Genomic DNA, 58,848 nt, shown 5'->3' with positions numbered 1-58,848 from the left:
TGCGCCTTAATGGATGAGAAACCTGTTGTCTTCACATCTCTGAATTTGGACATTTCTAATCTCAGGTGATGCTATGCATTGGGGGGAATAAAATGCTGCACTGCATTCCCTATATGTTTAGGGTGCATGGCTGTTCCCTCAATTGATTTATACTCAGAAATAGTGGCTCATTATGCTTGAATAGGAAATATTCTCTACATAGATATGTGCACGTTAGCGCATTGAGTAAGTAGGGGCAATCTATAATTACAGAAGATGGACAATGCCTGAATCCCTCTATGCAGATACCCTTACTGCCCACTACGTTCTGCTAATGGGTATTTTCCACGTATATATAAACTAGATGTGACACATTTACCTAAGGCCCCTTTCACACTTGCGTTTTTCACACATGTTTTCTGTGCGTGCTTTTGACACGAAGAACTTGCATTGCACTCTGACCCATTGTAATCAATGGGTCTTTTCAGACTTGCATTTTTTTTTCACCCACACACGCGCGTTTTTTTTTTACGCGCTTTTAAATCTCGACATGCTCTACTTTTGCAAGTTACGCGTGTGAAAAACGCACCATACAAGTCTATGGAGATGCATCAAAAACGCATTGCACTCTGAGACACTTGCAAGTGCAATGCGTTTTTCACGCATTAATTGCCATAGAAAAGATAGAGCTCAGCCCTGAGTCCATTTCACGTGCATTTTCTGCGCGTGAAAAATGCATTGAAATTGCATTGAAAACGCGCGTGAAAAACTGAGACACTGCAATCAGTTTTCAGTCAGAGTTTGTTCACTCTGATGCAAAATGTGTGTTTTTCACTGACCAAACCCTGATCGCACCCTGATCAAACTCTGACATGATCTGCAACGCAAGTGTGGAAGGGGCCTTAAGGACTACAATTATGAAGAAGTCTCCAGGTTCAGTACCATGTTGTTTATCTCCACGGGATGAAGACCCACCGTATGTATTCTACTTTGTGTAGCTACAATCCTTAGACATTAACCAGTTTTAAAAGAAAGATTTTAAAAAAAAAAATCCAAGGGCAATGAAATAGATTTCATTTCCTAGATAGATGGCTTCCTGCATTACTATACAGAATGCTAAATATAACGTCAAGAATTGATGCTGTAGGTAGAATGGGCTCTTCTTTTAATAACTAATTTCTGTTTGGGAGTTATATTACATATATGTTCAGGGTTTTTTTTAATGCTTTTCATTAACTTAAATCATACCTGTCCGCCATAGATGTCTAAAAATGTCCGTCTTTCTAGTAAATAGATACATGCACACAAACTTTGATTTATGGCGCTAATCCTTTTGGTATACAGTGACTGCCGTTTGGATGAATGCAACCTAGGAGGTTCATCTTTATTACTTTGTACCTTGAATATCCTTCCTGTAATGTGTAGCTACTGAATTTACAGTTACGTCTAATTAATCTCCATGGTTACATCTGTCAACCGAGTCCCCACCTGAGTAATGGACGAAGTCTTCTAAAAGCAGCTGCAGGCTGGAGAGTAGGCATCTGTTTCTTTACAGATGTAAAGAAAGTAAATGCTGAATCATACAACATTCACACAATGAGGTGTAGAAAAAAAGCTGCATACAGGGGATTAAATACAAAAACAAAATTTCTTCTTCTAGAAGAAAAAGAAATGACTGGATTTTGTGTGGAAAACACTTGGAATTAAGGGACAATGGAGACGATTCTGAGACAACAAATAAGAGTTTATTGATAACTATCTCCTGAGTCACAGAGAAGGCATAGATCTTTTTTTGGCTTTGTGCTCCTGGTTTTTCTGCTGGTCAGATGTGTTTTGGAATTCTACATATTTAATACATCTGAGTTATGGTCTTTTGTGGTTTTGTGACTTTTTCCAACAAGAGTCCCGAAAAAGTCGCAAAATGTTCCTAAGCCTGGCAAACATCAATATGGATTTGCAATTTTTTACAAAAGATCGCAACATCTTGAATCGGGTGATAACTCTGAGAAAACCGTAGACAGTGGCGTACTTTGAATGAAGGTTGTCTTGGGCACTAAAGTGCACATGGGCCACAAAAAGTTTTAAAAAAGGAAGAAAAAGCCAAGCCAAAATAAAGGCACGCATTTCCCTTTGTGTTCAGATCTATAGATGTATGGAATATGGTACATCTTATATAAAGTAAAATATGCATAGCTTACAGAATGTCAACATCATCGGATATTCTCAGAATCTTACTTGAACTATGATGACAAAATGAGAAAACAAAGACAGAAAATCACAATGTCTCAATTTTAAAAAATGTTTTACAAATGATGGTGGAAAATAAGTATTTGGTCACCTAAAAACAAGAAATATTTCTTGCTCTTGCCTGTAGTAATGGCTCCTGTTTGAACTTTCAGTATAAAAGACACATGATGACAACCTCAGTCACACTCCAAACTCCACTATTGAAGACCAAAGGAATGTTGATGGAAACCAGAAACAAAATTGTAGACCTGCACCAGGCTGGATAGACTAAATCTGCAATAGGCATGCAGCTGCTTGTGAAGAAGTCAACTGTGGGATCAATAATTAACTCCTTAAGGACGCAGCCATTTTACAGCTTAAGGCTCAGTCCCATTTTTTGGATTCTGACCTGCGTCTCTTTATATGGTTATAACTTTTGAACACTTTTACTTATCAAAGCGATTCTGAGATTGTTTTTTCCCCACATGTTGTACTTCATTTTAGTGGTAAATTTTGGCTGATAAGTTTTGCGTTTATTTACAAAAAAAGTAAAAAAATGATGAATTTTTAGAAAAATTTGCCATTTTCGAAATTCAAAATCACTGCGTTTTCAGGCAGATAGATTTACCACCTAAATAACTTGCAGAATAACATTTCCCATTTGTCTGCTTTACATTTTCATAATTTTTGAAATGTTTGGATAATTTATTTTGACGTCATGCGGCCTACAAATCGAATAGCGATTTTCCGTATTTTCAGAATTGACTATTTTGGGGATAAATACTGTTTGAAATTAATTAATTAAGTAATTTTACATATTTAGCATCAAAAACCCCCTATATAACCAACCCATTTTCAAATCTGCACCCCACAAACTATCAGAAACAGCATTTACAAAGATTGTTAACCCCTTGAGCCCTTGAGATCTTCATAGTAATTGAATCAAAATGGCGGTGAAATTTAGAATGGTCAAATTTTGTCGGTTATACGTTCATTTAGTCCTAAAATTTACACATTTCCAAAAGATAAAAAGAGAAAACCCACCATAAAATTTGTTCTACAATTTCTCCTGAGTGCAGCGGACCCCCCCCCCCCACATGTGGACATTACTTGTGTTATGGGGGCACAGCGAGGCGCAGAAGGGAAGGAGCACCCTGCAGCTGCCAGGATTTCTGTACTGGATTTTTTACTTTTTTTTTTTTTCATGTTCACCGTATATCCTAATAATCCTGTTATCTTTATTCTATGGGTCGATACGATTACGGAGATACCAGACATTAATATTTTTTCTTATGTTTTACTAAATTTGCCAAATAAAACCCTAATGTGGGGAAAAATCTATCATTTTTGCATCGCCGTCTTCCAAGTGGCATAACATTGTTACGTTTTTGGCTACGGAGCTGGTTGATGGCTTGTTTTTTGCAACAGTATCATTATGGAGTACATATGTTTTGTTGATCACTTTTTATTGCATTTGTAGTGGGATATAATAGGTAAAAATCATAATTTTGGGCGGCTTTTTAACGTTTTTACGTTTTTTTACGGCGTTCATCATATGGGTTCAATAATTATTTAGTTTTATTCTATGGATTGTTACGGACGCGGTGATACTATATATGTGGGGTTTGTGTTATAACGCTCAAAAAAGTCTAAATCATATGTCTCTTTATATGTTTTGGGGCTTATGGGCATTTTTAGTGATTTATAAAGTTATTTTTTTATTGAAAAACATTTTTTTTTTACATTTTTTACTTGATCCACCATGGGATATGAACAAGCAATCATTTAATTGCTTGTTTATGATAATACTCTGCAATACTGATGTATTGCAGGGTATTAGCAGTGCCAGCCTATGCAGATGCATAGACTGACACTTTGCCTTTAAGATGACGTCACAGACGCCATCTTAAAGGCACTGCCTTCAGGCTTCTCTGGGGTCCCGATCGGACCCCAGAGGTGCCATAGCAGCGATCAGCCCCCACGAAAGCGGCGCAAGGGGGGCGATCATGGGGTAAAGACCCCTGGAAGGCATGTTAAATGCCGCGGTCGCGTTGACTGCGGCATTTAACTGGTTAAACGCCCGTGATCGGAGCCCACTCCGACCGCAGGTGTTAGCCGGGGATGTCAACGGTAGATTACCGTTGAAACCCCGCGGCTAACGATGCCGGTTCGGCTGCTATGCAGCGCTGAACCGGCATTGTCTCTGCGCAGTAGCTGTACTGCGCTGAGCGCCAATAGTGGGAAGCTGTGCAGTACAGCTACGGCGCGGAGCGCTAAGGGGTTAAAAAATGGAAGGCATACAAGACCACTGACAATCCCCCTCGATCAGGGGATCCACGCAAGATCTCACCCCATGGGGTCAAAATAATCACAGGAACGATGAGAACAAAAATCTCAGAACCACACTGGAACCTAGTGAATGACCTGCAGAAAGCTGGGACCCATGCAACAAAGGCTATTGCCAGTAACACCCTGTGTCCCCCTGCTTGATCCAGCACATATCCTGCAGTGTCAGATGTGATCTGTCTTGATCCAGTACATATCCTGGCTGTCTGAAGTTTGCTAAAGAGCATTTTGGATGTTCCAGAAGAGTTTTGGGAGAATGTCATATAGTCAGATGAAACCAGAGTAGAACTTTGGAAGAAACACAAGTCATGTTTGGAGGTGAGTGAATGCTGAGCTTCATCCAAAAAAAACCATACCTACTGTGTGGCATTGGGTGGTAACACCATGACGAGGGTCTGTTTCTCTGCTAAGGGACCCCTGATGACTGATCGATTTACATAAAAGAATTAATAGGGGCCGTGTGAGATTTTGAGGGCAAACCTCTTTCCTTCAGCAAGGGCATTAAAGGTGAAATGTGGCTGGGTCTTTCAGCAAGACAATGATCTGAAGCACAAAGGAGTGGGTTCATAAGAAGCATTTCAAGGTCCTGCAGTGGCCTAGCAACAGTGTGTGCCAAGACTTAAAGAAAACTTTTAACCTCTGTGAAACAAAGGATATATAACAAAGTACTGAGATTAACTTTTGTTATTCGTTGTTAAGAAAAAACTTATTATCATCTTCTTAAAGGACATCTGCCACCAGGATCAAGGATTGTAAAACATGCACACTGACATGCAGGTATGTGCCCCCCTCTGGCAAGATTGGCTTTTCTTTAAGCTTCTTCTGTCCTGGTTTTTACAAAAAGAGGCTTTTAAAATTGTGCAAATTAACCTAAGGAGCTCCAGGTTCCATAGGCGTTAATGGAGCTTGGAGCCCCTCTGGCTCATTTGCATAATTTAAGACCCCTTTTTCTGAAAAACAAGGGCATAGGAAGCTTAAAGCGTAACTGTAAAGTTAAACTAATTTGGTAAAATCATTATATGTGGTTCCCTCTTTAAAAACAAATGAATCTATGTCCATATTGTGCTTCTTGCCCTTTCACATTCCAAAGTTATGGCATTTTCTGTTCTGATAGTGTTTGACAAAAATCTTTCTCACCAGAGTTGAAGTGGAGGGAGACTTATGTCTGTCTATGCCCTAAGGCTGCATTCAGACGGACGTTGTGGGACATATATATGGCCAACTTATGGGCGCACTGTAACCAGGAGAAAGATAGGACATGTCCTAACTTTCCCCAGTATACGGCGCCGTGCACCATACATCACTATGGAGAGGGACGGGGGTGAGCAGTGCTACGGCATGGCGGGCGGCACACCTGTGTGTGAATATAGCCTAAGGCTGAGGCCAACTAGCTTGCCCACAGATCCCATGATGCCTTGTGTTCTTTCTCAAAGTAATTAAGCATTAAATCTAGAGATGAGCGACCACTAAAATGCTCGAGTGCTCGTTATTCGAGACAAACTTTTCCAGATGCTCGAGTGCTCGTCTCGAATAACGAGCCCCATTGAAGTCAATGGGAGACTCGAGCATTTTTCAAAGGGACCATGGTTCGGGAATAAAATGTGTTAATTGAAAAAGAATGTCTTCTGATAAGTTATCAGATGTATACAAACATCTGCAATCTATTCTTCACTGTTCCGCGCGTATATTATCTCCCGACAAGTTAGCAGATGTGAAGAACAGTGAAGAATAGAATAAAAACAGTGACCACAGGATCATTTAAGTGAAAAACACAGTGAAGAATAGATTGCAGATGTTCGGCACATCTGCTTACTTGTCGGGAGATACGATGTCCCGGGATCCGCTGCTCTTCTTTCACTGAAGTCTCCCCGATCTCTCCGTGCTGCCCCATGTCTCCGTGCTGCCCCATGTCTCCGTGCTGCCCCATGTCTCCGTGCTGCCTCCCCATGTCTCCGTTCTGCTGCCCCATGTCTCCGTGCTGCCGCCCCATGTCTCCGTTCTGCTGCTCCCCTATGTCTCCGTTCTGCTGCTCCCCTATGTCTCCGTTCTGCTGCCGCCCCATGTCTCCGTTCTGCCGCCCCATGTCTCTGTTCTGCTGCTCCCCTATGTCTCCGTTCTGCTGCTCCCCGATGTCTCTGTGCTGCCGCCCCATGTCTCCGTTCTGCTGCTCCCCTATGTCTCAGTTCTGCTGCCGCCCCATGTCTCCGTGCTGCCGCCCCATGTCTCCGTTCTGCTGCTCCCCTATGTCTCCGTTCTGCTGCTCCCCTATGTCTCCGTTCTGCTGCTCCCCGATGTCTCCGTGCTGTCGCCCCATGTCTCCGTTCTGCTGCTCCCCTATGTCTCCGTTCTGCTGCCGCCCCATGTCTCCGTGCTGCCGCCCCATGTCTCCGTTCTGCTGCTCCCCTATGTCTCCGTTCTGCTGCTCCCCTATGTCTCCGTTCTGCTGCTCCCCGATGTCTCCGCGCTGTCGCCCCATGTCTCCGTTCTGCTGCTCCCCTATGTCTCCGTTCTGCTGCCGCCCCATGCCTCCGTGCTGCCGCCCCATGTCTCCGTTCTGCTGCTCCCCTATGTCTCCGTTCTGCTGCCGCCCCATGTCTCCGTTCTGCTGCTCCCCTATGTCTCCGTTCTGCTGCTCCCCTATGTCTCCGTTCTGCTGCTCCCCTATGTCTCCGTTCTGCTGCTCCCCTATGTCTCCGTTCTGCTGCTCCCCTATGTCTCCGTTCTGCTGCTCCCCTATGTCTCCGTTCTGCTGCTCCCCTATGTCTCCGTTCTGCTGCCGCCCCATGTCTCCGTTCTGCTGCTCCCCTATGTCTCCGTTCTGCTGCCGCCCCATGTCTCCGTTCTGCTGCCGCCCCATGTCTCCGTTCTGCTGCTCCCCTATGTCTCCGTTCTGCTGCTTCCCTATGTCTCCGTGCTGCCGCCCCCCCTATGTCTCCGTTCTGCTGCCGCCCCATGTCTCCGTTCTGCTGCTCCCCTATGTCTCCGTTCTGCTGCTCCCCTATGTCTCCGTTCTTCTGCTCCCCTATGTCTCCGTGCTGTCGCCCCATGTCTCCGTTCTGCTGCCGCCCCATGTCTCCGTGCTGCCGCCCCATGTCTCCGTTCTGCTGCTCCCCTATGTCTCCGTTCTGCTGCTCCCCTATGTCTCCGTTCTGCTGCTCCCCGATGTCTCCGTTCTGCTGCTCCCCGATGTCTCCGTTCTGCTGCTCCCCGATGTCTCCGTTCTGCTGCTCCCCGATGTCTCCGTTCTGCCGCTCCCCGATGTCTCCGTTCTGCCGCTCCCCGATGTCTCCGTTCAGATGCTCCCCGATGTCTCCGTTCTGCTGCTCCCCGATGTCTCTGTTCTGCTGCTCCCCGATGTCTCTGTTCTGCTGCTCCCCGATGTCTCCGTTCTGCTGCTCCCCGATGTCTCCGTTCTGCTGCTCCCCGATGTCTCCGTTCTGCTGCTCCCCGATGTCTCCGTTCTGCTGCTCCCCGATGTCTCCGTTCTGCTGCTCCCCGATGTCTCCGTTCTGCTGCTCCCCGATGTCTCCGTTCTGCTGCTCCCCGATGTCTCCGTTCTGCTGCTCCCCGATGTCTCCGTTTTGCTGCTCCCCGATGTCTCCGTTCTGCTGCTCCCCGATGTCTCCGTTCTGCTGCTCCCCGATGTCTCTGTGCTGCTCACCGTGTTCTTCAATGTGTTCTTCACACATATATATTGTTCTTCACATGCTATTTTGTTCGCACTGTTCCGCGCGTATCTCCCGACAAGTAAGCGGCACGCACATCTGTAATCTATTCTTCACTCTGTTTTTCACTGTGTTTTTCACTTAAATGATCCTGTGTTCACCGTGTTCAATGTTTTTATTCTATTCTTCATTGTTCTTCACTGTGTTTTTTTAATTAAATGCTCGATCTCGAGCAGGAGAAATACTCGTCCGAGCAACGAGCCGTTTCGAGTACCTTAATACTCGAACGAGCATCAAGCTCGGACGAGTATACTCGCTCATCTCTAATTAAATCCATTTACTGTATATACTCAAGACAAATTTTTTCAGCACAAAAATGTGCTGAAAAACCCTTACTCAGCTTATACTCAGGTTAAGAAAAAAAACGAAATATGTACTCCCCTTCCGTCTAACACCCCCCCTTCCCGGCAGGTTCTCTTCTATCCATTGCAGCCCTGGCATCGGCTCCTTCTCCCCACGCGCTCCTTCGCAGGCACCATGATGTCAGCCGGCAGCTTCCAGAGCAGGAAAACATGTAATAAGTGAAAGAGATCATAAGTAAACCAGTTGCATGAAGTCTATAGCCTGTGCTGTGTGAGCATTAAGAGTTAATAGCTTATCTGCACAGTGTACAATGTGCCAATAACAAGGTAGGGGAAGGGAGCAGTATGAAGTGAAGAGAAAGTTCTGTAGAATCACAGACTGAGATGGAGAAACTGATCGAGAACAGGGGAGATCTTGTACCTCACTATTCTTTGTAGGAGACATCTGCATCCACTGTTCTCAGCACATCCAGTTCTGCTTCATACACAGAGAGCTCTGTCACATGACTTCCTCCTCTGTGAACAGGGAGCAGCAATCCCTCCCATGAAACCGACACTTAAACAAAATATAAACAAACTACGGACTCCAGGGCTTGTCACCACAGGCAGAGAAAGCAGCCACTGCAACTCTCAGATAATCTGAGGGGTATAACAAAGAAACTACAATATAATACAGACCAAAAGTTTGGACACACCTTCTCATTCAAAGAGTTTTCTGTAGTTTCATGACTATAAAAATTGTAGATTCACACTGAAGGCGTCAAAACTATGAAATAGCACATGTGGATTTATATACTTAACAAAAAAGTGTGAAACAACAGGAAATATGTCTTATATTCTAGGTTCTTCAAAGTAGCCATCTTTTGCTTTAATTACTGCTGTGCACACTCTTGGCATTCTCTTCATGCTGCCAGAGGGGGCACACACCAGTATTGCCATGTGCTTGGTATAATATCGTTGATCCTGGTGGTAGATGTCCTTTAACTGGGAGAACTTGCACAATTTTTGCTGTCTATGGAATTAGAGCAAGAATTCTTCGGAAAAAGATTTTTATTGATGTCCTCAGTATAGTTCTACCTCCTCACTGATGCTGACACAGCTTACCTAGCTCCCCTCATGAATTAGAGAGAGATGTAACTCTCTAAAGAAAATTCCTGAGGGCAGCATGAGGTTGATTTCTCTTCATATAGTCAATTGTCTCTCATCCCCCACCTTTCTGAGGGAGTGGTTAATGATGTAGTAGTGCTGAGTCACACACAGCTACTGTCTGTCTCTCTCTTCTCAACATTTCAGCAACTGACTGTATAGAATTTCCTATATTTCCTACAGCCTCTGCAGGTAAAAAGTAAAGGTAGCTTTATATCTCTGTAGTTGAATATTGGCAGACAGTCCCTAAGTACTAGTTCCATACCAGCAACATGTTTGTAACAGTGAGACCTGTCAATCAGGAACAGAGAGCTAAGGCAGTACAGTGAATTCTGGATATGCAGAACCCCATTAATTTCATCGGACTCACATCAGGTGAGTTGCATATGTGAAGAACTACTGTATGATTAATAAAAATGCTTTTATTTTATGCACTTGCTAAATGCTGGAACTAAGATAGTGCCTGCCCTTGGATCGGCTCCCCAGTATGTGCCTTATACTGGCAGAACACTCCTGGAATAGATGGATGTCTTGTACCCAGCAAGTTCCTGGAAATTACAGAGCAGTTCTGCAACCAATGTCACAGATTCACTGAGCATGATCAGAACTATGCTCATGATCAGACATTTATGGACTATGGGGAAATGATACTACAGTTCCAGGGTCATGTGATAATCAGACAGCCAATCATCTATGTAGTCACTAAATGCTAACTGTGAAGCCCCTTCCCAAAGTAGTTTGTATATAATGTTATGTGTCGGCAATAAAGGACAGAACTAGATTCTCTTTTGGTTGGTGCCACTTCCTGCTGATCAAGATTTTTATACCACACTCCAGTTTTGGTGTGATTTCTTTGAGCTCACTTAGCAGCCAATGTAAAGTATTAGAATACCCGAGGTTGTGTAAGAAAGGGGAACCTAACATATAAGTTTACAAACTTTTTTTTTTTACATTGCAGCCATGGAAAGCAACCATTTAGGGATGAGGGCAGTGCTTTTAAATCCCTTTAACTTTTTTTAACATGTTTTTTAACCCCTTAACCCCCATACGGTGCAGAGGTGCCGGGCTGTATGAAGAGGGCTGACAAGATGGGCGCCGCCATCTTTTTTCGGATCATCACATTCCCCAGAACGGTATGAGGGTCCAGCAATCAGTTGCCATGACAGCCTGGTGTCTTAGTCAGACCCAAGTCTGCATGGCATATGGCTGCATGGCCACTGGCTCATTGTAATGAATACTGTGGGAAAATACCATATATTGCAATACAGTAGAATTGCAGTATATGGTAGGAACGATCAGATTATTTAGGTTTAAAGTATTCTAGTGGGTCTAAAAAATTGTAAAAAAAAGTTTAAAAAACTATGTCAGCTCATTTTGCAAAAAGGGACAACTCACACCACTCTTTACACCATAGAATTAAAAAGTTATTAGCGTCAGAAAATGGCGTACAATTCTTTTTTTACACATTTGTTTAATATTTAAATGAAAACACAATAAAACCTATGTAAATTTGGTATTACTGTGCAATTGTACCGAACCAAAGAAACGCATAGTGAAAGTCATAAAAACTGAGCGCACAAGAAAGTGATGCAAATGCTTTGTCTTTTTAACCATTTCACCACATATGGATTTTTTTCCAGCTTCCCAGTACACGGCATGGAGTACACACAGCTCTGTACACAGAAAAATGAATAAAGTTATGGATTTTTGAAGGTGGAGGGCAAAAATGAGGGGAAAAAAACTGTGCCCTTTAAGGGGTTAATGGTACCAAGCTGCAATATTATACAAGCTCTTTTACCTCTTGTGTCAACACCCTCATCCTCATAGACTGTAAGCTCATGTGAGCAGGGCCCTCACTCCTATTGTTCCAACTCTTTGTCCTGTGTAATGTAATATTATATATATACACTCACCGGCCACTTTATTAGGTACACCATGCTAGTAACGGGTTGGAGCCCCTTTTTTCAGAACTGCCTCAATTCTTCGTGGCATAGATTCAACAAGGTGCTGGAAGCATTCCTCAGAGATTTTGGTCCATACAGTTGCCGCAGATTTGTCGGCTGCACATCCATGATGCGAATCTCCCGTTCCACCACATCCCAAAGATGCTCTATTGGATTGAGATCTGGTGACTGTGGAGGCCATTTGAGTACAGTGAACTCATTGTCATGTTCAAGAAACCAGTCTGAGATGATTCCAGCTTTATGACATGGCGCATTATCCTGCTGAAAGTAGCCATCAGATGTTGGGTACATTGTGGTCATAAAGGGATGGACATGGTCAGCAACAATACTCAGGTAGGCTGTGGTGTTGCAACGATACTCAATTGGTACTAAGGGGCCCAAAGAGTGCCAAGAAAATATTCCCCACACCATGACACCACCACCACCAGCCTGAACCGTTGATACAAGGCAGGATGGATCCATGCTTTCATGTTGTTGATGCCAAATTCTGACCATACCATCCGAATGTCACAGCAGAAATCGAGACTCATCAGACCAGGCAACGTTTTTCCAATCTTCTACTGTCCAATTTCGATGAGCTTGTGCAAATTGTAGCCTCAGTTTCCTGTCCTTAGCTGAAAGGAGTGGCACCCGGTGTGGTCTTCTGCTGCTGTAGCCCATCTGCCTCAAAGTTCGACGTACTGTGCGTTCAGAGATGCTCTTCTGCCTACCTTGGTTGTAACTGGGGGCAATTGGAGTCACTGTTGTCTTTCTATCAGCTCCAACCAGTCTGCCCATTCTCCTCTGACCTCTGGCATCAACAAGGCATTTCAGCCCACAGAACTGCCGCTCACTGGATGTTTTTTCTTTTTCGGACCATTCTCTGTAAACCCTAGAGATGGTTGTGCGTGAAAATCCCAGTAGATCAGCAGTTTCTGAAATACTCAGACCAGCCCTTCTGGCACCAACAACCATGCCACGTTCAAAGGCACTCAAATCACCTTTCTTCCCCATACTGATGCTCGGTTTGAACTGCAGGAGATTGTCTTGACCATGTCTACATGCCTAAATGCACTGAGTTGCCGCCATGTGATTGGCTGATTAGAAATTAAGTGTTAACAAGCAGTTGGGCAGGTGTACCTAATAAAGTGGCCGGTGAGTGTATATTTGTCCCCAATGATTTGTAAAGCGCTACAGAATTTGATGGCGCTATATAAATAAATATTATTATTATTATCTCTGATATTCCACTCACATCCTGAGCTGCAATCTTATATCTGCCATTCAATCATCACTGATACCCCAGTCACATCTAATGCTGCAATTATCTAACATTATATCATTATACTATAATATCTCTGGAGTAGCAATCTGATTTTATATCATCTCTGATATTCCAGTCACAACCAGAGATCCAGTCTCATATCTGCAAATACTTCTCAAATTATATCCCACAATCCCATGCTAAGAGATGAGAAGAAGACTATTTATTCCAAGCTCGTGATTTATAAATAGAATAACAGAACTACAGTGAGGACTGACACAGGGGCAGAGTAGAAGGAGAGGGGGAACTATTAGCACCTATGGGTATCAAACACAGAGATGGTAATCTGGGGGGAAGGTAGCCAATCCATGTGACCACACTCCACTGTAATGACCCCAATTGCTATAGTACCCCCACCAGCAGAAACAGCCTTTTTACAGGACCAGGTAAAGGAAATGTCAACACAGACAGATACTGGAACACATCAAACTAATGTCTGCGGTTTGTGATTGTTATTTGCAAAATATTTTTGTTAACTCATTCTATTTTGTTGTAGCTAAGAGTAGTTATTTACTTTCCTGGGCAACGCCAAGTAATACAGCTAGTATAATATAATATAGAGAAAAAAGGTTGATAGGGGGTCCCAATAATCCCAATCTGTCGCATATTCTCAAAAATAGACACAGTGAAATATAAAAATGATTAACTGTATAAGTTGACAACGCCTCAAACATATGATATAATTACTGCTTACTGCTTTCAATTCAAGACTTGACTTTGATTCCATGTCAGATGTTTGCAGCATTCTTTGGGATCTTCTGTCAGCTATATAACTTAGCTGAGCTGTTTGAGCTTCCATCTATGAAATGCACCAGGATGGTAATAAAACTTAACCCTTCACTAAAGGAAATAAAATGAATCTCTAGTCAGTTTAGCAGTGTAACTTGGGTTGGGTTCACACAAGAGTTGCATCTGTGAAGTTTAGATTTACATCGCGTTTGCATCCCAGTTTCATCTGTTTTTCATGCATGTTAATGTGACCTAAGATTTCTATAGCAATGGCTCAGTGAAAAATGCTGTGCAAGTGCTGTCAGGTTTTTTTTGATTGATCCATTGCTGATCATCACCTACGCATTTAACACATATTCATGTGGAGGCTATACAAAACTCATGCTGGTGTTGCAGCTCGGTGCATAAGGGGCCTGAGAATTCTGGTGCTTTTAACTTGTTAACCTTTCTTAGTTTTTCAACAAACAGTTCAGCATCCATATGTTCATACAGCATGGAGATCAATTTATAGTTTAGAGGATATCAAACTTAGGGAAAATCTACCATTAAGATCTAGCAGAAGCAAGATGTGCAGGGACGCTACAGCATTGAGGGGCTCTGGAAACACCTAGAGCCCTTCAGGCTCAGTAACATAAATTTAAAAGTTGATTTTAGATGGAAGGAAGGTAATAAATATAAGAATATTACCACAGTCAACAGTGCCTGGATCTGGTTTAGGACACTTGATTTTGATGGTAGATTTTCTCTTTTGGGGTGTTCCCATTTCAGCAATTCTATCAATTCATTTTGTAATTTTGTAGATCACAACTTCCTGTCATTATAAAGAAAGCTTCTATGTTTCCTTCCACTGGACATAAATCTATCCATGGTCATGTGATGTCATGCAGGTGTGCGTCCTGTTACATCATACAGCTCTGAATACTAACGAGCCGTGCACCTGTGTGACATCACATGACCAGGGACAGGTTGCTGTCCTGTGGGAGGAAACATAGAAGCTTCCTATAGAAGTACTGCAAGCAGAGATCTAGAAAACTGTGAGGAATTGATACAGAAAGGACATAATGACATTAATTTGCAAACATTTGTAACATTGATGTCTGCTCATTGAAGTTAAACACAAACACTTATTTCCTTAAAAGGGTTGGACACATACAAGACTTTACCATGGTAAGTATAAAACCCTAATAGGGTCACCCATATTGTACTTACCCCGGTAAGCAGATAGAGGGGGCTGTGCAGTCATTACTGTATGCACGCCACCTACATGATCACCACATCCTTCGTGACCCTCCAACAACTAATTTAGGAGTAGTTTATATGGAGGGGTGTGCATACCTTAATGAGTGTACAGCCCCCTCCATCCTCAGGACCAGAAGTCACATTAAAATCCCACGTGAGATCCCTTAAGAGTGAATGTAATAGTGGCCGAGCAGGTGCATCACAACTTTACTTACATTGACCACTAAAGGACAAAGGTAATAGGCATGTATAATGAAGAATTGACTGGATCAATGGAGTGTCACGTCTGTATGCATGGGCTGATAATTGGGACTGACAGTGATTGTATTTGGGAGACACAACCCAATTCAATTCTATGTGGTCCACTGTCATCAACCATCTGTTCATTGTTCACTGCATCATCTTTGATAAGGCTTGATCTGCCTCCGAAACATTTGAGAAAGTGATATAATGTTGCCTCAGGAGCTTCTTGGTTTACTGAACAATCTAAATAGTTAAGGAGTCATGAAAAATGCAGAGGTGGCCTATGAATGCTTATCCCATCACAGCAGCTTTTAATCCTTTCATCACAAGTAAACAGCAAAGAGCTTTTGAGAATTCAAAAAGAGTTTCAGAATAATGGACATGAATGCAAAAAAATTGCCATTTGTTTCCCCTCAAACATTGTTTAAAAACCTGAATGAAATGCTGGTCTGTATGTGACATTTGCCTCAAGGAATAGTAGAAGATGTCCCAGCAAACAAACTCACAGGCTGTTGAATGGAATTTACAATTGCATAGCGACATGATAGATTTTCTGTCCTCTGGCAAGCTTTGATTCTTGGCATCCAAAAACAGTTCTGTCCTATTTCTTGCTTTGACTAAGTCACAGTAATGCAGAGTGTTCTTGAAAGCCCTTGTTTTTCTCAGGGATCATTTATGCCTTTTAGGATTGTTAATGTATCATTCTTTAAAATTGTTTTATTTCATATTTGTGTGGTGGATGCCCACAAAGAACAGCTACATTAATGTTATAAAGTTATGTGTCCCCACAACTATTACCTTGAATATGTGACATGCAAGGACTATCGATCTTTGGCTAATTATTTGAGAGCAGATATATCACTAATGAATGGAAACAAAACTCCTTAAGTATGGTAACAGAAGAGCAGGTTACCATATAGATTAAAAAACATCATAGTGGGTACAGTTATTCTATCGTATTTTTATCCTAAAAAGGCTGAATCGTGAACGTGAGGGCCTGTTCTACACAGCAACAATATTTCTTAATGATGGGGCAGCAGAATGTATTTATGCAAATGAGTAAGATGTGTAACCAAGCCAAAGCATTCTACCAACCAAGTAAATAAGTCACAGAAATATAAACTAGAAAATTATTACTTTAGCTCGAGGCTGTGATTTAAAAATCTTCAGTTCACTGACTTAACCAAGTGAAAACACTTGACTCTAGCCATTATCCAAGAGCATTGTGTTTTAAGTGTGAGCATTATGGAAATAAAGTCATGCTATTACTTTAAATTTGCAAGTAGAAGAAAATATTTAAAGAATTGATATCAATTCACAATATGATTATTGGATGGATAAATGTTCCAAGAAATTTGTTTTATTTTTTTTAATATTAGGCATTTTCTTTTGCTGTACAATTTTAATGTGGTGGGAATCGCTCCCGGAGAGAGAGAGCAAGTGCAGAGAGGCTGATAACAGTTTGATTGATCCATCAGATTTCATCTTGTAGACTTCTGGAGAAACGTCATAGGACAGATTTTCCCTAGGGACCAGCATGGTAGTCACTTCACACGTGTCTTGCCAGCACTGCGACACAACACCTATCAGGTTTGTATTTTTAACCTTATGTCACTTCTGACTCTGGTCAGGAATTATTTGTTTGCAGTAATAATAGTTCCATTAAATTATTCCATTCAAAATGAGACATTATAAGCCTTCTTCACCCCATTCAGCAACAGCTAACATTAAAAAAAAGTGCTCATATATCATTTAGATACATTTTCTATGAGATCCTATAGTAGTCTAAGAGAAACAGCAAAATATATAGTTCTAAACACTAGTTTAAAGTACAATAAAAAGATTACCATGTAGTCACCAGAGGGCCATTTTAGCAGGGAACAGGTGCCACAGACACAGTATTGTATAATCCAAAAAGCTCTGAGTTCTATGATTTTTGAAATATATTACGTTAGACTTTACCTGGCTCCCTGCCAACTTTCACATGCATGTCCCAGGGGCGAGTGGGCAAGCGAGCCGAGTCCCATCACCTAAGCTAAACATTTGTTCTTGCCATTGCGCAAATCAATCCTCCCTCCTCCACCTCATCAGCAGCCACTATTAGCCCTGCATAGAGAGAGCGGAGACATGTGGCTGTGAGATAAGGTGGAGGAGACTTGATTCGAAGAATTACGAGAACAAGCGTTTACCTCAGGAGATGGGGACTTGTTTGGCAACACGCCCCTGGGCACCATGTAAAGTCACAGGTAAAGTTATTATTAGTTAATTTAGTTTATTTTAAATTCAGTGTTTGTATTATAGATTACTGAGTCTATAGGAATGTGTTTCCTGCTAAAAATGTCCCTCTAGTGGCAGGATCCCTTTAAGACCTTAGATCTGGATACATCCTTTCATAAATGTGGCTTTATGAATACTTTTTCAACATACAAAACCATTAGATAAAAGTCAAATTATCTTTACAATAACAATATCAATATCCATATAACATTCAATATATTGCTAAGCCCAGAGGTTATAATAGGTCATCAATATCACATTTACCCCTTAAGGAAACACGCTGAGTTTTAAAATCTGCCATGTGTCACTGTATGCAGTTATAACTTTAGAAGACTTTTAAGGGGTTTGCCCATGAAAGAAATTTTCAAATTCTCAAATCTTAATTCTCTAGTGATGTTAAGGTGATAAAGATAACATTTAACCCCTTACTTTACAATTTTACTCACTTTAATTTAGGATTATGCTCTTATCACTGCATTAGTTCAGCACTGTGGGCACTTCCTGATTCCTCTGTGGTTCGCTTATGCACAAGATGCTATGTGCTGACAGTGTGCTTAGATTACTATTTTATAGGGTGTAGCCACATTTTCATCAGTTTTAATAATTCTACTAGTATCTGACAAGTAGAAAAAAAGATATGACACAAATCTGAGTCATGACATGGATATAAGGCACACTCTGCTTTGCTATCTTACCTAACCAATAAAACACACAGCACTTCTATGCCCCCTATAGAGATGAGCGGACCCAATAATCGGGCTCGCATCTGGGACACCCTCTGGACAATCATAACCATGGCTATTTGCTAGGAGTGTCAGTTTGCCAGGTTGACTGCCAAGCAGGCAATATGTCTGGGTCAATCGAACTTGATCGGTGAACCTGACCATTGCGTCCGCTCATCTCTTCCCCCTCCATCTTTGGAACAAGTGAATATCTTGTCTATAGAACAGGTCTTCTCACGCTGCTGGATAGGAAGTGCCTCTGTCTCTAGTGCTGTCTGATCCTACTCCTCCCTTTTGCTCCTTCACATTTATGTGAGAGGAATCTGAGCAGACAGGAAGACATACCAGACCAAAGTCAGAACAGAGTTTATGGTCATATCCAGGACAACCAAAATATACAACCAAAGGATAGATGAGTAAGAATTGTAACTATATTTTTGTTAATTACATTGAATTAGATAAAGTGTTATTTTGCCATGATTTGGCAAGCTCTGTGTAGTGCTAAGTAATCTGTGTGCGGTATATAAACAAAGGAATTATAATTTTTATTCTTTTTGTGAGGACCCCCTTTTAACTTACCAAGTTGATTTTCAGTTGATTTGGCATATTGTACTTCCAATTAGTGATTTTGGTCAAAAAGATTTTGAAAAAGATAAAAATCACTTCAATATTGAGAAAATAATTAAATTAAAAGAATGAATAAAATTTAGCTTCCCTTATCTGGTGTCCAAAAGAGCAATTCATCTTAGCACAGGTAAAGTGCTATACGGAGCAGGTACAATACAACTGCCCAATGACAATACACTACTAGACCACTAAATGCACATTCTTCAGTTATAATTGTGTTTTACCAGTGAAATATCTTTGCTGATAAGGTACATCTGCAGTCAATTACCAGCAAGTTTCATGCTGATATATATAACTTAGTGGATAGTGTGTAACTGATGAAAACTGACCAGCTTACAATCATTAAACAATAAAGCTGCTCATTGTTAAATCTGGTGACATTAAAATTATGACATGAACACAGGATTGTGCAAACAGCACAGTAATCTGTATAAAGGAGAAGAAACAAGGTGGTCTATCAATGTACCCAGGTGGAGTCCTATTAAAGAGGCAGCCTCAAATTCTGCAACAGGAGATAGCATAATTAATTTTTATGGATCAAGCTAGTTCTAAGGACTGGAAACTGAACATTTATAATGTATCAATGTTGTAAAGATAGTGACATATCCGAAACCAGCAGTGAACAATGCACTTTACAGTAGGTTAACTAGAATACAGCTCTATGCATTTAACTATTTGTATTACTGCAAAATGTGTCTATCTCTGAAAGCATGAATCTGTATGAAATGTGCTATTTTTAATAATTACAATGAAACAGAAACTAAAAATATTTTTATAAAAACAATGATCATTTGACATTAGGAAATAAATGAACAATATATAGCTATATATTTTATCAGATGAGTCTTAAAGGGAACCTGTCACTAGCTTCTACTACAATAAACTAACAGCACCACCAGGTACGGTGTGAATACGCTTTGTTAAATTTAACAATCCCTTCAAAAAAAGTGGATTCTTATCTTTTAAATTACATGATAGTGAAATAGTCCAACGTGCTAAAGAGCCCAAGATACAGGTGCCTGAAGTGATGCTCCCCCTCTAGTGTTTCACCTCAATTGCATATGACTTTAGGGAGTTTAACAGCCAGTGACATGTTCCCTTTGGCATAAAGAATATTTATAACAATCAAAATATATAATAACCACACAGAATTTTACATTTTGCTGGGTTTTGCAAAAATTTTGTTGTGCTGTTAAGCTACATCTGTCTCCATTATTTATTTCCAGGCCATGATAACTTTGCTAAAATTGACAAATACTCCTTTATTTGGTTTGCTGTTGGAAAAAGGAAAAAGAGATCATTGACAGATAGCAGTCATTTGTATAAAATTCTGTATATATATATATATATATATATATATATATATATATATATATATATATATATATTTATTTATTTTTTTTTAATTTATAAAATGTTGGTATAAGGACATGTGAGCTCCCTGTGCGACTGTGGGCAACTTTACATTGTTAACTGATGTAAATCTGAAGGGAACCTCTATGTCAGCAATATCGCACTCCTTTCCTGGGAAACTACTGTATAGCTACATGTAAATGTAAAGCTCTGCCCAAAAGAATGCATGTTGATGCCCATCTGATTGTCGCCATAGTGGCTTTATTTTAACCCCGTGTAAAGCTGGTCATACAAATTGGAATTTTAATGGCAAAACCTTTTGGGTGTTGGATTTGTGGTATATCTGTGTGCTGCCATCTAAATGTAGAGCCATCTAAACTATATGACCAAATTCAGAACTACACTAATAAAACATTGTGGTTGAGATCATGCAATAAAAATTAGTAATACATATGACTTACAGGTGGCAATGTATGAATAACATATGGAGTTGAACATGTAAAAGCAACCCATTGTCCAGGTTTTAGGTTGGCTTTTGTAGGCAGCTGAATTTGATAAACTAAAGTTCAAAGGCTCACAATAGATAATGCCTCAATTCCCCCAGCAGGATTGTCTAAACTGCAGTGAAAATACAGTTAGAAAGACATAATGAAAGATCTGACATTATCTTACCAGAGGAAATATCGCCTTCCCTGGAAAGTGCCATCATGTTTTCCAAACTCATTCCCCTCCAGTTCAACTCCCAGATATATCTCTTCTCTTCCTGGTAGTTGACCTTTGTATTCTACGGAGCCCTTACTTATTTTGCCACCTGGACGTGAAAATTTTACCAGATCTCCAATTTTTAGGTCCTCAACACTTCTTGGAGCAAATGGGCGACGTGGCAACACAAGTAGTTGTTGTCTGCAGCACAAAAGAAAACATGCAGAATACTGGACATCCTTAGAGGAAATCTACCATCAAAATTCATCAAGAAAAACCAGTTAGATTTACTCAGAGATCCAGGCACTGTGACTGTAGTAATCTTCTTATTTATGTTATCCATGTCTTCCTCCCTTCTAAAATAAACTTTTAAAATTATGCGTCTGGGTCTGAGGGCTCTAGGGGGTGTTTCCAGAGACCTTCAGTTACGTCTTTTATCTAGTTGTTACAATAAGCAGCTCTCCCCTCCCCCTGCACTTCCTGCTTCTGCTAGATAACACAGGCAGAGGGAGGGGGGAAAGAGCAAGCGAAGCGGAGACATGTTCTACCCATTGTAACAATGAGTGAAAAGACATCACTGAGGGGCATCATTTTTAAAGTTGATTTTAGAAGGAGTGAGGCCATGTAAGCAAATAAAAATATTACCACAGTCACTGTGTTTGGATCTATGAGTAAGAGTCCATTTTATAATGCTCAATTTTGATGGTAGATTGTCTTTAAATGGATTTTTCAGGATTAAAATAGTGATGTTTTTTCCTTTGAATTGGTCTACTTATCAAAATTTGATAAAGTGAATGAGGCCAATTACAGCTGATATACAATGTGCTTTTCGTACCTGGAATACCCGCTGACCTGAAATTCATAACCCATTGATGTCTGAGAGAACCCCTTCTACAATAAGTAATCCAACTTCCTCTAAAAAGCCTTACAGCTCACTACATAACAATGTTTAACCTTATCATCTTTGTTTCAAAAAATTCTATATGATCAGCCTATTTTTTACCTTAAAGACACCGTATATTTTACATTTTTTAACATCACCAACCTAAGCCTTTACTTTTTTTAAATTTTTCTGTTGGCATCGCTTTATCAGGGGTTGTTTTATTTTGAAGGGCCAGTTGCATTTTTGAATGAAACCATATTTTTTTTGTGTGTTTCTACTTTTTAAGGGCCATAAATTTGGACAATGTACACAGGGCCACTATCGTACTGGAGTTACTGCAAGCAGTGGCCTGATTACAGCGCTAGCATGGTAACCCCATTGCTTGGCACCCTAAAGTTCTTTTAGTAGTGGAGTAATCAGAACAGTACTATTATTCTAGGGTTAGATAAATGGATTGATTGTAACATCTGAATGGCGGTGTGCCTTTCTCTGCACTTGATGCTCTCTTTGACACAGTTCTGTAAGTGATTGGGGTATATTTAGGGGCACAGTGGGTCCATTTGCACAAAGGTGTTAAACCCTGCCATAACCCTTTCAAGGTAAAACCACATGGAACAACTCTGGTGCACAACTGAAACCAAACCAACGTTTGGCTAATAATGTATGATTTGGCTGCCCTAATTTACTAGTAATACTGCAGTACTAGAGGCAAATCCATGCAGCCAGCAGTCCTTTTAGCAAAAACCTAGTAAAAACCCACGTGAGCAGGGTTTAGGTAACACATGGCATTCACCTTTAAGGGACTTTTGAGTATTTCTTGTAAAGTACATTTTATATATGAAAAGAAATATAATCTTTATGTAATTTTTACTTGTCTTTTTTACCATGCAGTAATGAATCACTTTTTTTCCGTACAGAAGTGTTAATTGACTATGCTTAGCAATTCATTAAAAACAACTGCGTATGTGTAAAAGTGAAATATTTTAACATTGAAGTGCTAAAATATCTGAACATTTTATGTATAATTTAGCCATTACTAACATCTTTTTATGAAAATAATTTATCACATTTATGTAGAAATTTCCGAAATAGCCATTATAATATTACCCGAGTGTCTGATCTGGTTACTTTACCATCTTATTGATACCTTTTTCTTGATAACCTCCATTTGGTAGGCTATGTTTTATAAATTATGGTTGATTAGGTTATTATCTGCTAAGCACAATTACAATTACCTTTCTGGGTGGCCTGAATTATTTTGTCTACCTGCAGTAAATCTGTAATAGGCGGAATTTACCTTTTAGTAGTTTGCATTCTGATATCAGACATAGTAAATGTTTTTGTACTCTGCAAAGCTACTGGAAGAAGAATATCACTATTCTGGTTAACAGAACATAAGTCTTCATCATTTTGGTCATTTATTTCTTCCCCTGCAAGAAATATTAATTTGTTGTTAGTGGGGTTTTTCAGGTGTGTTGCAGTATGTCAGTATGTGTAGGCTTTGCATGCCATAATAAAGATGGAAAGGAATCTATATCTTGTATGGGGAGGGTTGCTTGTCTATATGAAAAATGTCCTTATGGAAAAATAGGATTACATTAATTAAATATTTTTTCTTAATTATCAACGAAGTGCAAATTTCATAAATTAACTCAATTCTAGATTGTAAATTGTTTTACGCAGAGCTTCCATTGCTATTGTTTCAACTTATGACTATTTCATTGACTTGTAATATTTTGTTTGTATATGATGAGCATGATCACTTATCAACTAGGATTTATTTATATTATTACTAATACTTTCTTTAAAAAGATGTTTGAGATCACCAGCTCATCCACTACAGATATGAATATCATATATGTGCAATAGTGTGTATAAAACTGTCTCAAGGCAAAGTGAAACCTGGACACCAATGAGGACTGTAAGCTAGGAATGACCATGTCAGGGCAATGAACAGCTGAACCTGCTTTACGCAGCACCTCAGCAGAAATAGCTCAGTGCTAATAGTGAACGAATGCACTTAATGAAGTGCAGAGATTCTTTGGACTAGCCCCAATAAAGTGATGCCACCTATTCTGCGTATTCTTAGGGAATGTTGACTGGTCACTGGCTTCTATTCTATCAAGTTACGTCTTGCAAATGTTTGATGATCTGTAGTGACGTAAAAACATTTCATATATTTATGGCAAGTCTTCAATGTGCCACTACTGCATGAGCATGTATTATCTCATATGTTATGGAACATGTGGTATTTTCGAAAATAATTTTTACTTACCAAGTACATGTGTTTGAATAGATTTACTGAGGCCATCTTCAGAAGCCATGATCAAAACCTCAGTGGCTTCACTGTCCATTGAAAAAGGTGAGGCATTATAGTTAGTACGTTCTTCATGTTTACCTAGAATGACAAGGAGTCACTTTGAAGGAAGTTATCTGTAAGTACATTAAGTTAAATCAGCAAGTGTTCATGTTTCGTCCTTAAGGACATATTTGTAAATAAGTCCGTAAGCACAAAGGGTCACATTTACAAAGTGCATTGTCTGACTATAATGCACCGTGGCGCGATTCACTAATATTGTGCGCTCGATATCCAGCATATGTCGCTTTCCCACACAGGTCCACCGGAGATCACCTTCTTCTTCCCAGTGTATATACAGTAAGTACATTGTCTTGCAACACAATTCGAAAGTTAAATCCCGTGCTCAGTCCGAATCAGTCGGATTATCCGAATGCCTGGGCCCGGAATTCTGTCGCATGAAAGCCAGCGAAGCTGCGCCACAATCCGATCACGGGCAATTCCCTGCTAAATACCTGTCACAGCGACGCAATGCCCGGAAACGTTGAAAAATCCGATGAAAGTGCTCCCACGGACCCTTACTAAATAAGCCCCAAAATGTGTCGGTCTAGCGTACTCCTACATGTCAGTCTGGCTTATTCTGATATGATGTTTATCGAGGATTTTATATGATATAAATAAAGAAGAAAAGTTTTAACCATGTTCCCGTGGACGTACTGGAGTTTTTCTGTTTGGAAGATCCTTTTATTCCATCATGTAACATTGCAGCATTTTGTAAAGCCTTACTCATGCAGTGCAATAGTGTACAATATTTTCCAAATATCACTGCTGCATATTCATACTGTACATTAATAAATTGACTAATGATGATCTGTACCTTGTTGTCACATGGTTATAATGTTAAGACCTTTCTTTATTGTCTATAGCAACCAATCAGAACTTAAAAAAAAAAAATAAAAGCTGAGTTCTAATTAGTTGCTACAGACAACCTGACCATGATTATTGGCTAGAGGCAGTTGATAAATGGGTGTCAAACTACTGCCTACTAGTAATGCTTTCACAGGCAGTGTAAATAGTCCCCAGTACAGTATTTTTGGATAGCTCTAACATTTTGAACTAACTAATATCTACATGAACATTTCTAGTGCATTTCTTAATATAGAAATCTGACCCCTCATAGTGCACTACCAATAAATACAGTATTGGTGCAATTGCATACAAATGGCAGGTATCTACAGTATGTTATACTAAAGGATTGAAACAAAGTATCTGACAAATTGTCCCCCCAGAAAAGAAATAATTAATTTATCTTTCAAACTTCATGTATCAAATATTCTCTAGTAATGCTTAAAGGCTAATTATTTTCCATTAGAAAGTAATAATATAAAGTATTTACATTTGTATTTTATAGAAAGGCCACCATCTCATTTTAATTGTTCATGATAACGTGCTGAGACAGCCGATGAGATATGATGTATAGCAAGTTCCAAAGAGGAAACATGTTAATAATTTACTGTAAAGTTCCCTGAATTACCAGACTTAAATTATCTATTTTATCCATGTATTATATTGTATGCAAAGGTTAGCATTTCTTAGGTCAACTCAGTAATGAGTTTACTCAGCACAGGTAGAGTAGAAATAATTAGAACAGGCAGCAGTCTGAGACCCGAGTCCCATCTTTAATCATTGTTGCATGTAAAAGAAAATTACTCTTAGTACTTACTTTCCCAGGGTTCTTTTATGTTCGCAGAACTCAAGGCTGCTTTGCATTTTGAAAATGTTCCATCAACTTTAAAAGCATCATTCCTGTAAAGACTAAAAGTTGAGATGCGGGAGTCAAAATGGCACTTTGTTATCAAGGCACAGTAAAGATGTATTCTTTGTGGTTACTATAAGGCACATTAACATTTTAATCAGTTCTCATAAGCTTTTGGACGTGATAAGACTATGGTCACTTTAAAGTCACACTAAACATTAGAATGGAAATTTCAAGCATCTTTAAAAGCCATGGGATAGTAGATAATAAAATGCAATAAATTAAACATGAGTTATATGTGTTACTTTTAGCTTGGAATTTGCAAACTGACATCATAATTGGCCCCTTTTTGTCAGATTATTTAGGATTCTCCCCAAAAAAGTACCCTGCAACAACAGACATATCAGGAAAATTGTGAATTGATTGAATGGGGCACATTTACTTGGAGTTCCCTCGGAGTTCCCAAAAGTGCATTGTCCATACGGAATGCACTCTGCTGCGATTCGCCATCTTCCTCTAGGTGCATGTAAGTGCTTGGCTTGCGACAATTTTGAAGTAAAATCCCACAGTTTGTCCAAATCCGTCGGATAGCCCGTCCCCCAATTTGAATCTCATGAAAGCGCCAAAAACCCCTTTTGAATCCCTGTCCCAGCAGCGCAAAATGGAAATTGTCGGGACGTCCAACAAAAGTGCGGTCCGCGGGGCCCTTAGTAAATGAGCCCCAATGTGCAACATACCTCTGGTCTTCTGTTTGGCATCCACATGGAGGATGTATTTTGTCCACGGAAACAGTTCCATGATGTTCAACCCAGTCACCTACAGAGATAAAATGTGTCTACATAAATTTTAATTTATGGATTGATTTTATGGATTAGCACAATATGCTGGTGTTGTAATCTACACTCACCGGCCACTTTATTAGGTACACCATGCTAGTAACGGGTTGGACCCCCTTTTGCCTTCAGAACTGCCTCAATTCTTCGTGGCATAGATTCAACAAGGTGCTGGAAGCATTCCTCAGAGATTTTGGTCCATATTGACATGATGGCATCACACAGTTGCCGCAGATTTGTCGGCTGCACATCCATGATGCGAATCTCCCGTTCCACCACATCCCAAAGATGCTCTATTGGATTGAGATCTGGTGACTGTGGAGGCCATTTGAGTACAGTGAACTCATTGTCATGTTCAAGAAACCTGTCTGAGATGATTCCAGCTTTATGACATGGCGCATTATCCTGCTGAAAGTAGCCATCAGATGTTGGGTACATTTTGGTCATAAAGGGATGGACATGGTCAGCAACAATACTCCGGTAGGCTGTGGCGTTGCAACGATACTCAATTGGTACCAAGTGGCCCAAAGAGTGCCAAGAAAATATTCCCCACACCATGACACCACCACCACCAGCCTGAACCGTTGCTACAAGGCAGGATGGATCCATGCTTTCATGTTGTTGACGCCAAATTCTGACCCTACCATCCGAATGTCGCAACAGAAATCGAGACTCATCAGACCAGGCAACGTTTTTCCAATCTTCTACTGTCCGATTTCGATGAGCTTGTGCAAATTGTAGCCTCAGTTTTCTGTTCTTAGCTGAAAGGAGTGGCACCGGGTGTGGTCTTCTGCTGCTGTAGCCCATCTGTTTGACGTACTGTGCATTCAGAGATGCTCTTCTGCCTACCTTGGTTGTAACGGGTGGCGATTTGAGTCACTGTTGCCTTTCTATCAGCTCGAAGCACTCTGCCTATTCTCCTCTGACCTCTGGCATCAACAAGGCATTTCCGCCCACAGAACTGCCGCTCACTGGATGTTTTTTCTTTTTCGGACCATTCTCTGTAAACCCTAGAGATGGTTGTGTGTGAAAATCCCAGTAGATCAGCATTTTCTGAAATACTCAGACCAGCCCTTCTGGCACCAACAACCATGCCACGTTCAAAGGCACTCAAATCACCTTTCTTCCTCATACTGATGCTCGGTTTGAACTGCAGGAGATTGTCTTGACCATGTCTACATGCCTAAATGCACTGAGTTGCCGCTATGTGATTGGCTGATTAGAAATTAAGTGTTAACGAGCAGTTGGACAGATGTACCTAATAAAGTGGCCGGTTCTTTTACACAAAAGTGGCTTTATACAGATTCTGATTATTCTGCCCACTAGCAGCAGAACCTATAGCCAAGCAATCATCTTGCTTACACAAATAATTTCCTGAAAGTTCAATAGGTTTGCATAAATCAGTAGTATAAGTGACTAGAAGACACTCTAATTTTTCTCATCAGATCAATGTGCTTCCTTGTACTCTATCGCTTGTTCTTATTATATTCTCTTCTTCCTCATAATATTTTTTTTGCCTATGAAAGTCATAGACAAGGCTATAAATAATGACTATAAGTCACCGAATGACATTTCCTTTAAAGGGAACCTGTCATCAGGAGACCCATTTTAGCACTCCCCAAGTCCCCAAAGAGCATAGTAAATATGCTGCCAAAGTGTTTTTGTATAAAAAATTGGTTTTACAGAAAAAATATATGTAATATTGTACCTTTCATTAGCATCTGCTGTGTGACTAGGCAGTTGCCCAATGGGAGGGGCTGGAAAGGAGCAGTCCCCCCCCACCCTTGGGAAATATGTGACCTTTTCAAATATATGAATAACTCCCCTCACTCGGGATTGGCTGTAGAGGAGCAGGGGGCGTCGCTAAGCTAAGGGATGGGTGTTTTCATATATTTGAAAAGGTCACATGGAGGAGCAGTTTCCGAAGGGTGGGGGGGGGGGACTGCTCCTTTCCAGTCCCTCCCATTTGGCAACTGCCTAGGAGTGCTAAAAATGGGTCTCCTGGTGACAGATCCCTTTAAATTTATCAAAACAAACAATTATGTAATACAACTATACATACTGTAGACTTTGTGTGATAGGTTGTTTTCATAATAAGGTAAAGTAAAGTAACAGTATCGCAAGATAGAGTAAATAGGAAAGCCTTTTCCTCTCTTAATCTATTGAATTACATAAATTAATCTTCTCTCCACTTTATCACCCCACACCCTTTAGCATCTATAGTTGATCCGAGGGGTGTGAGATCTGAACTAGCAAATAACTTTATGTTGTAACAGTTTCAAGCCATTTAGTAACTGTTGTATATAAATGAAAAAAGGATTCAATACCAGTGATTGGACAAGCACATGGTGGGTTCACATCATGTATTTTGTATATGCTAAGCGTATATGTCGGGGAAGCTTATACACTGACAAATAGTGGCAGACAAAGGCATAGTTGTTGCCTCCGTCTGACCACTATTCTTCCCGTACACCAAAAGTTTGAAAAGCGTAACAAGCGACGGCTTTTCATTCTGCAGCCTCTGCCTGAGCGACGTATGCGCTCAGCAGAGGCAATAGATCGTTACAGGGAGCAAATGCAGCATATTGCATCGCTCCTCACAGCCCTGCCGAGCGAGAGAGGACCCACTGAGGTCACTGTCCATATTAGGACAGTGAAATCACTTGGCAACACCCCGTTCGTCCAATTGCTGGCTGCTGCCGATGTACACTCCTCATCATGCATTCAGAGAGGAGGGGGTCCCCGGGCGATATATCCCACTGTATAGGCATAGGGTGGGATATGTCTGTGCAATACATTGTGAGGACATGTTGGAATTCTCCTGACGTGTCCTTACAACATATGGCACACAACACAATGTGAACCCAGCCTTACTTGTTCTGGGTTATTTTGTACTAATGTTATTTGGCATTATTAATAGAAAGTTGTAGCTTGTTTTGGAAAATGTTTTCATTTTACTCACACTCAAAAGTCAATGCATGGTTCCTTTGATGCAAACATTTGTGTTGTATTTTAAGATCCCATAATTCTTCTTTAAGGCAGTAGTTCTCTTCACTCAGCTGGTGACTTTGGGCCCTTATTCTTCTACGTTCACTCCTCAGTTGGGATATTTCTTTTAGAAGGCCCTCTTGGTAATTTTCAGGATGAGGTAATTTAGATGATATATTACTATGCTGCAAAGAGATTAAAAAATATACACACAAAGTAAGAATATAGGTATGTTATATAACTATTACCTTATATGAAATGTGATATTGGTATAAAAACATAGGTAAAACATTAGATACCAGAAGTGTAATTTGAAGATTCTAGGCTCCAATACGTAAATTGCAACAGGTCCCTAAATATATATGTCGATGATAGAACTGCCATATTATCTGACATCAAAGGAATGTATATATACATCAGATGCATAATAAACAGAGTAATCTAGGTAGGCATAGCACTAGGTTATTATATACTTCAGAAGTGCAGCTATAGTCTCCAGGCCCTTGGACCTTGGGAACCCCAATCAGTCCTGATTTAAATTCTATATGTGGATTTTGTGTTTGTGTGTCTGGATTTTATGTATTAAATGTGTGGATAGAGCACTCTACTACTACTCCATTCCTGCATCAATGGCCACATGACAGTACTACTATGCTTAGGCTACTTTCACTCTTTTCACCCCACATTGTGCTAGATTAAAAGAGAAGTCCAGGTCCATTATATACTTTTAAAGCCCCAAAATAAATGATTTATGTGTGGTCTACCAATACCAATATTGCCAGAATTTTAAATTTCATAGATTAATACATGTAACATTTTAAAAGCAGTCATGTAAGCAACCCTCATAAGACACAATAGGGGGGATTTATAAACGTACTTGCACCACAATTCTGTTGGTTTTATGCCAAAAACATAGTCTAAAATGCCATGCGCCACAGTTATCAAGGCTTTTATAACCTTTTTGGCACTTTCTCGACTTGTTCAATTTAGGGTGTGTGGCCTTAGGGAGATGGTCGTGGCCTCGCGAGAAAGGGGGCGTAGCTTGCGGGAAATCGTCTGTGCGCCTAAAATTCTGGCGCACAGTTTAGACCAACTAGAAGTAGGTCTAAAGCAGGAAAGAACAGTCTTATACTGTACCAGAATTCATCATCACAGTGATAAATCTGGCGCAGGCAAAGACAAGTGTTTTTCAGCTAGAGACTGGCGGAACCTGAGACAAATTGTTAAAAATCATGTTAATCATATTTTCTCATCATTAGTTAACTGTGGTCAGTTCTCCTATACAACCTGCAATTGTTAATGTTTTGTGTTTTATATTCCTGAAGTCGAATTTATTAGAAAACCATAGGCTACATATACTAACTACACTGCATGCATATTATCTCCAGCTTCTATTTTATTTCTTTTTTCATCTTTTCCTTTGAATAGGTGATAACTAAAAGCATATTCATTACTTAATATGTCATATTATGGCTGTTCTCCAGTCTTCTGAAATGTCATTAAATGGTTATGGGAGTTTATAAACAGGATATACAGCATCTAAAATTATTGAGTCATTTACCCAAAGAGGGGTTTCTAACCTTCTACCCATTAACTAAAATACTGCTCCAGATATATTACTTCATGAGTAGCAGATCTATTATTAATCAATAGAAATAGATTCCAGACTACAGCTAGCTACTGACATTGTTTGGTCAGAAACCTAGAATATTGCAAAATCATTTTAGCACAATATTAAAATATGCAATAAAAGGTTTTACAGTTTAAATTTTTATGGCCACTGCTCTTTTAAAATTCTTCAGCTCTTCTTTTATTTTTCTAAATGGAATTTTAAACAACGTTTAATGCTATGGTTGTCAAATAAAAATTATATTTGTAATAATATATATGAAATAAAATAGGAGCTAATGTTAAAACAATTGGAGAAAAGTAAAGCCCCACAATACCCCCTACTCCCGATTATTACCACACCCTGCAATCTATACAATCTCAGCCAATTTGAAGCCCAAGCACAACCTATTCCTTATCAGCTTTGGTGAAGCCAATTCAGGATCATCAATTCTGAGCACAGTTTTGCCCACTGCCATCACAATTTCCCATGTTTAGCTTGCACCATATGTCTGTCTGTAGTTTTCTAGCATGATATAATATTTTAGCAATCACCAAGCATGGCATAATTTTTACCAACAGACATATTTACCAACACAATTACCTTGGGGTCTGAAATGGCATTGGCAGGTTTCCCACTTGGGATTCATAATGTAAGAACTGTGTCAACAAAAAGGATCAGGTCTGTTTGTAAAAGGAAGCGGTGCGTGGAAGACGCACATTAGAACAGTTGTGTCAATAAATATGTAGCTCTCGTAACATCACATCCCAACATCACCCTGGGATATCACGATATCTATTTAGGCAGGGGTGGGCCATGATATGGTACCCATCTCCCCTCAACAAAAGCAAAGAGCTGTAAGCTGGACCGCAACATAGGGTGGCTGACCCTTCTTGCCATCTCTGCCTTCATGCATAGAATATGAAAAACATTAAAGGGTTGTCCACTTTCAGCAAATAATTGATATTGTTTGTGTAAGGAAAAGTTATAAAATGTTCTAATATACTTTATTTTCTAGATCTCTGCTTGCTGTTCTTCTAAAGAAAGCTTCTGTGTTTACTGCCATTGGATAGAAATCTGTCCATGGTCATGTGATGGACATGCAGGAGCACGAGGGCTATTATCACACAGCTCTCATTACTTTCTGTGATAACGGCTTGTGGACCTGCCCGTTCATTACATGACCAGAGACAGATTTCTATCAACTGGAAGTAAACATAGAAGCTTTCTATAGCAAATAGCAAGCAGAGATCTTGTAAACTGTGAGGATCGATATTGTGAGGATCGATATTGTACACAAACAATATCAATTATTTTGCTGAAAGTGGAAAACCTCTTTAATGTGTGTATTACCATTTAACCCCACCCAATTTAAAATAATAAATCTATTCAAATACGGAAATTAAGTCTGTATTTATTTGGTGTCATCATAATCCTACAAATCATGTACAAATCATGTTTACAACAAAATTAGAAATTACAGGTTAAAAACATTGTCAGATGAAACTACTTTAAACCTTTGCATTGGATTTCAACTGCAATTACAAACTGACAAAGCATTTCACAACATGTGGAAGAGAATTGGTAAACTACATATCACAGATATTTTCACCTTAAAGTGTAACTCTGAAGTTACTTCGCCAAAAATAGTTTGAGTACAGCTGGAGAGAACATTTGACAACAATTCCAACGATACCTATATCATGCTGCTTCTTATTAGCTTCTCCTAAAGCAGGTGGCCACTTTCTTGTTGTGACATCATCTAAGGGCACTGAGGCCAGAGCATCTTTCCTTCTGTCCCCATAAAGCTGAGCACTTTCACCTGCACTAACACTAACAGTCCAGCCAGCCAGAATCTCAGGCTGAAGTCTCTCCTCAGCTCAGCGTTACTGCTGTACAACACAGGCGTGATACTAACCTGACAGATAAATTTAACAATAGTTTACATCTTCACATCCATACTAACATTCATTACGGTTACAGTGACCTATTTAGGCCTAATATTTCTTGAAATGCTGTTTGAGTATTTTGCACATTCTATTATGAGAAAGAGGTGGACAAGGTGTTTTCCTGCTATTTGTTTGCCAAAGGCTAGTGAAGTAAATTACATTTTAACATGACTTATCTTTCTGGAAAAACCATACACCCCGATTATTATATTTTAAGCATCAGTCATCTAAATGGAAAATTTTGGGCACTTACTGTAGGATTTAATGGATTGTTGTCTGCCTGCTTGAAATATGTCTTTTACATCAGCCTAAAGTATGTATGATCTACTTACAGGTAAAACTATTTGTTATGACAGGTATTACCTTCTCTTTAAGAATCTTCATTTCTTCTTTTGAATCTTCAAGCTTTTGAGAATATTCTGATTTCATCTTTGCAAATTCCTTTCTTTGCTGTAAAATCTCCTCATCGGCTTTTGCAAGCTCTAAAATAGCACTTTCATTGGCTTCCTGGAGGTCATTAATCTGATTTTTAAGGTTCGCTGTGAGAAAATATAACAATGCACAATAATTTACCACATTCTAAAATACGGTAACAAGATACAGCATATTATCTGCAAAGCTCAGGTAAAACAATAGTCAAACCAAAATGTTATTGTGAAAAATATAGAGAACTTCACACTATATTTATGATGGCCTATTTAAAGTGATATTAGTCACAGGTCCTCTGGCCTTGGACCAACATGTTTAATGAACATTTTCTAAAATCAATCTGAAAACACTGGTTTATCTTTACCATTGCCCTGCAGATTCCTTATTAAAGAGGACCTGTCACCCCCGAAAAGTAGCCCCACCAAATATGTTCCCCCTAATCCTGTCCACAGCCCCTTTATATTTATTCAATTTCTATTAAAATTTGTGTGTGTAAACTTAGTTTTAATCGATCCGATCTCTTACAAAATAAGAGGTCGGATCGTCGTACAGGTCCCCTAGCAGTAAGCCGTATTCATGAGGGGGCAGGCCGACACACCCCCTTCACGCCCCTGTCAGTCAGGCACCTGGTAAGAATCGCCAGCAGCAGTGCATGTATTGCGCAATCGCTGCCGGCTCTATGCGATGCAGCACCCTGACAGCTGCTGCAGAGGAGCTTATTCACAGCGCTGGTTGAATGTTCGGCCAGCGCTGTGAATAAGCCCCTCTGCTGCCGCTGTCAGCGGGGCTGGGGACAGGATTAGGGGGAAAATATTTGGTTGTGAGCTGGGCACACAAACTCTGGCTAACTCATGGCCCCATAGCCTTCTGTTGGGCTCACAGTGTGGTGAGGCACAGAATAAGAATAAGTGAAAGTCTTTCCATTATACCTCATCTCTGTGTAGTTTCTTCACCTGGTTTTGTTTTAGCATATCTGATGCAAATAACTGAAGAAATAACAGAGATGTCTCCAGCATACCTGTACTATAGTAGTACTATGGTGTGGGTCTTTCAGACCCTATGCCCAAATATAATGGTACCCTGTGGGAAAAGGTCTGGACATGATAATATGAGAAGTCAACTTGAATGTGTTCATCCATACCCAGCCATTAGATCTTAACCCCTTCAGAATGCAGCCAGTTTATAGCTCAGTTTTTCAGATGCAGTTTTTGATGCCCAAACCAGGAATGGAGTAAAAATATATGGAGGAGCAGCACAGCAATTACATTTCAATTATTTGTATCAACCTATTATCTTCCAAACCAGCTTTTAGCTCCAAAAACTGCATCTAAAAAACTGAACGTGTAGACACACCCTAAGGCTCATATGGTTATAACTTTTGAACACTTACTTATCAAAGTGATTGTGAGATTGTTCATTTTAGTTATCCTGTTTTCAGGCAGATACGGGTTGTTACGGACTCAGTGATGCTATATACGTGGGTTTTTTGTTGTGATTTAAACTTTTTTTTGCTTTATATGTCTCTTTATATGTTTATGAGGCTTATGGGTCTTTTTTTATTAATTTATTTTTGATTAAGAACATTATTTTTTTTACTTTATTAGCTCCACCATGGGACATGAACAAGCAATCATCTGCTTGTTCATGATAATACCCTGCAATACTGATGTACAAGCATAGGCTGACAATGTACCTTTTGATCTTACAGGCACTTCTTGCGGACAGCCCTGGGGTCCTGATTGGACCTCAGGGCTGCCACGAAAACGATTGGCGTCTCCCAAAGACGTCACGGGGGGAGATCGTGAGGCAGAAACACCTGGCAGACATGTTATATGCCAGGCATTTAATGGGTTAAACACCTGCATTCGGAGCTCATTTCGACTGCGGGTGTTACACTGGTGTGTCAGCAGTTAGTTACAGCTGACATCCCGTGCATGCTGATGTCGGCCCAGCTCCGATTTTGAGCGCTATGTGCCAGAGCTTGGCGACAGATATATCCGCCGCTGAGCGGCAAAGGGTTGAGGGTTGGGTTGGCTTATATTTTCAATATTTATATATTGTGGTTGTAATACAGCCCCTTGAAAAGGTAATTATTGAAAAATGTTTTGGACTTTCCCTCTATCTCTCTTTTGCAAACTTATATGATCTATATAGATACTTGTATACTTTTATAGGTCTCTGCTTTGATACATGTTCCTACTGACTGTACAGTTGGTCTGAGAAACTCGATCCATTTACTGGATTTAGTTTACAGAAACTAGAGTCACTGGGGGGGGACTTAATCATTACTTGATTATTTAATATGTGAGTGTATGTATGTTAATTTATTTGTTTTTGTTTTTTGTGGCAAAATGTTTTTTTTTTTGGCGCAGAGGTCCCACTAAGCCTTGGGCTTGATAAATTTGGTAGTGGTATTTCTATGCCACGTAGTGACTGGAGTCATTTTGTGCCAAAATCTGCACCTAAATGAAAATTTGCTCCAAATAACAAATCATGAATTCAGTTCAGTACTGTGAAAACTTGTCTAAGCAAATAATGAATTTGTTCAAGCAGGGTCTTATTTTGCACTGTCCTATGTTCTTTTGGCGCAATGGAAAGTCTCAAAACAGCATTTGTACCATAACTACGCCAGAACAATGCCAAACATAAACAAAAAACTCAATGATTAATTCCCCCCGGTGACCTGAACTCAGCAAGTCTGCTCAGTGATTCTTGGTTTGGTCCGGATACACCTGTTTGTATGTGGTTTTATGTATATTTTATTGTAAGGATATATTGGGAAAGTGCTAGTTATATCCTTTAAACAAAGGGCAAAAATGTGATGTGAATGCAGGCTAAATTGTAGAGGTAGTTCCACTTTAAACTAAGTTTAATTATAAAGGAATGCAAATACAAATTATCTTCCTCTTCCGTTACTTACAGATTTATATGTTGCCGGTGACAGTTTGATGAATGCAGATGTACATTCAAAATATATTAGTGCTTTATAACACAACATTTTTTAAAAACTCAAATGTTCTGCCTGATAAATTGTTCCTTTCAGTTTTAACCTCGCCTGCTCTGCTAATAGCATAACTAATTGAAAAATAAAGCAATCTTTGGTTTTATTAAAGAACAAATGTACTTTGTTCTGTCGTAGCTCACTTACTATTAGAACAGCAAATTGTTTTCAAAACAAAATATAACACTAGTTGTAAGGGATGCAGTTTATAATGCTAATATTAAATCCATACCCAGGTTTTTAAACGACACTGGGATGAATTCTACTCCCCATACTTTTATCTTCTTTATACCAACTTTATACCAATGTTTGGCATCCATATGGCCAAGAAGGCTAAAGATTCATGGGTCCCCAAAATTAGCTTGGCTCTGTGCAACTTGTCCTCAACACTTGCCCTGCCTTTAATGCAAAGATAGTAGCCAGTTTAGCAAAAGACTCCTCAGAAGGAGGGGTGCAGCGTCCCCATAGGTCCTGGCTTGGTCCTCTATATATAAAAAAAGGTAGAAAGCGGGCAGCGCTCCAGGGTCCCAGACTCAAAACAGTGATCTTTAATGAACAAGTGGCGATGTTTCGGTGTGAAACACCTTCATCAAGCATTGGTGAAGCATGTATGTTTCACATTGAAACGTCGCCACTTGTTCAATAAAGATCACCCTGTTTTGAATCTGGAACCCTGGAGTGCTGCCCGCTTTCTACCTTTTATATATATCCTATGTCTCTATATATACATGTATACATATATGCCTACCCGGAGGCAGTATTTCTATAAATCAACATTTCTAACATGACAGCTTAGATTCAGGAGCTCAGTTCTAAGCTACCTCTATAATAGTTATGAGCCCTGTTGTACACAGTTAGAACTGATTATGGTACAGTAACACACAGTAAAATCCCCTGTATTTCTCATCAGCCCCTTTCATACAGTCATATCCAAGAAAATTACATTTACCATTGTAGTTTTTCACCACCACTTTCCTTACTTGATACTGACTGCTACTTTTGGCATAGGAAGAATACTTGCAAGCTCTGTCAGAATATTGAGTAATCTCCAGAAAAGAACTTCCTCTGAAAGTCCTGGCTAATCTCCTGTCTGCTGCCAGGACCTCTAGCCTCTGGCATTGGTGCTAAGATGCTGAGCTGGTAGATTAACAGTGTGTAAGACAGAGAGTTGGCACATCATATTTTGCCATGAAAATACTTGTAGCATGTAAAAGATTCTGTCAGTGGGTGATGGAGGTGGGGGTTAAATTATTCTGTCAATTAAGGAGGGTTGGGAACTAGTCAAACAGTGCTGCAATTGGGGAGTGGGTGGAATGGGTGCTAAATGAGGCTGCTTGTAGGGGAAGGGTGGAAGTACAGAGGATTCCTTGCAGCAGTAAGTTATATAGATGTACAGCAGTCCTGTGTCCGAGGGTTCAAAGGGTGTTATAATTACGTAGTGTAACAACGTAATTATTGAGTGGGCACAAACCATAAATATGGGGCATGGTATCAAAAAACAATGTGCAGCTTCCATTGCCACTTTCTTCCTGAAAAGGGGAAAAGAGAAAAGTGCCCGAAAGATGTCCAGCAAGATAAGTAAATTATGTAATTATTAATAAATCATGTAGGAGGGGATTGTGTGCCCAGTCACAACCTTAACCACTGCAACTGCTGTGACTTGGCAACTGTGCACTAATAGACATATCTAGTCCCCCAAACCGAAGATCCTACCTCATTTTCTATAATGAATTTCTCTGCATAATTATATTAAAATCAGTCAGCAGCTGCTTTGGATTATAAAATGAATCCCCTCCCCCACTCTGCATTGTAATTCTGTGAATTGAGTCAGCTAGGTGTAACGGAGATGATCTAAGTCAGACTGCAACACCCATTCCTCCTCTGTCCTCTTGTAAACACGCCCACTGCACACACCTCCAAAACACACACCTCCTGCTAAGATGGAGCACAGAAAGGGGTGTGTATGATATGTGCAGGAGGCGTGCAGGGGGTGTGTTTACAAAAGGACAGAGAAGGAAGAGGGTACTGCAGCCTGACTTAGATCATCTCACTAACACTCGGCTGACTCAATTCACAGGATTACAATGTAGATTTGGGGAGGGTGTTCATTTTGTAAATCACAGGAGCCACAGACTCATTTTTAATATCATCTTGTAGAGCAACTCACTACAGTAAATGAGGTAGGACCTTCGGTTTTGGGGACTCGATGAGAGTGACAGCTTCCCTTTAATTATATGTTGAAGCAGGTAGCAGGTAAAAAAAAAATTTCAAAAACACACACATGTATGTGTATAGGATAGTATTCCATTTTTATGGTACTGTATTCCAGTCTACAAAGAATACAAGAAAATGCCCAGTAACTTTAAATAAAGAAAGAAAAAAGAAAACATTATAATAACTTACAGATTTCTTTTTGCAAAACCAATGGGGAGCATGGATCAAATGAAAGGATTAAATCTTGTTTCTTTCTCTCTTTAGCAACTGCCATAGCCTGATAATAAAACCAGAAAGATTAATATATGTGTTATAGACAGTATGGTAAGCTGATATTATTTCAAATACTAAACATACCCTAAGCTGCAAATGCTGCATATGGCTGGAAAACAGTTCATTATGACTAAATGACTTATGAAATTATTCACTCTCATGAGAGAAACTACCAACTAGAGTTAATGGATGTTCATTCTTTCTATTAGGCCCCTTCCACACTCGCGTTGCATTTCACGTCAGAGTTTGATCAGGGTGCGATCAGTTTTTGGTCAGTGAAAAACGCGCATTTTGCATCAGAGTGCAATCAGTTTTCAGTCAGAGTTTGTTCAGTGTCTCAATTTTTCACGCGCGTTTTTGATGCAATTTCAATGCAATTTCAATGCGTTTTTCACGCGCAGAAAACGCGCGTGAAATGGACTCAGGACTGAGCTCTATCTTTTCTATGGCAATTGATGCGTGAAAAACGCATTGCACTTGCATTGCACTTGCAAGTGTCTCAGAGTGCAATGCGTTTTTGATGCATCTCCATAGACTTGTATGGTGCGTTTTTCACGCGCGTGACTTGCAAAAGTAGAGCATGTCGAGATTTAAACGCGCGTTAAAAAAATGCGCGTGTGTGCGTGAAAAAAAATGCAAGTCTGAAAAGACCCATTGATTACAATGGGTCAGAGTGCAATGCAAGTTCTGCGCGTCAAAAGCACGCGCAGAAAACGTGCGTGAAAAACGCAAGTGTGAAAGGGGCCTAAGGCTGCCCATACACTTTGGTAAATTTTATAATTTGGTCAGAGTTGTGGAAACAGAAAAAGTGACTGTTCTATGCTGTTTTGGTAACTCCCAAGGAGGTGAAATGGAGTTACAGAAACAGATTATAATAGCTGATTTCTATTGTTTCTGCAACTTTGATCACCTAAGAATGGTGGATGCCGGATTCTTCACTTTTTTTCAGGGGAAAGCAGGAACCCAGTCCCCCAACACCACAAATTATGCAGTCGAGTTTTCTGAATTTTGGGAAATTGCAGGGGTCAGCACCTGGAGTTCAATGGGTGAGCCTCACTCTAGCAGAACCACCTTCATGATTATGGTATCTTCCCTGCCTAGTATTTTAAGGCAGGGTTAGGCCCCTTTCACACTTGCGTTTTTCACGCGCGTTTTCTGCGCATGCTTTTGATGCGCAGAACTTGCATTGCACTCTGACCCATTGTAATCAATGGGTCTTTTCAGATTTGCATTTTTTTTCACGCACACACGCGTGTTTTTTTTTACACGCGTTTAAATCTCGACATGCTCTACTTTTGCAAGTCACGCGCATGAAAAACGCACCATATAAGGCCCCTTTCACACTTGCGTTTTGCACGCGCGTGCTTTTGACGCGCAGAACTTGCATTGCACTCTGACCCATTGTAATCAATGGGTCTTTTCAGACTTGCATTTTTTTTCACCCACACATGCGCGTTTTTTTTAACGTGCGTTTAAATCTCGACATGCTCTACTTTTGCAAGTCACACGCGTGAAAAACGCACCATACAAGTCTATAGAGATGCATCAAAAACGCATTGCACTCTGAGACACTTGCAAGTGCAATGCAAGTGCAATGCGTTTTTCACGCATCAATTGCCATAGAAAAGATAGAGCTCAGTCCTGAGTCCATTTCACGCGCATTTTCTGCGCGTGAAAAACGCACTGAAATTGCATCAAAAACGCGCGAGAAAAACTGAGACACTGAACAAACTCTGACTGAAAACTGATTGAACTCTGATGCAAAATGCGCGTTTTTCACTGACCAAACTCTGATCGCACCCTGATCAAACTCTGACGTGATCTGCAACGCAAGTGTGGAAGGGGCCTTAATCCCATCTCAGACGTAAAACAGAATGGCTGGGTTAGGAATTATCCTTTAAACTTACTTAAGCATTACATAATAAAGAAAATAATCATTGGCATCTATGAGATTTATCAGAAAATGCTAAATGGATATAAATACACTGAGAAAATGTATATTCTACCTCCACTTCCTGTTTAAGTCTTTCATTTTCAGAAAGAAGACATTGCCTTTCTTCTAGCAAGTGTAGATTTTCACTTTGTACTTTCCTTACTTCTTTGGTGAGGTCATTTATTTTAAATTCACGTTCCACAAGTATTGATTTTAGGAGTGACACAGAAATTTTCTGAGATCCAACCAATTCCGCAGCCTTGAACCAACAGAAGTCAATATTAGTGTTATGTTATCCATAGAATAGGCACAAGACATTTAAGAATAGAGAATTCATTGGAGTTCAATACATTATTAGCTCCTTTGATCTTTATAGTAAATTCTTATGTTATCTTCTGAAATAGAAACAAATTGTACACTTATGTTATTACCCACATGCTGTGACTATGAGTATTAAAATGGAGTTTTAGCAGATAATCTTTGGATTTGGCAATATGTGTACCCCGGTTACAGCACTACATAAATAAATATTTCTAATTAGTAGTATTAGTCTAGATAAAGGGTTGGGCTTCTTACATAGTAGGTCTTTTGAAGACATTTTTACAGTTTGTGAAAGGTCAAACACACCATTTTAGAGTCTACTTATGTTTCGACAGATTATTGTCTATTGTCTATTTTATCTGTAAGAATATTTGTTGTACAAAATACTTGTGCTTACCTATGCATCTGTAGCTGTTCTAGTGGGAAGCTATTCTAGTCATTACAGTAAATATGGAACATGTAACCATAGGACACCAGTGTTTGTGTTTGTCACTTTAGAACTCCTGTTTCTGGAGTTACAGTTTATCTATATGTATGCTCTAGCTGCCTGCTGAGGTTTCTATACAACGCTACAGTAGCTAAGTGCTTACAGTTAGATCCATCAATAACAACGCAAGTTCCTTATAGCAGTCATACACTGGATATCTGTTTTTCAAGCTTAAGGTTATTTTCTACAAATACAGATTATTTGCTAGTTGCCGTTGTGGCTAGTTTAAGCATTTCTATTTAAAGAAAAATTATGCGTAAATTTGGAATTGCTATTATTTTAAAATACAGCACTGAACATGGCTCACCAATATAAATGATTATTACCAATCTCCCCTTTAGCGATCACCTATACTGATCTTGTACTAACTCCATTCTCAAGTTAATTCAACCCTCCCTAACCCTTTGCCCCCCCCCCCTCCTCCCTATTCACATGTTCAGTTTGTTTGACACAGTAGCTGGCTATGTAACACTCTAAAATTATTAATTTTATTTAATAAAATTGTGTTTAAACTAAAATACAGCACTGAAGTGATTGCAATGTAACATTGCTGGCAACTGTAGTAAATTAGCACTGATCCAACCCATGTGTAAAAGTCTGTCATCACTGTTCAAAGTTTGAGAAATTATGTATTACTAATTTATCAAAAAACTTATAAATCAGTATGAGATACTAGAAGATCATTTGCAAACTACTAGGAAATTTGTTCTCCCCCCCCCCTGCTAATGTAATTTGATCAAATGTGCTTCGCTAAGTTGAATTCCATCAAGTTGGCGAGATGGACAGAAACTCAAAGTGGAGTGGGAGCAGTGAGTCACAGCAGCTAGGTCTCCACTCATCATTTCTGAGAGCACATCAAATAACACATAAAAGGGAGATGTATCACAACTTTGAAGTGTGTTTTTGCACCCAAAAAGTTGAATGTCCATCCGTTGCGCCCTTTTGGTGCTATTTTAGCATCAAATAAAGGTGCAATTACAAACATGTTAGTTTTTGGGTGCAAAAACGTGCCTTAGAGATAAATCCCTCCCCCCTTTGACTACAGAGCTTCTAGGATAAAAGAACTTAAGAAACAGTGTTATTCATCATGCACACACTACCAAATTTTGTTGGATACAATATCCCATTTTGTTATATATATTAGCTGTATGAAGCCACAGATTCATTAACATCTTTAAAAATTTATAGATAAAAAAGGGGTTCTCCAGTGACAAAGATTGATCTTACTATACCTTATCTCCCTACACTTATCACTTCCCTAATTCAATATCATTAAATCTTCTGCTTCCTTTTCATGAAATCAAAGTCATTCCTGTGCACTGGCAGCTCCTGCTGCACTTACAGTTTCCATAGAAATGACCTGTACTTTCTCTGCTCTCCAGTCGGGCATGTGCAGTGAGCTCCTTATTCCCTGCTGTGGGGGTGTGGCTGCAGATTCCTCTGCTTGGAGAAACTATGCTGACTAAGGGGGTTGTGGGAGATGTAGTCTTTTGGAAGAGTGGGGGCAGCCATCTTGGAGTGATGCAGTTTCAGCAGTGAGCTGTGTAGTGAAAAGTTTACGAATACAACAAATGACCAGGGTGTAACTATAATATATGCAAAAGAACTGACTAGCCTAAAAAATAAAACTACATATAGTGACTGGAGGACCCATTTAATGCTATCATTTTTGTCCATAGAGGACAACCCTATTTTAAATGGAAACCAGTGCAGGAATTTGCTCAAAGTAGCAGTTGCTGGTTCTCTAAACTTGGTTATCAGCAAACATGTTTTTTTGTTTTAGTTGCATAAATGGCTGTCCATGGACAGGCTACATCCACTTTAATGGACGCCATTGTAGAGTTAGTGTTAAAAGTGACTTTAAGGTCTGTTTTCAAACAGCCTTAATTCCAATCATATTAAAGTCCACTGCAACCAAATGGTGATCTGTGGAGGAGGAGAACTGTTCAGTTTCCCGGTAATGCAGTTCTTATAGAAAGCTGCCTGAAAAAGATCTTACCGTTTGATCTTATACTGACTAAAGAGAAGGCCTTATAAACATCACACAATTTCACTTTGCATTGAAGGACACTTGCAGATATGTTAGGTTGGACATCTATCTGCTGACTCTCAAGCATACCAATTGATCTGTATTTCCAGATGTTTTCTTTGCAGATGAGTGGCATTGTTTTCGGGGAAAGAAGCAGTCCTTAATTTATAACCTTAGACCACTAAAACGTACACATTACACCTCTTTTCTGTTCTGCTTTGTATCCTTCACTTGAATGTTCAGGTATTTCAACATTAACATTCTACTCACATTCTTACACCTAATATCATATATAATGACTAAGATCTGTCTAAATCTGAACAGTTCAGTCTCATGCCTCATCACAAGTATAATCAGCAGGATGTAAAGAGCTATTCCTTTTTTACATTACCTGCATTGTGTAGCTTAAAGGCTTGCTGTCAGCATTGTTAAAGATATTACACTGGACTCAGACGCCATCTTACATACTGTCGGACATTTTAAAGATTCAGTATCCATTTCACATAACTTTGTGTACTGATAACTGAAGTTTGGGTTTGGTCACTCTGCACACAAAGGCTTAGTGCTCACTAGCACCACCTAGAGGAAGGTATCCAGGCGAACACCTGGGAAGTTTCAGTATTTGCATGTAGCCAATAGTATTAGACTCCTTTGTGTGAAGTTATCAAATAGTATTACATTTCCTGGGTGAGAACACCCAATTATAGTGGCTGCTTTCCTAATTACACGCCTTATGTAAAGTACCTTATGATTTTCTATAAATGTCGGTACCTCAATAAATTTATCAGTCTTGTTGCTAACTTCCTGCAAGGACAGGTCTTGTCTTTTCATTCAAGTTAGTCAATTCCAGCGCTGGACACAGACTCATTTAATTTGAAAGTCACCTTACAATGATTAGGGGTTTGAGCCCCAGATAAAATCTATAAGAAGTGGCGTCCCTGGGTGGGCATACTTTTATGGGCATCTAGCCATCGAGGTGACCTCCGCAAGAGTCCAGGCGGCCAGTGACCAGAACTGACAATGAGCGCTCGTCGGGGTAAGTCAAGTCTATTTTTGTCTGCCTTGACTGTAGTTCTGTTTCACTGGCTGAAAGGGACTGGGTAAGGTCATCTCCTTGTGTGATATTATGCACTTTGCCTTATATGTCCATATATAATAGTATGTTCACTTTATGTGATAAAGGACCTCTTGTAAGGTGATCGACTGACAGAGACTTGACATGACAATGTATGTTGTAGAAAAAGGTCTGCAGTGCCCTCTTGTGGATTGTTGAGATAGTTCAGAAAGTTTGTGATGGTGGAGATTTTGTTCATGTAAGCGCGGATAGAATCTGGAAGTTTGCAGAGACAAATTCTGGCCAAATTTACGTATCATTCCTTCGGGATTGATGCGGCCCCGTGATGCGGAAGGACAATAGAGGCAGGAAGGACACTGACAGGAATTTTACAGTTGAGGGTTCTCCTTGATTTCTGAAGTATTGTGTGAAGGTCTCTAATTTGTACTTACTGATAGTTAGCGGGGTAGTCTGGAGCTGTATGTACGGAGGATATCTATAGCCCTTGAACAAAATCAGGTATTCCACAGATTCCACAAAATGGGTAGTGAGCAAAGTAAGACTGTAGCTGGACACTGCAGACCTAAAAAGACGACTGACATAGTGTCACACAGGAAAGGTAAAGAGTGGGTTAAAGGAAGTTATGAGGTATTAAAGTTTTTGGGTATGTTAGATGATTCCCTGAGTGTGCAGAGGTAGGAGACAGCACTTGATGTAAATGGTGGCTGGCTCAAAGACAGAAGTGGCACACCCAGGCAGAAGGTTGTTTTGATGTAAGTAGAGAGTTAATGACAAAGGAAAGTGGATGGGGTTGATTACTGGAGACTTAGACCAGTGACTACGGACGGACGGACCAGGGCAGAGGGACAGGAATCCTAGAGAGTGTTCATTAAAAAAAAAAAAAAAAAAAAAAAATCTTTTGGAATGCAGAAGAGCACCCTCTTAGACTCCACCCCCGTATCTGGGGGTTAGAGAAGTGGCGGCCATCTTAAGACAGTATATTGTTTTCAAGTCCCTGAAAGTTAATTGCCTATGATTCTACACTGTAGGCTGGTTGTAGGATAGCAGCCGAGTCACCCTTGAGGTGTCCTGGCGGATGTTTGAAATAAAATGCCGGCAGATGAATATTTTCATCAATTTCAAACATTTGCTAAGAGTCTTGAGTGTGCAACGCTGTTTGTTTATTTTGTTTATTTTATTTTTAAACTTATTTGATTCTGACAATTGCAGAAAAATTAGTAGAAAAAGTGTTGCAATGTCTCTGGTACCTGCTTTCTGGAGTTGGAAGAGTTAATCAGGGAGATCTCTGTGCAGCTGGGCTTTGTCTGAGCTGCCTTATCTATGTCTGTGAGAAGTGGCCTTGAAGCACACAGAAAGCATCTGTGTTGAGTGGGGGAAACAGAGCTGACAATCTAAAGGACTTAAAGGAATTTGCTTGTGATAAGAATACAAAGAGACACACTCTAGGAAACTAGACGGCCCCGACAGGGCGGGACAAGGGGGAACAAGGGGGGTGGTAATGGACAAGGATGTCAGCAAGAACAGTCCCCCTCTTCTGAAAGCCCCCCCCAAATAGAGTTAGTGCATTTCATTGTAGAACTCTTCCCTGTTGGCAAATGTTCTCCTCTCTGTGCCCCTACATGAGGATTACCAGGACCTATTTGCCTTTACCAGTGTAGTAATCCAGTATACCTGGTGCAGATTCCTACAAGGGGGGTAAAACTCCCCCAGCCAGTACTCCATACTACGCGGCCCTACAGGGAGTAGACTGGCAGACTAGCCCCTTACTGGATGTTCTCCTTTTCAGTATGCGGAGGACCTACTGTTGTTGTTTGCCAGGATGCATTTATTGACCTTATGTGTTTTCTGTTCCAGAAGGGTTGCAAAGTTTCCGGAGACAAACTCCAGTACTGCCAGGAGAAGGTGGTCTTCCTAGGCCACTGCTTCTCAGCCACAGGCAGACACCTGACAGAGGAAAGAAAGCTGGCAGTCCAGAATGTGCCCCTGCCCTGAGGCCCTAAGCCTCTTCACATGTTTCTAGGATTGGCCAGCTCTTGCAGCCTGGGATAAGGTCTGCTGCCTCCAGCCTGATGTTGCCCCTTGATAATTGAATTGCCTCTTCCCCATTTGCCCTTAGTCAGGAGGCAATTGATGCATTTCAGCCTTAAGCTGAGAAATCCTGTCTGCACCGGCCCTAGGCACATCCCACTGGATCAAACTTTTGTTTTATTTTGCACTGAGTATCTAGGCCACCCCAGAGGTGTCGAGTCCAGGAACGTGGTGGCCTCCCCAGTGACCCACTATTAGGCCCGGTTAGACTCAGTTGTGAGGGGAGCCCCTCAGGTGTCAGTAGCTGCAGCCAGCAATCTGCTCAGCAAGGCCAGTGAGTTGATCCTAGACCCTAGATCACTCAGTTACAGTGTAAACCCCACATACCTTTCACAGTGTCCTCACCCAAGTACAACCCAAGCATCTGAGCCAAGGGCAGACAGCTCAGACTCCAGTGTGCACTCCTGATGCCCCAGGATACACTGATAAGGTGCACAGCTCTGAATCCTTCATTCTATCGCCAGTCTTCCAGGATTCAGAGAGGGGGGAGAGAAGGGTGATTAACCCAGATGTTGAGTTTTTTCTCATAGATGGCTCCAGGTCTGCAGGAGAAGACAGACGGTTCTACACTGGATATGCAGTGGTCAGTGGCGCACATGAGGTAGTACAAGCAGAACCACTCCCTCCACACAGATCAGCGCAGGAGGTGCAGTGATGGCACTCAGGGAAGTGCTACAGCTGGTGGAAGGTAAAAGGGCAAACATCTATACTCAAGGTATAGTTCTGGGGTCTAAACACGACTATGAACCCATATGGAAGGCTAGAGATTTCCTCACCTCTGCAGGGACCCCTTTAAGCATGGCACGCTGGTTAAAGAGCTCATGGATGCTCTCTTACTTCCAAAAGAGGTGGGGATAGTAAAACTAAAAGCACACACAATTTGGTAACTCCACAAGCCAAGGGCAAGTATGTGGCTGACGGGATGGCGAAGGCAGCTGCACAGATGGAGCCCGGAGACTGTCCTGAAGTCTCAGCGCTGAGTTCTGAGCTAAAAGTTTGATCCACAGGCGTTCCAGTCCCTGGTGGCCCGAGAGTCATCAGAAGTGAAGGAGGAGTGTGGAGGAAAGCTGGAGCCCAGATGCCGATGGGACCTGGATGCTGGGAGAGAGAGTCTGCCTGCCCAGAGCCCTGCACCCGACAGTAAGTCGAGTAGCCTACGGACACATACACATCCAAAATGGCCATGCTAGTGCTCATAAACCATAAGTGGTTTGCCCCGGGCATTACTACCCCTGTCACTAGACTAGTGAAAGCCTGTATAGTCTGTGCCCGCCACAACCCGGGTAAGGTGGTAAAGACCCCACAGAAGGTGACACCCAAGCCGCTGTATCCCTTCCAGAGACTGCAGATGGATTTTATCCAGCTACCAAAAAGTGGTACGTAGGAGTACGTGCCTGTGTGCATTGATCTCTTTCCAGGGTGGCCAGAAGCTTTTCTCATGACCAAGGCTACTGCCAGAGCTGCAGCCAAGAAGTTGGTGAGTGAGATTTTTCTGCAGGTTTGGACTTCCGGAGACCATAGAGTCCGGTCGCAGAACCCACTTCACTGGACAGGTAAAGACCTGAAGCCTTGTCCCTCCTGGGTGTAGAACAGACCCTGGACACACCTTGCCCTTCCCGAATTAGTTGTGGGTTTGAGAGAATAAATGGCACTCTTAAGTTAGAGAGAGTTAGAGGCCATGGAAGTAACAGGGAAACCATGGCGTGAGTGCTTTCCTGCTGCCCACCATTCAGTTAGGAAACACCCCCAACAGAAAGATGGGATTGTCCCCCTTCGAGGTACTTTTTGGCTGTGCACTCCGACTAGGCCCCTACTTCCCATAGACCCTGTAGCTGATGGTAGGAAACCAGGTGGAACATGCCATACAGTTGAGCCAGGCCTTGGAAAAGGTCCGCAAAAGTGTTTCTGATTCCTTTTTCAGATCCAGACAGAGACCTCAGGATGCATAACCTGAAGCCTGGAGACTACATGGTAGTAAAGAGACACCAGAGAGAGAGTCTGGAGCCTCGCTATGACGGTCCTTTCCAAGTCCTGCTGACCAGTGCCACGTCTGTGAAGCTAGAGGGAAGTCAGCACGCTTCCACGCTTACTTATTCTTCCTGCTAGCTGGTCTCTTCTGACGGACTGTATGCTCAGGGACACCCCAACCATGACTATCACTGTATCTATAGGGGTGACCAGGATGCCCCCAGGGTAGGAGACTCTACCTACGGTTGGTGCAACAAGACAATGACCTTCTTTAACATTGACAGCACAGGTAACCCTGTATTAGCGGTGTCTGATGTGTACAGGATTTGTGAGGATAGGAGAGTCAGGTCAGGCCTAGAGGCTGGGAAGGTGAGTGTACTGTGATAACACTTGTGTATTCCTTCCTCGTGATCCCCAGGGATAAGGTTGATCAGGCACATAAGAAAAGGTGGAGATTCCTAAAGGATTCTGGAGGTCTGAGAGAGAAGCACCTAGATGACAACCTTTATATAGATACAGTAGGAGCACCAAGGGGGGTCCCAGATGAGTACAAGGCCCACAATCAGATATGGGCAGGTCTAGAGTCCATTATTCCCCAGAGAGCTATGAGTAAAGATGTTGGTTGGGTTAACTGGTTGTATTGTTATCAACAGAGATTTGTGATTATATCCGAGATGCTTCCCAGAACCGCATGGCTTTGGACATGATCCTTGCTGAGAAGGGAGGAGTCTGTAAGATGGTGGGAGTGGCTTGTCGCATGTACATCCCGGATGACATCGCCCCCTATGGATCCATTACCCATGCACTTGAAGAGATTGAAGGACTGTCCAGGGAACTCGAGAGAAACTCTGGGGTGGACACTTTGTCCTTCACTTTGTAGTGGGGGGATTGGAAGGGTTTCCTTTAAGTGGGGGTGATATTGGGGATTGTGATTTTGCTCTCGTCACTTATTGCGTGTTGTGTGGTCCCCCTCATCAAATCCACCATGTCCCAGACGGCCGTCCAGGTGGTAAGAACCATGACAGGAGAAGTCCCGGTTTGGAGGATACCGTCTTGTTGAAGAACCAGCTTGTTAATAAACCCATAAACTATGGAAACACAATTATGTAATTTGAGTATGCAGGCCTGTAAACCCCCGAGTGACTGGCCTTCAGGGGATCTGGTGAAGAGTTAACAAAGTCCAGCAGGTAAGGGCTTAGCCTACCTGTATGTACCTGGAGTTTGAGGAGGTCACTCAGGACAGAGTTACAGGCCAGCAAAGCTCAAAAGGGGGGAAATGTTAAAGATATTACACTGGACTCAGACGCCATCTTACATACTGTCGGACATTTTAAAGATTCAGTATCCATTTCACATAACTTTGTGTACTGATAACTGAAGTTTGGGTTTGGTCACTCTGCACACAAAGGCTTAGTGCTCACTAGCACCACCTAGAGGAAGGTATCCAGGCGAACACCTGGGAAGTTTCAGTATTTGCATGTAGCCAATAGTATTAGACTCCTTTGTGTGAAGTTATCAAATAGTATTACATTTCCTGGGTGAGAACACCCAATTATAGTGGCTGCTTTCCTAATTACACGCCTTATGTAAAGTACCTTATGATTTTCTATAAATGTCGGTACCTCAATAAATTTATCAGTCTTGTTGCTAACTTCCTGCAAGGACAGGTCTTGTCTTTTCATTCAAGTTAGTCAATTCCAGCGCTGGACACAGACTCATTTAATTTGAAAGTCACCTTACAATGATTAGGGGTTTGAGCCCCAGATAAAATCTATAAGAGCATGCATCCAGAGTCTTTGTTCAGCATAGCCTTACGGCTGGAATGATTATGCACGGTTTTATGTAGACTTCACACAAAGAGCACTGTGCAGATAGCGGCTGCTTCAGAAATGATTGACTGAGGCCTACCAATTCCTGAAAATCTAGGTCACATAACTACACTGGTGACTGGGCAGAGATTCACCTTATATCACAGTACATCTTGTAACATGGTGCTTTTTTCTAACTACAAAAACAAAAATCAAAGGATCTTTGTATTTTAAGCTGCTGGTGTAGACTTGAAATGCATTTTTACTAAGAGCTGACACACAGTAAAACACATATAAAAATAAAACCCTGGAAACTCTCCTTTTCGAAACTACCAGTAACAGCTGTTGAAATAAATCACTGACAAATCTTCCAAACACAATTTTTTTCTACACCCACTGTACCTGAGACTTCTCAGAACCCACTTCTTCATGCTTCTTTTGTGTCTCATAATTATTCTCTTCTTGCAAAAAGTAATGGAGCCTTTCGTCATTGAATTTACCATGTTCTGGTAAAAATTCGGACATTGACATTTCAGAATTTGAATTACCCATTTGGGATACAGAGTGAGACACATCACAAAGATTGTGTTGACCATCTGATTTTGTCTCTTCCACTTTCTGACAGAATTGGACTTCATCACCTACAACATCTTCAACAATTTCTGAGCATTCAAGTTCATTTTTCTGATCTGAATTGTTTTGATTCAAAGTTATGGCATCTTGAGATTTGCTTGATTTCAGTACTGTCCAGCTAGGGCTTTGAATTAAGGCTTGAGAAAATATACTTTCACATGACCCGCTCATTCTATACTTTGACTCCCATTCCATTTGTCTCCAGTTGTCTTGTGTTAGGTCTGTGTCCCAATCTTTTACCTTTTTTCTCACACATGTGTCATTATACCTATCTATAATATATTTTTCTGGGTAACTTTTTAAATCTTGTGAAATATATTGTACTCCATTTTTGTTCAGACTGTTTATGGTCTTAACAGTTGGACTTGGAATTGTGTTTGTTTCCATAGTCAAATGAATTAGTTACAACATGGAGCCACAAAGGTTCTGTAAACAAAGAAAAAAGGTGAAAAGCATGTTAAATGAAATTTCATTAAAAAATGAGAGCTGACAATAATCTGCAATGTGTAAATCCATTTTGATTGTATCCTCAAGGCATATTTATGTAAATGATTGTGTTGTGATTTTAAAATACGTAAAAAAACCTAGCTTGTTTAAGCACAAATTTTTGGTGCCACAACTGCCATGGTTTGTGCCAGTTTTTTAGTAGCAATGCCACACAATGACAACCCATTTAAAGGGTATTCCAGGAATATGAACGTCTGATACAAAAACCCATTATGCTCTGCTCCCAATATGTGGCCAGTTTCCATCTTCTTTTGTCCTGCGTCTGCTCCGTGCGGACAAAATCAAGAGACTGATTAAAGAGGTGGTAGCATTTTAATGCTTCATTACAGTGTATGTCAACAGCATTTTACTGCTAATGGGAGCAAATGTAATAAAAACAACTAATTACATATTAGCTTATATTTTAAGGACCCATTTGTATATGAATTATGCTTATTCCTGAAATACCCCTTTAAGCCTCACATGAAGATTTGAACCTATATACACCAAGATCAAAAGACCACTACCTCTCAAAGTAGTCCCAGTACTAGGGCAGCTGGCCCAAGTGGGTCAGAGGATACCAGTGGGATGCTTATGGGGGTTGGACAGAGAAATGGCAATGACAGATCAGTGTAGTCAGCGGTCAGACAAGGTACAAGCCATAGGTAAGGGCAGATGCAGGCGACTATTCATAAAAATCCTGTCCAACCCAGGGTTGTCATCAAGAGACAGAATACAGACTATCAGAAGAGATACATAGTTATACAGCAAAGCTTGGGTTAAGGAATCTTATATACATAACACACCTCAACAAGAAACAAACAAGCTAGGTACCCTAATCCTCCCAGTTGGGAAACTTGCCTTTTATAAATAGGGTCACTAAGACAGGGGACACACTGGGCCTTTAAATTTCAAGACTTGGTGTGCTTAACAATACTGTCTCCAGAGATCAGTAGCATAAGGATTAGAAGGAAGGATGCTGGTAATCATGATAAAGCAATAGAAAGACAGTGAATTAAAAGTTTTCATAGCATTGATTTGGAATGTTTCATAGTTATTTGTGATCACCTCAAGCATCATTTGGTTACCATGAAATTATCGTGTCCTGATTTGTAGTAAGCAAGATAAGCTACAAAACATATTGATAGAAATTTTATGAATTTTAAGATAATCTCCATGGAACTATTAAGCAAAATCTATGATAACACAAATGGTTAATCTCAGTTATGAATCTTATCACAGATTGCTGCTATTGAATGATAATGACATTGTCCCTGTTGTGCCCGAATGATGTAGGCACATCAGTAGTCAGTCAAAAACATCTACTAATCGATCTCTTGAAGTTGAAGTTTTATGGTGGCATTAATGAAACGTACTGGCTTTTACCCCCTGAACACCTCTTATATTGCAATGCTTTAGAGCACTGCATTAAATTTCATGAACCTTAATTAAGATTACCCCAACTTCCCTGAAATATAGAAAACAGTGTAAAGTTTCATTATAATTCTTTTCCTGGCCAAAAAATGTTACGTAGCCACAGTGAAAATTTAGACCGAGACATGTCAGGGAAAGGTCAGATTAAAGCTGCGTTCACATGACCGTCGGAGGGACGTACAGTATGTACAGCCGCAAGCTTGGCCGTACGCCTGCGTCACCTTACCACCCCATACACAGTGTAAAGATAAGTCATGTCTTGTGCCGTGCACCATGCATTACTATGGAGAGGGGATTTGAATAAGTAAAACACGGCAAAATAAACTAAGTTATAGTGCTAAATCATGACTATAGCCACATTTTTCACAGTAATATGGGAGCCCCAATGGTCAGAGATCTGATATTCTATGACTTTATAAGATGGAAAAACCCTAAAGGATATGAGATATAATGTAACAAATTAAATACTAAAGGGGTCTTCCAGTCTAAAAATATATCCATAGAATAGATACTCAATATCAGATTTGTAGAGGACCAGCTCCCCCACAGACCAGTTCTCAGCATCTCATAAACAGAGTATGGAATAGGAAGCTGCCATCTCCCAAATGGGAGCTGATGACGAGCTTCATTGTATGACCACTACACAGACATCAGAAGTGTCTGCTTGCTGTTCAATTCTCCGTTTAGTCACTTCCTTATAGTTTGTAAGCTTTTTTATGCAGGACCCTCAATCTTATTGGTTGATTCGACAGTTTAATTACTCTCTAATATTGGATTTTGTTTGTATACCACATGATCTGTGAAGCACTGTAGAATATAATGGTACTATACAAATAAAGATTGATTTATTTATTTTATTCCACAGATGAATTATAATTATTTTTTAGCCTGGGAAAATACTTTAAGTTTTTGCTTCCACCTTGGAAAATCATGATACATTGCATAGATATAGAATATATGTATGCTCATATTGTGGAGTAACTTCACACTTTGCTTTTAAGCTGTTGGAAGCTTTAGAAACGTTTGTGCACTAGAAGCAGAAGGAATATCTTTGTATTACTAAAACTTTTACTGAAGTCCAAACCACATCACTGGTAGTTGTCGCTCGTTCAAAGCCATATCACCAGGCCAAACATTTTCTAGGATTCTTTATTCCACTATATAGTGTAGCTTATGAGTATCCTTTTGGCCACTGTCTTATATCAGCCACTGTCTTTAATGTACTAGTAATTTAATTGATGTCATAATAGTCTGTGAAAGACAGATGCCACTGTATGGCATTCATCCTCAACTTCTGTCAAAAGGGAGTATTTGGTATTCCCCAATTATGTAACTGTCCATATATTGACAATTTTGTCAGAAGGGAGAATCACTGAACATTGGCGGGAGAAAAATGCTGCCAACCGCTGATGTTTGATTCTTCTCGTGCTGCAAGTGGGGGAAGGGATTAATAAGAAGATGAATCCTTCCAATGTATACTTACAAATGAATGAAAAACAAGATTTGAACATAGCCCTAAATGTAAGGTCTGTGCAGACTATTTTCCATCCAGTGGAGCAAAGGGCAATGTTACTCTTGGTAACCCTATATGGTGGTACAGCAATAAAAAATGTCTATATAAAGCCAGGTGCAACTTTTTATCTGAAAAAGCATTTAATTATATACATTGTCTTGTGTATATAAATCCATACTGTGGTGTTAAATCCACAGTAAATCTGAAGTTCTTGTTATCCTGAATATCTGACATCTCTAACCCCCAACAATCAGTTGGACAGAGAGAAAGATGCTTATTTTAATGGTATTTTTGCTCTGCTACAGAGGGAACTTTCCCAAGCAGTGATTGAAAATATGTGTAGCCTGAACTCTAATCTTTATATTCACCAACCACAGTAATCTAAATAATACCCCCTTAAAAATGAGTGTTAAAGTTAAAGTGTAGCTCATCTGCTCTATTTCCTTCACAATCCAGCAGCTGATGACCCTTGTCACCCATACATAGAGTAGTACCCCCCTACATAGTTACATCTCATCTAGACTACTCTAGATTGTCTGCAGTTTGAAAACCTCTGAAAATGTTACTTTTTCCCTCTTATAGAAACACAAAGGTGAAAAATTTGTGAGACAGACACTTTGGAATCTGATTTTAACTGGGTTTATAAGAAATTTCATTATATAAATATTTATAAATATATAAATAAAATGTGTAGAAGACTTAAAACATGCATGCAGTAATTAAAAACCATCAACATACCTTTGTAGTCACCAAAGCAAAAGAATCTGAAGCAGGAGGACTCTAATAACATCACTTCTTTGATCTGCACTTATTCGAGAGCCAGGAAAGGCATCACTATGCTTGTTCTATATCCTTACAACTGAAAATCACTTTACAGGTACAAAAGATAAAAACCTGGGCCTGAGAGCAGGTCCTGCCTGGGGGCCTATTTATATTTGCTTAGCTCATACAAAAGATAGAGGGAAAAGACTGTCATCCAGGCGGCAAGGTAGGTTTATGACTGTAGTGGACACGAGGCAGCCAACGACACAAAGCCTATGCAAACACCCTGAGGCTTTACAGCCATTGTCATTTCTTCTTAGAGTTGTTTATGTCTTCTGTGTGTCCCAGTTACGCTACAAACAGTCGAACAGATGGGTGTGACAGTATACAGCAGACGAAGGCTTCAGATGATTTGTAATATTTATTTGTCTTTTCATTGCTGCGATAAAATAATTCAACTTCAATAGCAATTCATATGAAAGACAAACAAAAATGCACTTTTATGAGACTTTATTCCCAATCTACTCTCTTATGGTCAGGGGCATAACTACAATGGGTTTTGAGGTAGCAGTTATTATTCCCACATTGTGATATCACAAAGTGCAATGACCCTTTCATTTTATTGTTATCTCCGTTTTTGTCACACTATCTTTTTTTTTTGTAAAATTTTTTAACCCTGTTCTGTGGCATCATTGGGCACATAGTTGCTATACATTGTTTCAGGGAAACACAGTGTAGCATGTGGAAATATCCTTTTTTGTACTTCCAGTTCCAGGGCCAGCATGAGGAAAGCTGAACTCAGAACCTTAACCCAACCCTGCGGCTACCGATACCCGCCTACTGGCACTCGTGCTCCTCACACACCCGCCACTACCCAGTAGCAGGTATATTGATAGCTACCTGCAGAATATGGGACTGCTGAATCAATCAAAAATTCCCCCGGAAGGTGACATGTGGATCATGCACTCCAGCTAAGATGGTAGCGGCAGCATAATTCAGTGCTCAGCTCTCAGCAATCAGATCCTACAGAGTATGAGGATATTGAAGGGGGAGATCTCAATGAAACAGGGCTCATTGGTGGTTGCAAAGAAATGGTCCCTCAACGTCATCTTGTTTATGTCTGTAAGTCATTAATCCTGGATGTCGTGGGTCTCCTTTAGCGCTGCTCAGATGCCAAGCTGCCCTCAACAGACCATAGACTGCAATTTGGATTACTCAAACAGGCTTGGGATACTGTAGGCCTTCAAGAATAGCAGAGATAAGATGGCACACAAGAGCCATTGCCATAATTTTTGGAGACTATTTTATATGGGTGACCAAACGGATGAAGGCATTTGCACCACTCTGCACCAAACTTTACCAATAACAAATGTGATTCCTTTCAGACGGAGCAATGTCAGTTTATGACTCTACTGAGGGGACGAGTGTGGCATTACAGGATCTGCTGAAAACACAATCTGCTCCCTCCTAATCTCTGGGACATTAATGCTTCTTCATGTTAAGTGAATATAGGATGTTTGGGAAGATATTTTTGAGGAGGTTATTTATTCCTTCAGACCCCCTGTTAGCAGTTTTTAATTTTTTTCTTATTCATTTATGGCCACAGGGTTATGTTTTTATATTGTTATGTGATTACTTTGCACTGTTGCTGCTAGGGGATTGGGGTAGAGTAGGGGGAGAGAGTCTCACAGACACATTCAACTGTCATGTATCTCCTGTATGGTGGTCAAGGTCGTCCACATGCATATCATCTCGGGGAATGTGAAGGTCTTATATGCCCCACAAATGTTTCCTGATGTGGCTCTTTTAGCTGAAACTCACCTTGTGGAGGGTGACTTTAATTGTATGCAACACTTGTGGTTAAGTGCGTTTTTTTTGGTCTCCTGCGAACCTTCACAAGCAGGAGTTCTTGTGTTAGGAGTAATCTTCCGTAAAAGATTAAGCAGATTCAGATGCTGAGGGGAGAATCCTGGTTTTGTACTTCCAATCTGCAGCTAATGAGTTTGTACTGTATAATATACATGAACGCAACAAAATTCATTGGCAGTTTTATGCTGCCTTTACTACCAGATTTTTGAGCTAGCCCTGTTCCCCCTAAAATTCTGGGAGGGGACCTAAATATAGTTAAATGTCTGGATGAAGATAAGAGAATGGAAGAAACACAGGCATGACAATATACTGACTGACTTTCTGACACTTCACTTTTCGATGTTTGGTAACTTATAACCCGGCAGGCAGGGAATACACCCCCTAGCACCATGCTTGTGATCTTGGTCCCAGAAAGACTTCCTTATTTTATCCTTTGACTGGTAGAGTACCTGGCTCAGAGATATCTGACATGGTTGTCAAGGACGACTCACCTATCTTGGTGACAATCGTAACAGTACTGGAGGTTGAGGTTGCCTTCAAATCAGATCTTAGAGCACCCGGACCAGGTGTTCAGATATCATGAGATAAGAGGAAGGAAAAGAGAAACAGGTGCGCTGACCTCGTGAAATAGTAACGGTAAAAAGAAAGGATAGATATGATGAAACTTAGCCGCTCACCTGAGGGCATAATCAAATACACCTTTTTGTATGCCACGCATCGGGAGCCCGTGGTCCCTTGGCAACTGCAAATTCCGTATCAGTCAGCGGAGTGGCAGAGAGATAAATGGAAATTTCCCATGGAGGAGATAAGGGATGCGTCGGCGCCGAGTGGATCCAAACCACTACCAAATTGTAGTGAATTTCAAAGTTGGTTCTTTATTACAATTTAAACATCAAATAAAAGGATGAATTGCTACCCGTTTCGGAATCATGCCTGACGAATGCCCTGTCCAGGGCCGAAACGCACAGTATAATTAAATTAAAACCTCCAGTATAATTTTTTATTATTATTTTGCCGTCTTCTGGCACTAATAACTTTTTTATACTCTGGTGAACGGAGCTGTGGGTGGTGTCATTTTTTGCGACTTTTTATAGAATTTTTTATATTTTCAAAATGGCAAAAAAGTGGCATTTTCGACTTTAGGCGTTATTTTCCATTACGGGATTAAACGCCGTGAAAAACCGTTGTTATATTTTTATAGATCAGCCATTTTCAGACACGGTGTTAGCTAATGTGTTTATGATTTCTACTGTTTATTTATTTTTATATCAGTTCACAGAAAGGGGGTGATTAGAATTTTTTTTTATTTTTATTTTTACTATTTTTCA

At 40.4% G+C, this 58,848-nt stretch overlaps 1 protein-coding gene and 1 non-coding gene across 4 annotated transcripts; both read right to left on the bottom strand.

The window, feature by feature from the left end:
* Positions 1-18,812: 18,812 nt before the first annotated feature.
* LOC140118258 (uncharacterized) lies at positions 18,813-55,861 on the bottom strand. Of its 3 annotated transcripts, XM_072135906.1 has the most exons (12): positions 55,628-55,861; positions 51,226-51,882; positions 41,121-41,306; positions 39,031-39,118; positions 33,561-33,736; positions 29,614-29,824; positions 26,556-26,634; positions 25,786-25,877; positions 24,042-24,164; positions 23,064-23,196; positions 20,854-21,084; positions 18,824-20,102 (listed from the first exon to the last, which is right to left on the bottom strand). In XM_072135906.1, the coding sequence occupies exons 2-12, from the start codon at positions 51,841-51,843 to the stop codon at positions 20,045-20,047; spliced, it is 1,995 nt and encodes a 664-aa protein (XP_071992007.1). In that variant the 5' UTR covers positions 51,844-51,882; positions 55,628-55,861; the 3' UTR covers positions 18,824-20,044. The 3 variants fall into 3 exon arrangements, with proteins under 3 accessions (XP_071992008.1, XP_071992007.1, XP_071992009.1); XM_072135907.1 differs by lacking the exon at positions 20,854-21,084 and having other exon boundaries at positions 18,813-20,102; XM_072135908.1 differs by lacking the exons at positions 51,226-51,882; positions 55,628-55,861 and adding an exon at positions 44,276-44,304 and having other exon boundaries at positions 18,830-20,102.
* Positions 40,061-40,222, bottom strand: LOC140120130 (U1 spliceosomal RNA). The gene has a single exon (XR_011853538.1). It is a non-coding gene; the product is annotated as a U1 spliceosomal RNA (small nuclear RNA).
* Positions 55,862-58,848: the final 2,987 nt, after the last annotated feature.

Source organism: Engystomops pustulosus, chromosome 2 (genome assembly GCF_040894005.1).
Source record: "Engystomops pustulosus chromosome 2, aEngPut4.maternal, whole genome shotgun sequence".
NCBI lineage: Eukaryota > Metazoa > Chordata > Amphibia > Anura > Leptodactylidae > Engystomops > Engystomops pustulosus.
The sequence above is the reverse complement of the archived record's forward strand: the minus strand, read 5'-3'. Positions and strand labels throughout refer to the sequence as shown.

Bases quoted from the DNA above. Each gene is read 5' to 3' on its own strand.
- LOC140118258 (XM_072135906.1), bottom strand. From the start codon at position 51,843: ATGGAAACAAACACAATTCCAAGTCCAACTGTTAAGACCATAAACAGT. The intron at 33,737-39,030 runs GTAAGTTATTAT...ATTTTCTCACAG, and splicing joins GGTTTTGCAAAAAGAAATCT to CGAACCTTAAAAATCAGATT. The intron at 29,825-33,560 runs GTAATACCTGTC...ATCTCTTTGCAG, and splicing joins TGAAGATTCTTAAAGAGAAG to CATAGTAATATATCATCTAA.